Source organism: Octopus sinensis, unplaced genomic scaffold, assembly GCF_006345805.1.
Source record: "Octopus sinensis unplaced genomic scaffold, ASM634580v1 Contig19269, whole genome shotgun sequence".
Taxonomy (NCBI): Eukaryota; Metazoa; Mollusca; class Cephalopoda; order Octopoda; family Octopodidae; genus Octopus; species Octopus sinensis.
This window is the reverse complement of record NW_021836289.1, coordinates 41,257-113,345: the sequence shown is the minus strand read 5'-3', so window position 1 is coordinate 113,345 and position 72,089 is coordinate 41,257. Positions and strand designations below refer to the sequence as shown.

General features: G+C 37.1%; 2 protein-coding genes and 1 pseudogene across 2 annotated transcripts; all 3 read right to left on the bottom strand.

The window, feature by feature from the left end:
* Positions 1–22,787: 22,787 nt before the first annotated feature.
* On the bottom strand, positions 22,788–31,265 carry LOC115232075 (tigger transposable element-derived protein 4-like). The gene is made up of 4 exons (XM_029801947.1): positions 31,239–31,265; positions 26,452–26,553; positions 25,128–25,216; positions 22,788–23,535 (listed from the first exon to the last, which is right to left on the bottom strand). The coding sequence occupies exons 1-4, from the start codon at positions 31,263–31,265 to the stop codon at positions 22,788–22,790; spliced, it is 966 nt and encodes a 321-aa protein (XP_029657807.1).
* An 11,875-nt stretch (positions 31,266–43,140) lies between these two features.
* On the bottom strand, positions 43,141–44,061 carry LOC115232074. The gene has a single exon (XM_029801945.1). The coding sequence runs from the start codon at positions 44,059–44,061 to the stop codon at positions 43,141–43,143; it is 921 nt and encodes a 306-aa protein (XP_029657805.1).
* A 5,717-nt stretch (positions 44,062–49,778) lies between these two features.
* LOC115232073 lies at positions 49,779–50,398 on the bottom strand (annotated as a pseudogene).
* Between the last annotated feature and the right edge of the window lie 21,691 nt (positions 50,399–72,089).

The following is a 72,089-nucleotide window of genomic DNA, read 5'->3' as shown; positions in this document are numbered from 1 at the left end:
AGTTCGTAGTCGTAGATATAAATACAAACACGAGCCCAATCGAATTCATGATCCTTTGTTTCCAGGTGGAAATTAATAAAATTGTTTTGATGGTAGTATATTTCGACTTTTTTAAGAATATAAGGAAAAACTATTTTTAATCTTGTATAAAATACCAAGATATATTGAAAGGTCTTTGCTACGTACATGATATCTGAACCAAAAATCATCAGATTTCTCTATTTTTAATAACAATCTGGGATCTGTAAATGCATATTCAGTTTTGTTTTTTACCTTTAAAATATATACCCAACATATAAACCATTATTATCCTGTCTCTAGTTAGAAGTCCAAAAATTTTCCTATCGAAACAAGCCTCAATGCTTCCGTTTTCCTTCAAATAATATTTTGCGTATGGATATTCTATACTATATTTCGAAATCTCAAACCAATGTAATGAATACGATATTCTTGATCTTCACAATACCTTGTTGCATAATGATAGTAATTGCTGTGTAATTCTTTACGTAATTCTAAAATTAACATTTTATTTAAAAATTCTAACCCTCAAGATTAAAACATTCTGGGTCATTGTACATATATTGATTCTCCCATAACAGTAACTCTAATAAAAACTGATTGTAAACAAATTACCTTTGTATGTTTCAAACAACCAACAAATTGAAGATGAAAACAATAATAGTAAAACGAACATTTTAATAATCGCTATAATTTATTTGGACTTTTATAGATAAGATTTTGTTTCCTAAAACTCGCAACAATCATTTTTAGAAATTAACTGTCACAAAAATAAGACACAAGTTATTGCCTTTTAATAGTCCTTTTAATAACTAATATCACTTTAAATGCGGAAGTGGGCGGAGCCCAGCAGAGTGCTTAAGATCTTCCTTCGACTCGGCTTGGCCATGTACACTCCTTACGAATGCCGATGTGGGAATATCGTTGAGGTAAAGGGCTTCCACTCTTTCTATTGCCGGATGAGTGGAGGTCGACTCCCACGCCATTCGGCGCTGAACGACATTGTTAAGCACGCCCTCAAGTATATTAATTATATTTATAAACTTGAAGAACCAAGAAAATTCAACAAGAAATACATGTTGCATTCTCCAGTAGTATAGGACCTGAAGTGAAAAAAAACGACAATGAGATACTTGTAGCTTAAGCAACAGTCGAAGATTTAAGAAAAATTGCAAGGAAAAATACAAATATTGCAACTGAATCAATACAAAATTGACCGAATACTTAACAAAAAAAGTAAATTAAACATTACAGAAATTAGAATTTAAACTCTAAACAATTCAATTCTTTTTGAAAAGACTATAAACAATCTTTCGGAAAGCAAATTGAAGTAATTAATTAACTTGTAGTTGTTGTATATATTATTTTTATTCAAAAAAAAAATTGAAGTTAATCCACAATGCAAACTTGAACGTTGTACCACTAGTTCTCTTATTATGGAATAGTATCTAAATTTTACACCCATCCCCAAAAATCTCTTAAAGTCGCAGATTCAATTTGTGTCTATGTCCAGACAATTGTAATTAAAAAGACATTAGAGAGCATGCGTCTGGAATACAAACTCTTAGCTATGGGGAGAGTACCATAACAAGTATTGCAATAGATGTTGGTAATCAATGTGCGACTGAATCAACGAGACATTAATGGAACTTGTCGGAGACACAAACGCTGTATTCCAGTTCTAAAATCTCTTAGAGTATTTCCATCTTTCTGCCTCAAAATTTCGAAAAAAACCGCAATAAAGATTCCCAATCTGAATTTCCTTCAATTTTCAAACGAGCCGGTTTCGACCAAGGTGATGGTAAGAGACAAAAAAGAATGGAAACCTTCCTATTCCGTAAAAACCTTACACTCTGTTACATGCATGTTAAAATCGTTTTTTGATTGCGTAGTGCTAATAATATAGACACATGATTTAAACGCTGTAAAAATATCAAATTTATTATCATTTTATAAAATCTTTAATTATTACAATAAACTTGGTCAGTTTGATCTTTTCGGCGTGGTTTGCAGCCGAACAAGGGTTTGCAGCGGGAGAATGGATCCTCGATTTTGAAAAGGTATCCACAACGGTAACATCCCATACGTGGACCTTCCCCGACGAGTACGGGAATATTGTCATCCCGTCAGGCCTTTTGCCATCTCCCCGATCGAGTCCGACCGGTTTTTTTATAAACACATGGAAAATTTAAATTTTTGTAAACGTGGCGGATTCGAGAATTTTTCCAAGAAATTTGTATTTTATTTAAAAAATAACGGATTTGAGAGAGTTTACAGCATATCAGTTTAGTCTAAAATCTAATTTTTTGTTAATTTATTGACCAGTTTGCTCGAGAAAGTCAGATAATATTACTTAAATAGCTTCTTTTAAAAATAGATTCTTTAAAAAATATTTTCTTACAATAAAATTAAGTTACGCGTCAATGCCAGATTTGTTAATTTGATTTTCATTCAGGATAAAAAATTTTAGACTTTTTTTAAAATGCCGACTTTATTAAGTCGAAACAGCCCAATTTGCGCATATTTTTTAGCAAATATTGTCAATATTTAGCAAAACCATTTCTGAAAAAAATTTAGCAAACCGCGTCAATATTTAGCAAACCGCGTCCTCCCCCGGCTTCGCTTCCCGTCGGGCTGAGGAGACGAAGCGGAAGAAATACGCCTCTCTCTCACCAAATTACCACTTTGTCCCGATTGCTGTGGAGACAAGTGGGGTGATAGGGACGGGCGGAGTATCGCTTCTGTCCGAAATTGGGAAGCGCATCAACAAGGGCACGAAGGACCACCGCGAAATCAGCTGGCTGTCCCAGAGGATATCGATCGCAATCTTGCGAGGTAACTCGCTTGCAATCCGAGGTGCAGCCACTGCTGACTCTTAATTAGCTATTTTGGTTAAGTTTTTTTTTCGATTGATTTCTGAAATACATATTTGCTCAAGAGAAGAAGAATATGGTTTATTTAATACAATAGCTCCAAAAGAAAAGTGGCCGAGGAATTAGAGCTTAGGGGGCTTGATAACGAGAGCCACGAAGGTCTCAACTTCGGTTTTGCCCCAGGAGACTGTCTTATCTCCCTCAGCGAATTCGAGTTTTTGCCAGGATCGCGTCTATCGTATCAACACTCCGCTCATGCAGGTCCTCCAGCGGACTGCTGAGCTCCAGTCCGAATGCCAGTTGATGGCAAATCGTCTGGTTTTTTCGAGTTTGGCGATTAGAAGGTCCCTTTCATCAGTTTGGTACCAGCCCTCCGAACCATAGATTATTAGTAGGGCAATTTAAGTTAAAAAAGTTAAAATATATGAAAATGTGTATTTTGGCTTAAAAGTAAAAATAAAGTATTTTTTAAATGAAATAGTTACTTATTAAAGAAAAAAATAAAGTTAAAAAGTTAAAAAAAATTTTTTATAAAGTTAAAAATTTTAACTTTATTTAAAATAGCGCGTGGGTGTTTAGTATGCCAAGAACTGCAAAAACAATGTATTTTAAGGCAAAAAAAATTGTTATTGAATATCCGCTGGAGTTTTTATTACGAGAGAATGGCGAGTTGCAATGTCAACTTTGCTTATGCACAGTCAGGTGTGAGAAAAAGCATTTTGTGAATTCTCACCGAGAATCGAAGAAGCACTCAAATTTATTAAGTTTTTACAAATTAATATAATTTTTAGAGAATAATTTCTATCAGCCTTGTTTGGACGAGTTACCCAATGATGACTGGTCAATGCAAGTCACTAAAGCATTTATTCAATGCGATATACCCTTGCATAAATTGACTATGCCTCCTCTAAAGAATTTATTCAAGAATACTTCTTTGCCTCTTCCTTCCCAATACAAAGCAAGAATGTGCGTTAAACAATTGAAAACTGAATATATTGTATTATTTCAAGAAAAGTTTAGGTTTATGAATATATAATTTTTTAGAAATCAACTTGTATTCGCCATAAGTGACGAGGTCACTATTCGTAGTCAAAAATTTGTTGCAGTTTTAATGGGGATACTTAAAAATCCCGATAAAACTTATTTGATTTCTTTCGTAAAAATTGATAAAACTTCTACCAAAGAAACAATTATTCAAATTGTTGACGATACGATTAAATGCGTTTTAATTGAAAGACAAAATTTCCTTCTCCTAATAACAGATTCCGCTAAATATATGCTAGCAGGTTTTAATTTAACATATAATTATAGCTGGAAAAGTTCTTAAGCTTATATATCCAAGGTTATTTCACGTAACTTGTGTTGCTCATCTGATGCATAATTGTTCAATGAAAATCAGGACTATTTATCCTGAAATTGATTCTCTTATTGCATCAATTCAAGCGGCAATAACAAAAAATAACAAGAGAAAACGACTATTTAATGAAATTGGAATTCCACCTCATGTAGTTTTAACTAGATGGGGTACTTGGCTAACTGCTGCATTTTATTATGCAAAAAATTTAATACATGTGATAAACATTTTCAAAACAATTCCTGATGATGGAATCATTGTTCAGGCTGCAAAAAATAGCCTAAGAGATGAATCTCTAGTAAAAAGCTTAAGTTCTATTGTTAGAAATTATTCGACAATTCCAGGTAAAACTAGTTTAATAATAGCAGAATTATTGTGCAAATTTGAAAATTCTCACTCCTCAATAGAGTTAGCTTACAATGAGCTAAAGAATTTAAAATTTGACGACGAATCAGATATAATTGAAAAATATTTGAATGAACGATTACAAAAAAATGATTTATTTTAAATTATAAGAATGACAAATTCATCAATTTCTCCTGAAGAATATTGTATGCTTTTAAAGTGTCAGCCTTCATCCTCTTCCATAGAACGATGCTTCTCTCAAATTAAAAACTTTATGAGGGATAACAGAAATTTTAATATTGAAAATATAGAGAATTATGTTATATGTTTGTATAATAAATGATTCTTAAGTTAAAATTTGTTAGGTTAAAATTTTTGTTTTATAGGTTAAAATTTGGTTATTTTTAGGTTAAAAAGTTAAAATTTTTAGGTTAAAAAATCGAAGTTTTTAGGTTAAAAAAAAAATTGCCCTAATTATTAGTGGCTGAACACAAGTCTGGTAGATGTGTAGAAACGTTTCTGCGCTTAGACAAAAACGCCTCAGTCCTTTTAGTATTTTCGCTCCTTGTTTCCGCTTTGCATGCACATGGGGTTTGTATGACCCGGTGGGGTCTATAGTTACTCCCAGGTAACGTAGGTTCTTCGATATAATCAGGTTCCCATAATCCTCGAAAGTCGGTTTTTTGTCACGACCCATTGAAATCCAACAAATGGTACTTTTGTCCCGAGCGAGATTCAAGCCTTTACCATTGCACCAGATTTCAAGTTCCTCCAAGTACGGTTCTAGTCTGCTCCAGGACAACCTTCTTCTGTGTCGGGGTCCCCACATCGAGACATCCGTAACCAAGATATCGTCCGCGTAGATAATTAGTCTGCTCGTAGGAAAATGTGGTTTCAGGACGTCGGCCAGAAATATATTGAAGAGCAAGGGGCTGAGAACCGATCCCTGAGGAACACCTCTCCTCAGATTCACGGCCTTCGATAACAAATTTCCACAACGAATGAACGATTTTCTCTCGCACAAGAAGTCCTTTAGCCATCTGACAGTTTTTCGCCCAGCACCCAACTCCGCTACTTTATCTATCAACCCCAAGTGCCAGACACTGTCAAAGGCCTTGCAGACGTCCAGGCAGACCGCCGTTAGGCAGGCTTTATGGAGTTTGGCCCGAGACAGTTCTTCCTCAAGAAGCGAGAAACAATGACCGGTTGATCGACCAGGTCTAAAACCCCACTGTTCCTCCGCGAGTATATTATTTTGTTCCACGTAAGCCGATAAACGATTGAAAATAATTCTTTCCATTATCCTCGACGTTATGCAGATAAGGCTAATTGGCCTATAACTTCCTGCCTGCGTATTTGGTTTTCCAGGTTTTGGGATCATTCGGACGATTGTTCGTTTCCAGCTAGATGGGACGTGACCATTGTCCCAACTGGCATTGAATAGTTTTACCAGAATACGAAGCAAGCATCCGGGTGCCTTCTTGAACACCTCCATAGGGATGAAGTCAAATCCAGGAGCGTTGTTCTTGCAACCTCTGATTGCTTCGAACGTCTCTTCCGTGGTTATTTCCCTGCACAAGGGTCCATCCAAAACAAATTTTGAGCGGGAATTTCGGGTCGACTCCTCGAATATTTTCAGAGGCAGGGTCCACCTCCTGAATCCCTGCTAGCTGCTGGCGGAAGACCTCCAGGACTTCCTCAGTAGGAACAAAGCCTCCATCCACCGATTTAAGAATGATTTCTTCTCCCTTCGCCTCCGTCCCGTTCATTATTTTGTATAGTTTCCAGAATTTAGGATTTTTCTTGTTGAGTTTTAAGCATTCTCTCTTCCATGCCTCATCTGTGTTAGCTTTAGTCAGCTCGTCGATCCGACTCTTCAGGGTGTTGATTCGGGCCTTTAGACTTCCAGAGTCCTCAGATTCGAAACACCTCCTTCTTTTGCTTTCCAGTCGCGCCTTGTCTCTGACTAGCTCAGATAGTCTAGTTTCGGACCTCTTCGCGCAAGATCCCTGGGATTTCATATGTTTTTTAGAAGCGAATCTGTCCAGAAAGGCCACCACATGCTTTCGTATGCCCATATCGAGATGATCATTTGCTCAAGAGTACTTTTGATTTTTTCAACTTTGAAAACTGAGAAAACCAAAACAAATCAACAAGCTAGATTAATTTGAAAACAGCTTTAATCAATTAGTAAAACAATTAAGAGAATCAAAAATTTAATAAAAATGTATCTGAAAAAATATTTATTTTTTTTATAAATGAAATTAAAGAAGTAATAGCTAACCCGAATTGAATATAAATTCGGGTAAATTTCGTTCGTAAATAGATAAAGTCAAGTGCTTGATTGATTAAAAAATTAATCACGTGTTTTTGTCAATCCGGTGGTGGATTTTATAGTGTTCCCATCCTCAAGGAAAGAAATTTGCGATTCCTTTGTATTGAGGAAGCTGTATTAATGCTAAAATACATTAAAGTTTGATATTTGCTGATTTAAATTAGGCTTAAGTTATCACAAAAACATGTTCTATTTTTAATTCCGCTTCAGGGATATCAAGACAATTATTTTTAATAATGAAAATTGAAAATTTTAATTAACATTTTTAACAAACTTTATCGCTAACAATAGTTTGATTAACCATTTTCCGTGAACTTTTGAATAAAATCGGTACTGTTAAAAAAATGTCCAAACAGACATTTTATGACCCTTCTCCAACAGCAGGAGAATACAACATGGGTGTGCCATAAAAGTGGGTGTCGAACATATAGTTCTATTAGAAACGGTATAAGAGAGTACTTTATTTTTAGGTACGTGGCTCGAAGGCACGAAAGTGACCTTACAGTCATGTATTCGCTTTATGTACATGTGGAGTTTCGACAGACACAGTATTTTATGGTGTCGGCGTCAACTGGAATGGAGCAGCCATACAATTCGTAATTGGTCTCACTCCCTGCGAGAGGTTTGCGCATATTATTTAGCAAATCGTCCGAACACACTGATTGGTATTAGTGTTCCATCAGGTATTAAATACTCCTAATACATTTATAGAATTTTTATGGAGAAGGCAAGTGAGCCATTTAGACAACTCCTTCGATGAGATAATAGATGCCATCGTCAAATTTTGTCCGCCGAATATCACGCTTCGTACTACCAGCTGACCTTTTTTGTTGTAATAAAGATTTTTTCACTGAGGGAATGATGATAAGCATCTTTATTAACCAACTAAGTCGGTAAAAAATTCAATTTTTTTTAAAACAAAATTAGAATAAAATTTACAAAATCGGCATAGTTCAATTTTTTAAATTTTCGATCTAATATTCATAAAAATTTTCATTAATTCACTTAGAGCAGGGGTGTCAAACATGCGGCCCTCGAAAGACATAGGTGCGGCCCTCAGCGTACTTTGAAAACATAAGTGCGGTCTGATTTAATGGCTATAAAATGCAAAAAATTATTTTTTATTTTTTACATTTAATTAAATTTTTTAATCGTGTTTGTTAATGTCACGTGCTTCTTCTGGAATAAAAAAGAAACGGTGGTTGAAAGATGAACGGAGAGTGTTTCAAGATAAATGGGAACTTCTCTATTTTTGCACAATGGTTGATGGAAAAATATATTGTTTGATATGTAACAAGTTTATCGCTATACCGAAAGAATACAACCTAAAGGGGCATTATCAATCTAATCATTCGTCGGGATCACCTAGTTAGTTTTTTCTTTTGGTTAACGGTGGTCTTTGGAATAAATTTTGATTTGATTTATCATAAAATTGTTTCGAAGGTATTAAGTTGCTTATTAACCAAGAAGGTCCAATACGTGTTTCAAAGCTAAATGAATTGCGAAAAAATTTATCTGCGTTAAAAACTCATTTCACAAAAATCATAATCGAAGTACTGCATTAGTCACTGCAAGCTATGAAATCAGCAGAATGCTTGCAGTAAATGGAAAATCATATTGTGATGGTGATTTCATTAAGCAACGCCTTGTAAAAACAGCGAATATTATTTGTTCAGACGACACCCACTTGTTTAAAGAAATTTAATTAACAAGAAATACTGTTGCCGAACACATTAATGAAATGGCATTGAATTTGAAACACCAATTAAAGTCTGATTTGTTAAAATTCGAATATTTTTCAATTGCAATCGATGAAACAGTTGACGTCGTTGGAATTGCACAATTAGCAATCTTTTTAGAGCCTGTGATTCAGATTTTAATATTTATGAAGAATTTCTCGAACTGGTACCAATGCACGATACTCACAAGTAAAGATATCTTTATAAAACTACTACAAATTCTCTTTGAATATGAGTTTGATTTGAAGAAGCTTGTATGTTTATGCACTGATGGTGCTTCGAATATGGTTGGACGACATGCTGGCGTTGCCGCTAAATTGCGAGCTGAAATAGAAAAGGTATATCCCGGGTCATCATTTCCTCATTTTCATTATATTATTCATCAGCAATATTTGTGCTCAAATTATTCATCATAATAAATGTCGCAGTAAATAGGGATTCCAGGAAATAGCGATCCGTAGTAAATAGAGCGCATAGTATTCAAATATAAATAAATTAAGCAATTTATATGTCTATTTAGTAATAATCATTTTTATTTTTGAAAATGTTTTTATTTTTTGCAAAAAATAATAAATTTTTATTTGAGCATGGGATATCTATCGATGTGCAATTATGAAAGGGATCAGATTATTGATTATCTAGTCAATGCGAATTTACCGTCAACACTCAGTACCGCCAATGAAATTCGTTCCTTCAGGCTCCGGGCTGAATATACTGTCGTTGGGATTTTACAGCACGACAGGGTCCAAATTAGTTCGACGAATATGTTGATCAATCATGAGGCCCCTTACGAGATCGATATTAATAGACTAGCTATCGTTGGAAAACTATAAAAATTTTGTTTCGGAATAAACTTCTTTATATCTTAAATTTTTGTTCTTTTATGATTGCAATCGAAAATAGACAACTATTTGCTATTTCAAAAAAAAAAGAATTTGAATTACTTTTCCATATTTTCATTTTTGTTTAAATAAAATGAAATCGAAACTAAAATACACTCCATAAAGATTTAAACGCGAAATTGACTAAATTGTTAACAAAAAGCGTCATTTAAACATTTAAAAAAATTAACAATTCAAACAATAAACGAATCTATTCTTAAGCAAATATTTTCATTATTCCTGTACGATTTTAAAGCAGATTTTGTAGTAAGCTATTTATTAATTTATAAAATTATCAAATTAACGAAAAAATCGTCCTGCACAGTATTTGTCTTTATAGATTTCTCTATTTGGACAATATAAAATTTTATAATTATTTTACTTCGGATCGCTATTTCCTGGTATCTCTATTTACTGTAACAATAAATATCAGAACTAATATTCCCTTAATGAGAAATTATTATAAATGCGGCCCTCGAAGCGAAATTGTTACAAAATGCGGCCCTCAAAGCAAAATGAGTTTGACACCCCTGACTTAGAGGTTATTTTCGTGCAGGATGAAATGCAACAGTACCATAAAATCATAAAACGCTACGTTCAATTAATGATTTTGATGCTATGCTGGTTTGTAGAAAAGCACAATCTCTTAAATAGTAAAGAAAAAATTAATAATTTTAGATATTTACTGAAGAGAACAACCAAAGAACTTCAGAAATGTAATTTTTATTAAAATTTATTAATATTTTAAAACCTCGCAATCATAAAATTAGTAATCACAGTAAATTTATTGAGCTATTCATCCTTCCAAAAAACTTAATATAACAGGTTAATATAAAAGATGCAGTAATTTTTAAATCGTATGCTTGGATTAATATTTCTTTTAAGATTATCAAAAATTGCTAGAATAAAATAAACTTCACAAGTGGAATTATTGAAAATTTTCATTGACAAAATGTCATTGAATAAACATTTAATCAAGAATCAAAAAAAATACTAAAGGGACACATAGTATTTATCGGAAGAGAGAACTTAATACGTATCTTAGAACCGTGGAAACAAATCAATCAATCACCAAACTTGTAAACAAAAAAGTCTAATTGGGTATAATATTTAAATACGGATGAGAAACACATCGAAGAGAATCTTGGCCGCAAAAAAAAATATCAAGAAGAAAATCAAAAGTTTGCTTCCTCTATGACAGGGGTCGGCAGGATTTTTGTCTTCGCGGGCCAAAATTTTATTTTGTATGCGATCCGGGCCAAACGAGAAAAAATCCTTATCGGTCACAAAAATAAGGCAACGCTTGCACATTGCGATCTTTCTTTATCAAGTTTTTTTTGCAACTTTCTTACGAAATAAAAATTTATCAGTTAAAAATGATTATAAAGAAGTGAATTTATTTTACTCATTAATCTGACTAGTTGCTAAACGTAATATATCGTTAAGATGTGAATCGGTAATCCTCGTTCTCAGACAATTTTTTACATTATTCATTTTAGAGAATAACTGTTCACATAAAAATGTGCTTCCAAATATACAAGCCATTTTCATAGCATTGTCGGTTAATTGCGGATATTTTCTGACACATACAAAATTTTTGTAGAAGCTCAAAATATCCATTTCAGAAAAATATTTTGATTTAAGTGTACTGTCGCATTGAATTTCAAGTAATTCCAATTGATAACACCCTGGTACTGTCTCAGTTTCAACATCAAATGGGATTGAAAAAATGTTGAAAAGATTTTTATGAGCCTAAAAAATTATATATGCGCATTTTACTCTTAAATCCATAAAACGTGATGAAAATTCTGATCTCAATTCCATAACTATGTTTGCATATTCCGGAACATCAGTCGGATTCGTAGAAAGAAAAGTCACAAAATGCGTCATGATTTCTTTTTGTAACTGTAATTCCCACAACTTCAATTTATTTTCAAAAGCAGTGATTTCGGCATACATTTGGTGTATAAATTTATTACTTCCCTGCAGTTTCAAATTTAAGTCATTTAGATGTGAAGTTATGTCTACAAAAAATGCCAATTTGGAAATATTATGAATATTTCGGAAATATGAAGCATCATAATTCTTTTCTCCTAGTACTAGACTCTAGTACTTTACTAAATTTGCCCGCGGGCCATGTTAGTTGGAAAAATTTGTCGGCGGGCCAATTTCCCTTAGTATTATAAAATTTGTTCGCGGGCCATTTTTAAATCTTCCTGGGCCTAATTTGGCCCGCGGGCCGCGATTTGCCGACCCCTGCTCTATGACATAGAACAGGGGTCGGCAAAAGCAGGCTCGCGAGCCTTTGAAGGCTCTTTAACTCTTTCAATTTTTAACTATTTTTTTTTTATAAATGATTTCAATTTTTAACTATTTTTTTTGTTTTGTTAATAACAAAAAATCTTTGCACGTTTAACATTAATTTTTTGTGGTACATCGATATATGCCTAGCAAGAAAAAGATTAATAAAAAATCGATAATGAGCGACATTTTCAATCAAAATGGACTGAAACTTTTGCATTCACGCCTAATTCAGAACAACTACCGAAATTGCCAGGAAACTTTGAATCAAAATAAAAAGTCAAATTTAGAGAGACACTTTAACACAAAACACTCAAATTTCGCCAAAAAATATCCAATTGGTGATTCCCGAAAGAAAGCTGTGGAAGAACTTACAAAGAATAATCAGTTCGAGAATTCTGCTTTTAAATGTTGGTCTGACAATGCCAGGACTGCAAATATTGCCAGTTTTTTAATAAGCCACGAGATCGCAAAAGCCACGAGATCGCCGATGGGGAATTGGTCCCAAATCGCAAAAAGGGAAACAAAATATTTTACATTTTCCTAAATTACGCCAATATTTGAAAGAAAATGATTGCAGCATTTACTGGCAATTCCAGGAAATTGGAGTTAGAAATAAATGCTGGAGAACTTCAAAGACGCTAAGCTCAAAAAGGGCTAGGCTAAAACTACTTAAGTATGGAAGTGAAAAACTACATATAATCATTACTGACTTTTCAATTGGATGTTTACAACACACGACCATTCGTCCCTGTACAAAAACCGAACAAAGCTAAAGAAAAAGTGGAAAACTTCAGGCTAATAAATATTATGAATTGCCTAACAAAAGTTCTGGCAATAATCACTCCACAGAGAATAAAGCCTGGTAAGGAACTATTTTTGTCCGGTTTCCATAGCGGTTCTCATGTAGGAAGATCGACTTCTGACATTGTTTGGAGCTATAGATGGCGATATTCCACTATTCAAAGGTTTAAAAGTGCGACAAAAAGCTTTTTACTGGATCATACATCAAAAATTGATTGATGTAAGTATTAGTAGTAAATACCACTTCCGCGTTGCTATAAGCACTTAAGCGACTAAGGTTTTGTTTGTGCCAGCCACACAATTTTTTCAAGAGAAGAAATCTCTTATCAGAAACCTATCTATCGGTCAGTCATGTGCTCTAAGCCATTTAAAACAACATCGGTCCGACAGAAATGTTCTGGAAAGCCTATTGGAGGTAATGCCGAATAAACTTGCTAAGCGGTTCGTCAATCTAAATGTGGAGAAAATAGAATTTTGCGAACTTTTCAGAAAAATATCTAAGCTGGATTGGAGAAAAGAGTAGCTTTAAAAAACGGGGTGCAAATTGAAAATTCTGTCGAATTCTGATAGATATTTAAAAAGTAAAAACTTTTCTTAAACTAAAAGATTTATTGTGAGCAAACTCGAAGCTTGGTGAATAGAATCTCGAAACGTGTGGCACAAAGGTGACCTTAGTTAATTTAAATTCTTTGATAGTGTGAACATACTTTAAATAATAATAATAGAAGATGAGTAGTGATTGTGGGGCAGACTGGCTGACTAATGTGGACGGATATGACTATTTCAGTGGAGGACATGACCCAATCACCACGAAGGGTACATTCCACAGTTATTCTAGAGTGGACAATATCATCGACTCGTAGATTGGTCAGGAATGTGCTGGGCATGAAGGGAGTGCTAGGAATTCCCCTCATTTTGGTGGAATGGGCGGTGAATTGGGAGGACGTCAAATTCGGGGAGTACTCGGGGGAGGATTGCAAACAAATGTTCAAGTACGTCGTCCAGCGCGTAGGACATTTGCATCACTCACTAGTTCGAGTATTCACACACTCCCACTCAGATACTCCATAAATTATTAACTATTTAATGCAGTTTCCCGTGAATATTATTGATTGCTGGACTTGTGTTGCTTTTCAGTTTTTTAAGTGTTGTTTTTATCTCTTCTGAAGAGATATTCAAAGTAAGCAGCAATATTATCTGCAATTTCTAATTTATCTTTAACACAAATTGGAAAACAAATGACATGCTAGATGAGAAAAAGAGCAGTATTTTAGTTAAAGCAGTAGTTAAAAAAGAGTTTTAGTTTATGGGAAATATTTTTTAAACGAATTCAGAGAAGTGTCGATTTTAAATTATGGAAGAACTTATATATTTGCTCAAAATATGTGAGAGCTGACAATCAGCAACTAAAGATGATTGGATGTGATTAGTGCCTTGAATGATAACATTATGAATTTGTGAACATGCAAACTAATTATTATTATAACACATTCCGTAGGAACATGAACAAAGTTATAACCCACACGTGTCACAAGCGAAACAATCTTCTGGACCATCCTTGTCCATGCCCCTCTGTTGGAGGCGAAATCCCGCAAAGATTCTAGGTCGTCCCAGTTTTTGAAACTTTTGCCATGAAGTTTGAGATCCCTCTCCAGAACTGCCGGAAGAGTGGATCTAGGTCTTCCACGATATTTGTCTCCATGTTCGGAGAAATAATCGTCCATTGCCCGATTGGCCGGAGCTCTGGGGTCCATTGGCAAAATATGGCCAAATAATTTCCACCGGCCTCCAACGATTTCTTGAGACAACGGCGTAGCATCGTAATGTTTATACCAGAGTTTTTCAAACACTGCGCCGCGGCACATTTTTGTGCCGCGGGACGATAAAAAATGTGCCGCGTGAAGATCTATATTTACTTATTTTTTGTTTAATTTTTAACTTAAAAATTATTTATAATGAAACAATTATAATAAATTATAATCACGTTGCTATTTGTTATGTCTGTGCATCGGAGTATTCGTCATTACAAATCATCTTTTTTATCTATGGGTTTTGACTGTTGTGGCACTGGAAATAGTTTACCACAGTGCCTGATTTGCATGGAGGTGTTGTCGAATGAATCAATGGTTCCATCTAAACTTCGTAGACATTTTTTATCTAAGCACCCGGAATATAAAGATTATTCAATTGATTATTTTAAAGAATTAAGCAAAAAACATAGGTAGTGTTAATAATTATATATATACATATTTAGAGTAAGTAAAAAATCATTTTCAAAATCATTTGGAAAATCAGAAGATGCAGTAAAGTGCTCTTATCTAGTATCGGAATTGATTGCCAAGAAAATGAAACCTCATACAATTGCCGAAAATCTTATCCTTCCAGCATGCAAATTAATAGTCCGAACAATGTTTGGCGTGGAATTTGAAAAAAAATTATTGAAAATTCCCTTTTCTGACAATACTATTTGTCGAAGAATTAGTACAATGTCGTTTGATATTGAAGAAAAAGTGGTATCTATAATGAAAAACAATTTATATTCATTGCAAATTGACGAATCAACTTTTCTGCAAGGCACTAGTTACTACTACTCGTGCAATTGATATGTACAATTTGATTATTTTAATCAACATAATATGTCGCGAGCGCAGCGCGCGACCGAGCGCTAGACGCGACTTTGACACCTAACAAGCCTATCATCAACTAATATATTTATTAAATTATTTAAAATTTTAACATGATTTAAAATTAAAATTGAAATAACTTAAGTTTTCCATTGAATCCCATAAAATAATTTATAAGTAGACCTTAATAGAAAAAGTAAAATCAATGAATACTGAACGCTAATTTGGTTTAGGTTGTGAGGGGGGTAATAATTTGACAGATCTCATTGCTATTTTTTCGTTTTAATCTCTAAAATTAGGTCTTCTAATCAAAATGAACTGTGCAGACAGGCTTGCTCCTTCAGAAGATTCTTGTTTTGACATTTTTATAAATTATGAAGCATTTAGATTTTTTCTCATTATTCTAAAATATCAATTATAAATTTTAAAATATTATTTTTATTTATGAAATCGGTTTTAAAGCTCATTCTGCTTTGGCATCGATTTTAATTTTTGTTATCGAATATATTTAATCCCAAATACAAGCCTTGGTATTTGTCAATTTATAGATTTTTTGATTGATCGAATCTAGAAATTGAGTGGTCGCTCGCTGCGCTCGGTCGCTCGCTGCGCTCGCGACATAATATTTCCTTTAAAAATTGTGTTGGTGTATGCAGAGATGGGGCACCATCTATGTCTGGAAGACTTAATGGACTTGTATATTGTTTTATTATATGATTAAATTCAGGTTTCTTTACTAAAAGCACAGAATGATCAAATACTTTCAACACATTGTTTTTTACATCGTGAAGTATTGGTTTCGAAAACTCTTCCGTCTGCTTTAAAATCAATTATGGATGATGTCATAAAAATGATCAATTATATAAAAACTCGATCTAAAAATTCTAGAATTTTTAATTCTTTATGCGATGAAATGGGAGCAAGTTATAAAAATTTATTGTTACATACCGAAATACGATGGTTATCACGGGGAAGGGTACTGGCCAGAGTGTATGAATTAAGGGACACGATAGCTGAATTTTTCACGAGAGAACAATGCTATCAATTTCATGAATTGATCAGCAATTCGAATTGGAAATTAAAATTAGCATATCTAACGGACATATTTTCGATATTGAATGATGTGAATCTAAGCATGCAAGGAAATAATGAGACAATTTTGAGTTGTACGGACAAGTTAAATGCTTTAAAAATGAATATTACATATTGGAGAAGACTAGTATTAAGTGGGGATTTTAGCATGTTTCCTAAGACTAATGGTTTCGAATTCTAATTTATAAAGCCAATTTAGATTCTGACGGTACCATAATACAAAGTCTTATATATGAGCATTTGACATCATTGGAACAAAAAGTCAATAATTATTTTCCAGACATAGACATTGAAAAATATGATTGGGTATTTATTTTAAATAATTAGTTTTAGATACGGAATCTATTTTTGGTTAGTCATAGTAATGAGTTATCATTGTTCGAAAATATGGAGCTTATTGAACTATTTAATGATCGTACCTTAAAATTATCACATACGGAATTAAATATTGGCGAATTTTGGATCAAAATTCGTTCTAGATTTCCAAAAATAACAGATAAAGCAATGCGGATCATTCTACAATTTGCAACAACTTATTTGTGTGAAAAGGGATTTTCTGCATTACAAAACATTAAAACAAATAAGCGAGAAAATCTACTGGATTTAGATTCAGAAATGCGGCTGGCCTTATCAAATATTGAGCCAGACATAGAAAAATTATGTAAAAATAATAAATTTTGAATTTTATAATTATGTTTTGATTTTTGATTATGTGCCGCGAGATTATTTTTTATTAGCATTTGCGCCGCGAGAAATTTCTCGTGAAAACCTATGGTCTAGAGCAGCGGTTCTCAAATGCGGCCCCCAGAATTTTTTTTGCGGCCCCTCTAGAGTAACTAACTTTTTTAATTTTTTAATAATGTTTAAATTTAATTATTCATTCTTAAGGTTAAACATATCCATAATTGGTGATTTCATTAATCAATTTGAAGCACGTTTTGGGGTAAATTTATATAAATTTAATTTTTAGAATTTTAAAGAATTCCTTCCTTTAATGAAAATATTCGCAACTCCATTCAGCGTGGAAATTAAGGATGCGCCTGCAAAGTTTCAACTAGAACTCAATAATTTACAACATGATATAGAACTGGCGGCATTGTTCAAAAATGCGTCAATTATTAATTTTTACGAATTAATTCCTCAAGACAAATTCAAAAATATAACACACAATGCATATATGAATCTACATATTTATGCGAATCAATATTTAGTAAAATGGAAAAATTTACGTAATTTTATTTATTTGAAAAGTCCAGATAAAATTGATTTTTAATTATTGCGTCTGCTTTCAGTCAATTCTCCTCCTCTTCGAGCCCGAGCAAGTGTCTTCGACGGGTACATTTATCCATTTTACAGGGCAGGCCACTTTTGTGATTGTTCTCGAGTCCGATTTAATTGCATGCTTCGTCGCTGTAGGAAGGAGTTTATACTCCGGGCGCATGCTTTCCAATGTTCTCTTTATCACGATTGACTGGATATAAGCTCACGTAGATTCCTGTACTTGCAAGGAGTTCTGGTAATGTTTATAGAATCTGGATGTTATTCCATCCCACGTAATAACCAAAGGTATGATATTCACTTTTGCGTTATGGATTACCTTCAATTCGTTCGCCAAAAGGTCATATTTATGTAATTTTTCTACTTCTACTTGCTTCAAGGATTGCTGAGAAGTAATCCCAATTTCGATAAGCGTAATAATATTCCAAACTTTGTCGAAGACAAAAATGTCCGGTTTATTATTACTCACTATAGTGTCCAAAATGGAAAAAATAAAAATATATAAAATATTTTTTGTGCGGCCCGCAAAGCTAATCTTAATTATCGATTTGGCCCTTGAGCTAAAAAGGTTGAGAACCCCTGGTCTAGAGCATCTAGACTCTAGAGTGTGCTGACGGTTTAGTTTCTTAATGAGTTTCCTCCTCAGTGCCTGTTTGTTATTATGATCGTTCTTGTTTTCGATTCTGAGCTTTACGTCCTTTTGCTCAACGATTTTCGCCCGAACATCTGGGTGGCAGCATCTCCCAGACTGATTATTATTCGGTTGCTTCCCGATGTGCTCGTCAGCAGCCGTATGGATACCATTCATAATGGAATCCCATGTGTTCTTCGAGGAGAGACCCGTTCCTATACAAGAGATATAGCTCTCCAATGATTTTTGATAGTTTTCCCGAGTGAGGGAGGAGTACAACAGTTTTTCCGTGAGATATCTTTTCCTTGTACCAGATGGGCGTCTTTGCGCGTTGAGGGGCGCATGGTGTTTCTTGATGTAGAAACGTCCAACGACCATTTTATGATCATTATTTATTTGTAGTACAGATATTCGATCGGTGAGTCTCCAGCAGCGATGAATACAAGTAGATAAGTGTTTGTGTGCCACAAAGCCTTGGCCATAGTGTCCGCATTCAGAGGGCAGCAGAATAAGGCGATAGTCCCCATAGACTTGCTCATCCCCGAGTTTCACTAGAGACATCCAACCGAGATCCTGTATTTCTTCATGTCCTCACATAGTGCATGTTGTTTCCAAGTCGATTTAAGGCCTCTTACATTGAAAGACATAATAGATAGTTCGTATGATTGTTTTGCTTGTGTTATATCAGACATTGTGCAATAGAGGGTTGTCACCACCTCAACCAAAAAATGAAAACTAATACGATTCCTAAAAATTGGTTTTGCTCTTATTATTGATATTAATATTTTTAATTTTTTATGACCTTCAACACACTATTGTTTAAATATTTAACTCCACTTCAGAGGCAAATAGCATCTTAGAATATCCGCACCCTGCTGCGAATAAAAACGGTTATATGATAAGATATAACACAATCCTGTCGAGTCTATAAAAAATTAATAAAAACATTTTGCCATTTTTATGTTTTGTTGTTGTGGCATTCATAACTTTATTATACTTCCGGAATTTTAATATTGTAATTAAGGTAAACTAATAATTAGACGACTCTCAAATTTTTGCTTCCCAAGTTCCCCATAACTCCACTTTGATCCTCAATCTCCTCCTGGGGCGTGTAGTCTCTGGGCCTCTTAAGGGACTTGCTGATCTTCATAGAGAAATTATATTTTCGCCAGTCCCTATTTACGGAATTTGCAGAGTCCAGAATTTCACTGAAGCCATGTTTGTACTTGACAAACATGCTCTCCAGAGTTGCCTTCAGCGTTACAGTCTGGATGTAAGACCGAACACGTTCTTCAATCCCAATGAGCTCCATGTACTTGCAGTAGATTGTTGAAACGATTCCATCCCACGTAATGACAATTGGCACAATCTTCACCCTAGCCTTGTGAATCAGTTGTAATTCACTAGCTAAAATGTCGTATTTGTGCAGTTTTTCTACTTCCACACTCTTTAGGTTATCTATTGAAGTCACACCCACTTCAATAAGCCATATTAGGTTCTCTCTTTTGTCGTAGAGGAAAATGTCGGGTTTGTTATATTGAATTTTCAACTCTGTTGGAATTGTTGCATCAACTCGTATTTCTGCGAGTTTATACAGATATACTACCAAGCAAGCACAAAGAATTATCGCAAGAAAATGATGTGCAAATAATTATGTTTTTTATTTTAACCGAAAAGATATTCCTTATTTGACTGTCACGTTGAACTGAAGAATATTTATTTTTTAGTAAAATGTGATTATTTTCACCTTCTTTATTTACGATGAAACCCGGAGTATACAACGACATAAAATTTTATTAATCATTTGCTGAACACGTGATCATGGCCGGGTTAGCTAGAATTTCCTTTAATTTATCACGTGAAAAGCGCATCAGGTTGACTATAAAAGCGATGTGCCTGATATTTATTGAAAATGTTATTCGGTCGTATATTAAAGCATCATGGTTTTAGATCGAGATGTCCTTGTGGCTGCAGAATATCTTGTCTTAATGAACAAATCCGTCAATCATCGATTAAATTCTTATTTTTTTAATAACAATTTTATTTATCAAAATTTCGCAACAAAGGTAGAACGAATAATTTTTACTGGCAGACAAAGAAATGTCCGGAGTCTAACAATAGCTTCAGCATAGAGAGCATATTGGGAATTAATTCGGACATTTCCTCTGTGTACTCTTCTGATACTGAGCCACCCAATCCGCTCATTTTGGCTCCTTTTGAACACAAAACAGTCAATCAAGAAACTCAGGGAGGAAATATGAGAGTTCGAAAATTCGTATGTCATTACGAAAACTGTGGAAAGGCCTATTTCAAAAATTCTCATTTAAAAACTCATTATCGGAAGCACACGGGTAAGGAATTTGAAATGACAACTTTAGGGGAGAAACCATACAAATGCAATTTTGAAAATTGTAGCAAATGTTTCTCGCGCTCAGATGAGTTGGGGAGACACCGCCGCATGCATACGGGAGAGAGGAACTACACGTGTCCTTACTGTCAGCTGAAATACATTCGTTCTGACCATTTATCCAAACATGTCCAAAACAAACACAAAAAACAGAAAACTTAAATAAGAACTTCATATATTCCTTTTATATAAAGCATTTTACATTTTCTTATAATTTTAATCACGTGAACACTGATTTGAGCGCGTGAAAATTCTTGGGCGGGTATGTGGTTAGCCTCATGGGTGGTTCCCGATATAGTTTTAATTATTTGTTTTTATTTAATGACAATTTTCCGACTCAACACATTCAAATGACGTGGATTTTCATACTTGGTGAGACTCACCCTATGAAAGAAAAGTAATCAACGTGGATTACCAACCTAATTTGTTAGATTACTCGAAATGATTATGTTTATACCCTATTTGGGTTAATGCAATTAAAATTAATTTTTAGCATCGTGATGCACACGTGTGCTCGGTGGTATAGATGTCATAAATGAATAAGTAAACTGTTCGATTGCTCATTGAATCTTGGATTATTCACAATTTTCAATAAGAAGAAATAAGTTTGAAGTTTCTTATAATAAACAAAGATCAGTTTTTCCATTTTTGCTCGAACACGTCTCTTACACCGACAGTACGCACCAAAGGGAGTCTTGCCTTTGACTCCATTGCTTATATTATTAAATTTCTCAGTTCAGCCTTCCCAGAGACTATCTAAGAAGCGATTTTTTCAGTTCTCATTGGACTAAACTCACAAATAGAGAGGTTTTCTCCAATGACTCTGCAAATTAGGTAAAATATGGTACGATTGATGTAACTGCCTTACGTTGTCACCCAAGAGAGATAAAGAGAAATGCCTACTAAATATCTTTTTCATTCCGAACAGTTCTTTTAGGAGGTAGTAAGGATAGGCCATTTATTTCGGATAGCTCTTTGCAAAAACTGGTAAATTTAACCCAACGACTGTTTAATATTTATTTAACAAATAAAATATTTGGTGAGGGTGAGGTTGTGACGTGCTCCGTACAACGGTCAAGAAAAATGTATAGAAAGCCAAAGATTCAGGAAAATATGCTTGCCCTAATTCAGAATGGGGAAACATGATGTCAAACATATGAAACATGACATTTTTATTGAGAACCCAAGAAGTGCATATGCAACGGAAAAACTGATCTTCTATCCAGATACAGTCAAAAATTATAAAACTACATCTGCTCCCATCTGAAGGACCGAGCAGTATGGATTTCGTGGGATGGCATAAAGCACGTACAGTGCGACCTCGAATTGGGGAAATTTTTCCCCAATTTTGAGGTTTTCCCCCAAAAAAAGGTTTTTCATTAAATTTAGGTCTCGCCTGTTCGATGTCTCTCTTAATAATATAACCGAGACGGATAACTACAATTTTTATTTTTTAATAAAAAATCAGTTAATTTTAATCGGGTGTTTTGTTTTTTTCGCATCGAACTCATAATATTTGCTTTGAATCTGAATAGATCAATTACATTTTCCGGAGTCTCTTGCTTAATAACATTTAGCAGCATTGTGAATGCGCATTCCGCATTGTTTATAACTTGTTGATCATCCAAATGTTCCATAAATTGTTCGCTGCAGTCCTCTTCATCACTACTGTTATCATCCCAGAAACTCTCCAAAATCGCATTTTCCACAATATCGGAATTAATCAGACTTTCTTCGATGTCCTCTTTTTCCTGACAGTCATATTCCAAAGCTTTTTCAAAGCAATGTTGTATTGAAGTGTCTGTAATCTCGTCCCATGCCAATTTCGAACATGAAATAGCATCCAATATTGTGATTCCCTTTATTGCTTCATCTATTTGCCCTGCAGGATTTTTATCATAGATAATTGTTTTCATAATCCAGTTATTAAAATGATTCTTAAATGCCTTTATTATCCCTTGGTCACATGGCTGAATTAAGGAACTTGTATTTTTTGGAAAAAATATTACGTCGACGTTTGAAAGTTTGAGAGAAACAGCATGACAAGTTGCATTATCAATTAACAATGCTATTTTCCTTCTTTTCTCTCTCATTTCCTCGTTAAATCAAGATAACCAAATTTCAAAAATATTTTTTGTCATCAAGGCTTTGCACGAAGCATTATATTCAATGCCAATTTCTCTCAGATTCACACCTTTTAATACTCTTGGTGACTTCGTACGCCCAATTATAAGCGGTTTATATTTTTCTCCTGTGAAACTGCAACACAAAAGAAGTGTCATACGTTCTTTTCTTATTTTATGTCCGCTGTGTGACTCATTTTTTTCAACAAAACTCTTTTTGGAAACAGCTTTATAAAATAATGCAGTTTCATCACAGTTGAAAATGTTTTCTCCCCCAAAGTTTTCAAGCAAATCATTGAAAGTTGATCGAAAGTTTTCCGCACCTTCTTTATCAGCTGATCGTGATTCGCCATGTAATATTCTGAATTTTATTTCGAATTGTTTCTTGAATCTGTAAAGCCATCCATTAGAAGCAGTGAAATCATGATTTGAATTTCTATACGCAATTTTACGTGCAATAAGCTTTAAGGTTGGCCCATTAATTGGGAAACCTTTCGACCTGAGATTACGAAAAATCTCGTAAACTTGGGCATTCAATTCGTATCCAATTGTCCCTTCGGATGTTGAGAAACCTTGAGCTAAGATTCCTTCCCTTTTCTTTTTTAGTCGGTATAGCATTCCTTTAGAGATGTTAAATCCTTCACAAATCATTTTGTCCTTATGACCCGACTGTATATCCTTGCAAATTCTGATCTTTTCACTTTGATTTAGTTTTTTAGGCATTGGCTTTCTAAAATTTATAAAATAACTTTAAAAATTGATAATTTCAATTTTTTACCAGGTTAATTAGCTAACTAACTAATTTACCAGGTTAAATAATTTTTAAAATTATTGATTACAAATTTGGAAAAACAGGTTACAATAAATAAATAATAATAAATCAAAAATTATACAAATATATTAATGAATCGTTTTTGATAATATAAAATTTTTCCTTGGTAGGGGTTTATTTCATTAAAAATCATCGTATTTTATAGGGATGGCAAAAATATTTCCCCAAAAGCAAGGTTTTCTCCAAAAAAGAGGGTTTCCCCGCTACTTGGTTTTCCCCAATTCGAGGTCGCACTGTAATAGAGGAAGCAGCAAGCCTGTACTTAGGAACGCGGAAGACAGCCAGTACGGATTGTGCGGTACATACAGAACTAGCAAAGGAGTTAAAAGAAATCCATACAAAGAAACTAAACGAAAAAGATTATAATAAGAGGAAAGCCCTTCAGGGGCAGAGAGACAAAATCCGTAGAAAAATCAGGAGACCAAACAATACACTTTATCAAGAAGATCTGCTCCGCAAAATAAATGAAGTACTCATACTAAAAGATAATTCTCAAATGTATATGGCGATGCATAAACCGAAGGGAACGAATAATCATCAAGGATAAAAATGGAAGACATTACTGAATGCTGAGGAGCAAGCGGAGGTAATTGCAACACATTTTGAGAAATAAATTTTATTCAAATAGACTAAGTCAGTTTAGGTCTAAAACTACTAATGATCGAGAAGACGTTGCCCCTCAGGAAAAAACTTTTCAATGTGACAACAGCAATCCGTCAATGCCCAGACACCTCAAGGAACTAATTACAATCTTGAAGTAAAAACAGCATATGATGAACTTCAGAATTACTAAAATATGACCCTGACTCGCTTTTTGAAAAACTCGCTACACTAATAAATGAAATGTTTCCAAATAACTCAACTTTACCTCTGGGGACGAAATTACTAATAGATATACCAAAACCGAAGAAATCCATAAGACCGGTTAAAAAGCTACGACCAATTATATTATTAAATTATCTACGGAAAGTCTTAGCTAACATTGTATTGGAACGAATAAAAACCAGGCTATAAATACCTACCCGAAAGTCAAAGTTGGTTCAGATAAAGAAGATCAACAACTAATGCAATATGGAGTCACAGATGGACATGTGCGACACATCAAAGAAATTGCAATGCCACCCACATTCTAAGATTAGATCTATCAAAAGCCTTCGACTCGATTAACAGGAGCAAACTGATGACTGTGCTGAAAGGGATTATTGACGAATTAAGTCTAAGAATGACCCAAATCCTTCCATTTATCACAGTGTCCTAAACAGAATGGACAGAAATAAGACGAATAAATAACGCACTCGAAGAAAAATCGGCTTTCTATTAGACACGAGCACGTGGATATTCTAAGTTCAAATTCTTTGTCGTAACTTTCGGAATTTTAGAGGAGGGTCACATTCTTGAATAAATAAAGACACAATTAAGTAGTATCAACAAGTCCAAGTTTTACAAATAAGACCATTCCTGTCTCCAACTCAACATTCTAAGCATCATACACGAGAATTACATTCGGCCTTGCTTCTTTATTAGCAACCCGCACAACATCAGTGATCAGAAACGACATCACATCGACAAGCACAGAACACTAAGCACAATAAATAGACCAGATTACATCAAGAGACTTATATTGCAGAGGGATGTCCTCAATTATCTGAACTGCCTCCCTCAACATGTCGAGTGCGACATTCAACAGAGCAGTCCTCTCTTTCTTCCTCAATAATTCGACCTCAGTCTGGGATATACACCCAAACTGACAGTCATTGTGGAATATTCAGTCGAGTTGTGTGGAAGGACTGGAAGTGACTCGCAGTATCTTTTGGCGAACATTTTTTGGTTGGTGGTGTGCTCAAACTGTGGTTCACGCAGAATCCCCTCAAATATAAGATAGCAGGTCACCTACAAATCAATCCAACACTCAACAATAAAGCAAGCTTGATATCCCAGAATGTATGCCCTGAACATATCCACTTGTCGACTCCAATAATCTTGTATCTCGTCAGACAAATGTTGACAAAGACTGGCAAGACGTGGAAAAAGGACATGATAGAGAACACTAATATTATAAATAAGACCTCTACAAGAACAGACTCGGCATTTCGTGTGTAACAAATAAGCCATCATTCACTGCGTTTCTGAGTAGTGACACCTTCATTGTAGTAATGCAATACAGCCAATATTCCCCATCGATACCCCCATTTGACCACTAAATTATTAAACATGACAAGCCACGTGCACGGACAACTCATTTTCCGAATTTTCTAAAAATTTGAAGTAACTATCGAATGGCTCGAAATGAATTTTGAAATGAGATCGGATGACTCCAGTCAAAATATTGCCAGACAGTCCACTCCTCAGCACAGATTCCAGTTGATTAAACATTCTGCTCTGTCGAAATAGCCATTACTTCCAACCTTTGCCAAAATATAAAAAATGAGACTAAAACGACTTTTTGGAAGAGCATCCAGGTTTGTCTGGATTAATCAGATTTATAATACAGTCAGCGACCAAAAAGAATGAAGAGCCGTCGTATCCGAGTTGAGAAGAATTAACAATCCGTGTAAGGCACAACAACTCCGATACAACACGAAATAGTGACTCTTAGTTCCCTCATTCCCGACCAGCAGGAGAAGACTGTCAGTGATCGACTTGACTGTTTTTTCGAATGCAGGCGATTCAAAGTATAACAAGTCAATCTGTCTGATTGGCACAGAACTTAGACTTTATTAGTTTGGCTTTCAAATGAGGCCAAATTTTTCACAACTGAAAGTAAATTGGAAAGAAACAGTTGTCCCTCGTCCTCAAATATGCAAAAAAACTCACCTCACTGTTTCCCGATTCGCAAATATATTCTCCAATAAACTCAAGTGAATCATGGAGACTGTTCTCTTGTGGTGACCAAAGCAAATTTTCGGGCAATACATCCTAGAATATAAAAAGAAGGGAGACAATATTCGTATAATTCACCACTGTCGCCAGATTACATAGAAATGACACAATCGACTTATAAACGTTCAAAAAATGGAGGAAAAGACTGGAATGGACAGTCGGCTGTTCTAAAAGTCCAGGAATGGTTAAAACAGAGTTCAACAAAGTCTCCCCGGCCATCCAGTTTGCCTATCTAGTAAAATTTGAGAAGTACAAGTTGTGAAAACGCTTCTTGGATGAGTGAGACTGTGTCAGTCATCTGAGATCGACTGGAGGGAGTTGAGACTGGCAAGTTTGCAGCAAAGTGGTCCATTCTTTTATTCCCTATTTGAACAGAAGCCGTGGTAATCTCGAAATTGACTCTACGAATAAACGAGTGTGATCACCGTCCGTCAAAAATCACAGTGTTTGGGGGCAGAGACTTGCATAGACTAATTATAGGTTGTCCTACTGGCCGCCACATCGAGACATCATATGCTACAAAATTAATTAATGTTTTTCTACTTTTTAGTAAATAAAAATATACAAACTTATCTTACTTATATATTAAACCCATTATAGAATAAGATATGTTTTGAGTTGACGGTAGCATATATTTATTATATTATGTCGCGCCCCACGCTGGTGAGCGAGCGACCTTTTTGTTGACGGCGTGACCTACATAGTGTAGTCTCAATCCTTAGGTGAAAAATGGTAGTGAATACCAAAATCTTGTACATTTACTATTTCAAAAACCCGTAAAAATTGAAATTTGAAAATACAAACTTATAAAAAAAGCGAATCAATTTATGATAATTGACGATCAGTATTTTCAATTCCTAATTCAAAGTCTTTATTTAAAATAGTTACTATGAATAGAGTTAAAAAATGTGAAGTTTTTAAATTTTTAACAATCATTTTTAGTCAGTAATTAGTATCAAACTATGTAGGTCCTGCCAACAATGATGGTCGCAATAGTCGCCAGCTTGGGGGAGAGATATTATGTCATATTACCTCAAGAACGAAAGATTTTAAAAGCACAAACTATTTATTTTCATAGATAATGAGAGTGAAATGCAAACTATTGCAGATTCTATTCATCGAAATAGCCATTCTGGAATTCGTAAACAGCAACAGGAATGTTTACTCTCTTATTATACAATAAAACGGGAAATTATAAAACGAGTTACCAACGAATGCTCAATTTTCAAGTTTTCTATTCCACTTAAAATATAAAATTAAAAAATTAATCGCAAGTTTCCGATTGTAAATTACATGTAATCCAAAAGACCGAATGAACGAAATAAGAAAAATAAGGACCAAATAAGGTAATTACAGTTTATACAACGACCAGTCAAATAGAGGCAATTGTAGATTTGAGTGTCGGTTTTCTAGAGCAGGCATTCTCAACCTTTTTTTGTTCATCGCCCCCTTAGATATTTTAACTCAATTTTGAATAATCTCTCAATTCTGTGTTGAACTGATATGCATCAGCCTCAAATCTTTTGAAGGATTCAGTTTTTTCTATGTAAAGATGATCTTTTTTGTGAATTCGATCTTGTCTTTAATCTTTTTATCAATCTTCGCTAAACGAATTTCAGAAGTTATTGTTAGTTAGTTATGTTACCCCGGCTTCACTAACACGTAGGAAGCCGGCTGCAATCAGGTAGCGAGACGCGAAGATCGGGCGCTCCCAGAGATCCCGAATTCCAATAGGCGGAGACTAGTGAGGCGGTCCAGGACAGGGGAAGAGGTCTTCAGGGGTGAAGGAACGGTATGTTTCGAAAATGAGTGGATGATGTCCCGAGCGAATCTGAGGAAGCTGGACACGGAGATATCTGCCAAGTGATTGCTTTGAGGAGTGGACCGGCGGGGGGGGAGAGTTGAGAAGTTTGTTGTTTTTAAGCATCCTGATAGCACGAGAGGAGATGTAGTCATGGATTAGTTTATTCGCAGTTTTCCCATTGTTGGTTGAGAGTATTTTTGAAAGACATCTACATTGATGGGCCAGAGTAGAAATAATGTGTCTTTTGTTTTCTGGAATAGAGATTTTGTGACTTGGATGAGAAAAGTCTTGTATTTCCTGTAGGAACTGGAGTCCTCTCCTCGTTCAGGCCAATCTCACTCATCTTTGTCCTATCAAAAATCCTCGAAAAATTTGTCCTGAAATCAATCTACCCCTTCCTCACTCTATCAAAGTCACAACATGGCTTCCGTCCGCAGCACTCAACAACTACACACCTATCTTGTCTAACAAGATTCATTGCAACTCCCCTCCAAATTCAATATGGGATTTCCAAATTCAATATGGGATTTCCAAATTCAATATGGGATTTCCAAGTTCAAAGTGGGATTTTCCAAATTCAATATGGGATTTTCAAGTTCAAGGATTTTCAAGTCGGTTATTGAATTCATTTATTAATTTAAAATCGCCTTACATTACAAAATGTACGTTAATAAAAAGAAAGAATTAGCTGAAAAAAGAAAAAATTTGTTGACCGTTTACGAAAATGATGGGGATTGGAATCAAGTTGCATGTTCTCATGTTCTCTCGGACCTCCCCCTGGACAGCACTCCCTCCAAGTTAGTGCACTTTCCTGGTGGCGGGCTCATCATTTCCGGAGATGTTGAGCAAAAATCCTGGACCTAGAAAGAACCTCAATATACTCAGCTGAATATCAACGGAGTTAGAGGCAAGGCTTCGCTAAACGAATTTCAGAAGTTATTGTTAGTTAGTTATTTTACCCCGGCTTCACTCACGTAGGAAGCCGGCTGCAATCAGGTAGCGAGACGCGAAGATCGGGCGCCTCCCAGAGATCCCGAATTCCAATGGCGGAGACTAGTGAGGCGGTCCAGGACAGGGAAAGAGTCTTCAGGGGTGAAGGAACGGTATGTTTCGAAAATGAGTGGATGAATGTCCCGAGCGAATCTGAGGAAGCTGGACACGGAGATATCTGCCAAGTGATTGCTTTGAGGAGTGGACCGGCGGGGGGGGAGAGTTGAGAAGTTTGTTGTTTTTAAGCATCCTGATATCACGAGAGGAGATGTAGTCATGGATTAGTTTTATTCGCAGTTTTCCCATTGTTGGTTGAGAGTATTTTTGAAAGACATCTACATTGATGGCCAGAGTAGAAATAATGTGTCTTTTTTTTCTGGAATAGAGATTTTGTGACTTGGATGAGAAAAGTCTTGTATTTCCTGTAGGAACTGGAGTCCTCTCCTCGTTCAGGCCAATCTCCCTCATCTCTGTCCTATCAAAAATCCTCGAAAATTTGTCCTGAAATCAATCTACCCTTTTCCTCACTCTATCAAAGTTCACAACATGGCTTCCGTCCGCAGCACTCAACAACTACACACCTATCTTGTCTAACAAGATTCATTGCAACTCCTCCAAATTCAATATGGGATTTTCCAATTCAATATGGGATTTCCAAGTTCAAAGTGGGATTTTCCAAATTCATATGGGATTTTCAAGTTCAAGATTTTCAAGTCGGTTATTGAATTCATTTATTAATTTAAATCGCCTTACATTACAAAATGTACGTTAATAAAAAAAAAGAATTAGCTGAAAAAAGAAAAAATTTGTTGACCGTTTACGAAAATGATGGGGATTGGAATCAAGTTGCATGTTCTCATGTTCTCCCTCGGACTTCCCCCTGGACAGCACTCCCTCCAAGTTAGTGCACTTTCCTGGTGGCGCTCATCATTTTCGGAGATGTTGAGCAAAATCCTGGACCTAGAAAGAACCTCAATATACTCAGCTTGAATATCAACGGAGTTAGAGGCAAGGCCAAATAACTAAAACTTTATCTGGAGAGGAAAGATATTGACGTCTGCCTTTTACAAGAAACGAAGCTTTCGAAAACTGACAAAACTCCCAATTTCTCTGGCTTCAATGTGCTAAGAGTGGATCGCCCATCGAGACACGGCGGAGGCTTATTGACCCTTGTCAGAAAGGAAATCATCTTCTACAAAAACCACTTCACATTCAGGAAACTGGATAAAGACTGTAATACAGAATTTCTTGCCATCTCCATTCAAATTTCTCTTGGACAAATTATTATTGGAAACATCTATATTCCGCCTCCCGGCTCCTGTGCCAAAGAATTTACAGTGGATTTGTCTGAACTTGACAAGGTGGAAAACTTGCTGGTCTCTGGCGATTTTAATGCCAAACACCCCTCATGGTATTGGAAGCAACCTCCAGATAAGAAGGGGAACCTAATAATTTCTCACCTGGAAATCTGTGTGTTGCAAACGACCAAGATGAACACTCAAACCCCTTACAAACGAGAAAAATTCACTTCACTTCACCCGATATCACTATTTGCTCACCACGACTGGCAACCTCTTGTCATTGGTCCGTTAATTTTGACTTGGGGAGCGATCACAACCCTATTCTTATCAAAATCAATTGCACCCCGGCGACCCGGTCAAAGCATGCAATTTCACTGCCACGATTACGCTAATGCCGACTGGACAGGATATAAAAATTATGTTATTCATCCCTATGGAACTTTCATCCTCAGAATTTCAACTCCCTCGACACGCAGTCAACTACTTTAACAAAGTTATTCTAAAGGGAGAGATCTATTTTGTAAAGAAAGGAGTCCTGAAACTCACGAAAGAAAATACGACGCTAAAACAGCAAACTAATAAGAAAGAAATCGTCTCAAACACAGTACACATCTGACGAAACTTACAACGAGAAGGATTCGGAAATTGAACATGGTGATCGCAGAAAGTGCGAGACGAGTGCAAAAAAGAAAATTGGACACGATTTCCCCGGGAGATGAACAAAAAAGTGCTCACTCTCGAAAATGTGTAAGATGCTGCGTAACATTAAAACGCCGACAGTACAAACAGGATGACACAATCACCAACTAGACCTAACACTTTTATGAAACATTGCGTGAAGATAGTCACAAGCCTTATAAAAAGTCGGAATCCTCTCCAATTATTAAGGCAAACCGAAAAGGAGACTCCATCATCGTATTTCCTACCTCGAGATGTCGCTTTAAAAATTTCCCCGACTAAAGAATACACGCTTCTGCGGACCAGACGGAATCCCAGCGATCATGCTCAAAAAATTGGGCGATGCAGCTATCTCTGCACTTACGAGTATTTACAACTACTCGTGCAACTTCAATTTCATTCCAACATTATGGAAACTGTCGTGCATTCACCCAATCCTGAAGCCTGGAAAACCGAAGGAGCAACCTGGATCATACTGTATTCCTCAAATATTGATACGAATCCAAAACTATGGCTTGGGAATTTCCTGAGCGGCCGTCAGGGAAGGGCTTGCTGTGGGAACAGATCTTCCATATCGAGACTATTACCAAATGGGGTCCCTCAGGGTTCTCCACTATCTCCACTTTTATTCAATCTCATGATGAACGACATACCACAGCCAGAAAAGGACAACGATTTGTTATTACTATATGCAGACGATATTATCGTCGCATCAAGGGATGTAAGCATAATAAAAGCAACGGATAAAATACAGGATAACCTCAACAATCTGATTTTATGGCTATATAAAAACGAACTGGAGGCAAGTCCGGAAAAATCTATTTTGACTCTGTTTACGAAAAACTTGGGAAGTCTCAATTGAAGCGAAGTTAGATGGGGAAATTATACCGCAGAGCAAAACCCAGAAGATTCTTGGAGTTACATTCGACACCTTTCTAATCTTTTCAACCCCGTCGAAAATGTAGTTATGGCGGGTGCAAGAAAGGTAACTTCCTGAATGCCTTCCTGAAAAACGCAGGAAAATGCAAAGGCCTATATGGCCTAAACAACATATATAATCATACTTGAACCTACGATCGGCTATGCGTGCGGAATCTGGGGAACAAACTTAAGTGCACAATCAATCAAAATCGACACAAAATTCGGTTGAAAGCGGCAACCTGCTAAATACTTTTTCCGATAAAGAGATTATCCCAAAGCCTGGAACAACATCATAAAGTCATCTGCAACCCATCTACGAGAGGTTCGTCCTGAAAATCCCCGTCCGTACCGAAAATGCGTCGAGACACGGCGGAACACATCGGGTGAGGATGCGCGAACTGCTGAGGGAGGCTTGAATCACCTGAATTCTGCTTTCTTTTGCTATGACGGTAAGTTTTCTGGTTCAATAAATAAATAAAAATACAATGCATACAGGTGATAAAGAGGCTTTAAGGATGATTTAAGAGGTGTTTTCGTATTCAAATTACATTAATTACAAGGACGTAACATTATATGCAAGAAATGGTCTGAGTCAAATCCGAAAATTACTTGCATACAATTGGCTGCAAGATCCAGATAAGTACGGAATAAAAGTGTCAGGTGAGTGGGTTCGCCTGCATCTTGATTCGCTTATGTATACCATAAAAACATAAGATTCGAACCTAAAAAAGCAACTCAATGCAGAACAAAAAGAAGCGCAAAGATTTTGTGTGAAAGCTGCTTGGTTATCAGGCAATGGAATTCCGATTCTTTTTATGGACGAATCCAACTTTAATTTACACATATCAAGAAACAAGGGAGGTCGAAAAGGGGCAGCGAATGTAATACACGTGCAGCTTCATCTAAAAAGCTAACATTCATGTTATCGGTTGCATCGGTACAAAGGGGTAATACACTTTGAAATAAGGAAGAGGATCCTTTAATAAACAAACTGCGTATAATTGGATTAAAGCATGCTTTAAAAAAAGCATAGAAGTTTTTATCTAAGTCCAGTAGTTTTAATAATGACAATGCTCCATGTCATACAGACATTGAAAAAATACTTGAAGAAAATGAATTCACAGAAAACAAAATTTTCGCTTGCATCTTACAGTCCAATGTTAAATCCAATCGAACAAATATTCCCTAAATGAAAGCTTTTGTAGAAAGAAAAGGCTGAAATACTAAAAAAAAAGATTTGGACTTTCGTAAATGAATATTTTCGTAAATTTTTTTCGTTAAATAGTATATGTATCTATTGTATCGCTTGATCTTACAGTCCAATGTTGAATCCAATCGAACAAATATAGTCTAAAATGAAAGCTTTTGTAGAAAGAAAAATGGCTGAAAATCTTGGGAATATCATAGATGGAAATGAACCTGACTTGTCAAAAACAGAATTTTGGAAACAGAGATTGGAGGTTTTAATTAAACAATCTATGAACGAAGTTAGTCCAAAGATTTGTGCTAAGTTAATAGCCAGAATCCAAGGACTATTGCCTTCTTTATTAAATTACAAGGACGTAACATTTTAATTTTTTCGTTTAATATAAATGAGTCATGATTTTTTTTCAAATATTTTAAAATTAACTTGGAAATCCCATATTGAATTTGGAAATTTCCATATTGAACTTGGAAATCCCATATTGAATTTGGAAAATCCCACTTTGAACTTGACACTTAACCTGTCGAGGCGGCTCATGCTATCAAGAAATTCAATTTCTGAATTTTCTTCTTTGATATTTTGTATAATACTGAGAATTTCTTTAGTTAGTCTCACTATCCGCATACTTTCATGCTTCTTTATTTAAACTTTAAAAAACGGATTTTTATTAAAATTTATAGCTATTTTTCGATATGATTTTTGTCAATTTGATGTTGGCGTTTCATTAACGGCGTGTTTCTTTATCGGACTGTGACAGGGTGTGGACTCCAATTCCCACAGAAGTTATTATAGTGGGGTTATCCCCACGAAACTAATCCCAGTTAAAGATATTGTGTAAACTAAGATATTATTTATTAAAATATACTTTGGGAAAATCCTCCTGTGAATCGGTCCTTTTGCGCCGCATAACTTATTGCATCGTGGGCTACTTTAATCGCCGCACTTTGCGTTATCAATGCTCCGTGGTAACTGCCAATAATTATACAAAAATACTATGCGAATATCCACTCAGATGCAAAATTTTGTCCAGATCCCATTGTCGTGAAGGAATCTGTGTGGTCTACAGCGGTAAAGGGATCAATTTTAATTGTACAGACTCTACCGTTAAAAATACATACAAGAACCACGCCCTAAAAATATAAAAAATAAAATATACCGACAATAGAATTGGAAGTGTATATTTTGCCAAAGTTCCTTTAATGAACATTGCTAAACTCCATGGTTCGACATGATGGGCGAATCTAAATAACAAATTAATCAGAAAAATACATATATTTAGAACGACATGCATTGAACAATGTTTCATATACATACACCCCTCGTCACTGAAAACCGGACAAGCTATTTTTGATGATTTTATTAATTAAATATGAAAAATCAAAAACTTAAGCTTAATATTTTTACTTAATAATAATAATTGTATAATAATTATTAATTATGCTATTATAGAACTAATATTTAAAGCAGAATTTCAATTTACTTAAGACATGTAAAACCGGACAAAAATAAAAAAATCATTTAGTAGTTAATATGTCCACCATTTGCACTGAAAATTTTATAACATCTATTTTTCATAGACATTACTAGTTTTTTCAATAATTCTAGTGTTTTTTTCAATAATTCTAGTGATATATTATTCCATATTTCTGTTAATTTGTCCTTTAGTTCATTTTTGTTTTGACAACTTTTTTGATGATTCTCTTTTCATTTCTTACCCATAGATTTCTATCGGTTTAGATCCGGTTATTGATCGGGCCCATTGAAGTAAAATAATGTTTTTTTCTTTAATATAATCTTGTATTATTTTAGATTTATGGCAGGTGCATTATCTTGTTGTAAGATAAATGAGTCTATTCTGAATTTTTTGATACATTCGAATATATTATTGGATAAAATATTATTAATATATTTGTGCGCTATTCAAGATTCCATCAATAAAACAAGATTACCGACTCGGTTATACGGAAACTGCCCCAACCAACCTTTTCATTCTTTTCCACCACCGAATTTTTACAGTTGGGACAATATTGCATTTTTTGTATGCAGAACCATTTTTTTCTATACACTATTTGATGCTTATTGTATTAAAATATCAAAAGACCATTCATCGGTAAAAATTACCGACTTTCCATGTCTCGTCGGAATGCTTAAAATGATGATTTCGTAATTTCACGTCTTAAAATTATATTTTTTTTGTGGATAAAAGAGGTTTTCTTTTGCAGCTGCTCGCCATATAATCCTTTCTTATTTTAAAATTCGAGATACTATTCTTGTTGAAATTTTTTTTGAACATAGTTTTAATTTCGATGCTAAGAGTTTTGGCACTTTTATTAGGGGTATTATTTGATAGTTCTACTAAAATCAAAATTTCTTCCTCTTCTTTCAATATTTTCTTTCTCTCAGTTCCCGGATGTCTGTTAATTGATCCATTTTTTTGAATTTCTGAATCACATCTGATACAGTTGATTTTGGGACTCCTATACTTGTAGAAATCATTCGATAAGTCTATTATGATTATAAAATGCATAATTTGTCCCCTTTAGGAAATCTGAAAGGTGATTCTTCTTCTTCTGACTATACTTTTTAGTTTCTTTTCAACGACTTTTAGATCTATAAAGTTTTGTACGGTTTTACATGTCTTAGCTAAATTGAAATTCTGCGTTAAAATTAGTTCTATAATAGCATTTAAAATAATTTATACACAATTATTATTATTAAGTAAAATATTAAGCGTAAGTTTTTGATTTTTCGTATTTAATTAATAAAATCATAAAAATGGCTTGTCCGGTTTTCGATGACGAGGGGTGTACATGTTACCCGAGAACCCTATAATCGTGTTGATCGTAATTTGAAATATTTTCTTTGTCTTGTCATCATCTAATTTGTTAGTTCAACAATTTATTACAGCTTTCGTTAGGAGTATTCGCATCTTGGGTTGCTCTGCTATCTGCAGCAAGAACAACCCCTCCAAGATATGGTATGGTCACAACAGTTGTCATACTTATCTGATTCTAAAACGAAATTAGAAAATTCAAAGCTACCATTCAAAACATTTTTAAATCAATTTAACACGTTGGTATATTCATAATATCACTTTAATCGCGACGTAAAATATAACTACAACATCAAGGACGGTAGAGTATGAAATTGTAGTACGGTTTTAAGAAATAAATCAAAGAAAAATTTATTCTCGCAAAATAGAGTTAGGTGGATTTTTTAAAATTTAAATTCGTCCAAAAAAAAAGACTGGAATTTAGGCTAAACATCTGTTTTTAGATCACTATACAGTGCAACCCCTTATTGGGGCGACCCCGGACGTGGGGCACCCTCGGATTTTTGGGCACCCTTGGGTTTTGGGGCAATTTGAATTTCTATTAGGATTTTTCTGTTTATCTTAATATAAAATGGTATGGTGTGTGTCTGTCTGTCTGTCTGTCTGTGTGTGCACACCAACTTCAAATTGGCAATACGATGTCCTCGACTTACATGATGAGGTCCTTAAAAACTCTTCCCCCCCAAAAAAATTAAAAAAAATTTCTGCATTTTGGTTAAAATGAACAACTACAATGTCCTCGACTTACATGATGAAGTCCTTAAAACCTTCCCCCCAAAAAAAATAAAAAAAATTTTCTGCATTTTGGTTAAAATGAACAACTACAATGTCCTCGACTTACATGATGAGTCCTTAAAACCTTCCCCCCAAAAAAATTTAAAAAAAAATTTTCTGCATTTTGGTAAAATGAACAACTACAATGTCCTCGACTTACATGATGAAGTCCTTTAAAACCTTCCCCCCAAAAAAAATTAAAAAAAAATTTTTCTCTGCATTTTGGTTAAATGAAACACTACAATGTCCTCGACTTACATGATGAAGTCCTTAAAACCTTCCCCCCCCAAAAAAAATTAAAAAAAAATTTTCTGCATTTTGGTTAAAATGAACAACTACAATGTCCTCGACTTACATGATGAAGTCCTTAAAACCTTCCCCCCCAAAAAAAATTAAAAAAAATTTTTTCTGCATTTTGGTTAAAATGAACAACTACAATGTCCTCGACTACATGATGAAGTCCTTAAAACCTTCCCCCCCAAAAAAAATTAAAAAAAATTTTTCTGCATTTTGGTTAAAATGAACAACTACAATGTCCTCGACTTACATGATGAAGTCCTTAAAACCTTCCCCCCAAAAAAAATTAAAAAAAATTTTCTGCATTTTGGTTAAAATGAACAACTACAATGTCCTCAACTTACATGATGAAGTCCTTAAAACCTTCCCCCCCAAAAAAAATTAAAAAAAATTTTCTGCATTTTGGTTAAAATGAACAACTACAATGTCCTCGACTTACATGATGAAGTCCTTAAAATCTTCCCCCCCAAAAAAATTAAAAAAAAATTTTCTGCATTTTGGTTAAAATGAACAACTACAATGTCCTCGACTTACATGATAAAGTCCTTAAAACTTTCCCCCAAAAATCAAAAATTATTTTCTGCATTTTGATTAAAATGAACAACGCGAATGTCCTCGACATTCATGATGAGGTCCATTAAAACCTTCAGGCAAAAATCTCACGTATTAAGAATATCCTTGATGAAAACGACAGCGAGAATATTAACAATGATGAACTCCCAATTATTCGCGATAAAGAAATTCAATTCATCCTATGTTTTTCTCTTTAAAATTAAATGCATATATAATTATCGACCATGAATCAAAATTAAAGCTATTATCATATTTGACTTTGACAGAATGTGCAATCACAGATTGCACGACTTTGAATAGAGTGTGCAATTAACAGATTTTAAAAAAACACTTTGATAGTTGAAACCACATTAGCACAACCATTAACACAATTTACCACCAATTGACAGCGCAATCAGAAGAATTTGCGTAAAAATATTAACTATTTACTTGAGTTTTTCGTAAAGATAGAATTATTTTCGGTATGCCTCTTTTCCTAAACTTTTTTATTATTCAAAAATAATTTTTTAAATAGATAACCGAAGGAGAAAAACGAAGCTGAAGAAAAAACGGTCAGCTTAATAAGTAATTAATTAAACTTTTTTGTGTGTCGCTTTTTTGTGTGTCGCTTTCTTGCCTGCCGCATTTCCGCCTGCCGCATCTCCCCTGCCCCATTTCCGCCAGTAAAAAACAAAAAAATAAAAAAAGAAAAAAGGAAATTACAAAGGAAAAATGAAAAAATTAAATATAAAAAAAAAATAAACCACAAAAAATGAAAAAAAAGTTTGCAATGACAATAAACAAGGCCCAGGGACAGTCATTAAAGGTAGTTGGGTTATTTTTAGAGAGTGAGTGCTTTTCACATGGACAGCTGTATGTGGGATGCTCGAGGGTAGGCAGAAGAGAAAATTTATTCATATATGCCAAGGAAGGACGGACGACAAACATCGTTATCAACAGGCGATAGAATAGGGTTACATTAAACCAGGTAGTTTTATACATCTACATAAACTATAGTTGTTTTATGATGAAACAGGCCCTCCGCAGGGCTAGGTCGCGGTGAGCGAAGCGAGCTGCCGAGCTAGTTCTTTATAAGATAAACCCCGTTATGGGCATTTAATATTATATATATTTTTAGTTATAATTTTGCATTTTATTTTATAATAACTAATAATAACGTGTTTCTGTTGTTTTGATGGATGTAATTTTGATGGATGTGAAGTTTCTGAGGGCTTCAGAGAACCCGATAATAGTGATAAACATCATTTCCCGACAAGGTCGTTTGGATCGATTAATTTGACAATGGATCGATTAATTCAAAAGTACCAATTCGGAGCGAAAATAACGGATCATTCCCGACAAGTAAAGACTAAAATTGTTAAATGAAATTAAGAATAAACATCTTTTGGTTTTAAATTAACAAAACGTTAGTTTTTTTCGTTAATATTAGAAAACCCCTCTATCTGGGGAAACCCTGTTTTTTGGGGCACTAGGTGCCCCAAAAAGAGGTTAGACTGTAGTTCAAAATACATAATTAATTCTAAAGTTATTCTAAGTTTTGTTGTAAAATGTCTTCATAATCACGTTAGCTCAATGATCCTCGTCTCCTGGAATTTTTCTCCTCTTGGGAGAGCTTTCCACCAACGCACCATGAGCACTTTCATTCTCCGAACACAAGATTTTCCCGTTTGCTTCATCCGAAGGGTCCTCGCAAGATTGATTTGCCACTTCAGCCAACTGACTGGTTGCCGTAATGAATTCCTCTTGAGACGTATGGATTCCATGCCTATGTTCCACCACAATTGCCTCCAATGTCTTCTTCATGACAAGTCCCTGAATGTACGTTCTTGTCGGACCTTCAACGGATAACTTCTCCATATAGGCTTTGTAGCACGTTGAAACCACCCCGTCCCACGTCAGCACAATCGGAATAATTCGGACTGGTAAAGCATCTTTAGTTCTCCAGCCAGCAAATCGTATTTATGCAGTTTCTCAACTTCGGTTTGTTTGAGTCTCTCCTGCGATGTAATCCCCACCTCAATTATGGTGATCTCATTCTTCAATCTGTCATAGATAAAGATATCTGGCTTATTGAACTGAACTTGCGTATCAGTCAATATTGGCGTATCTACTCTTATCTCAACATTTCGAGTCGATAAACTAGATTGTACTGAGTGAGACTTTAGTTTCCCAGTTTTCTTTATTCCAAACTGTCTGCATACGTGCAAATGGATGCATCTCACAACCTCATTGTGCCTTCTCACATAGTCACTGTTTAGCATTCTGTTGCACCGTGTAGCCATGTGGTCTACTGTCTTCTTAGCTTTTTTGCAATGATCACACAGCGCACCACGCGCAGAAGAAAAAAAACAAATTTCTATCTTGCAAGAGGCAATACAAAGCTTCACTCCTTGGTGTATTGTTCCCTTTGTACAGCCACTCGCTAGACATTTTGAGGTCGGAGTTAGAGTCTTCTTTAAACCTGAACAGGACTGAATGGAGTGACTTGTTCTTTATTTTGTTGGACAAATATTGTACATGAGCCTCTCTCAGGGATTTGTCAGTGATAGATTGTTTATCAGTCAATCGTATTTAGAGGCAAGAAATCCTGCGATTGTCGCCATATGCGGTTTTTCTTTTTTAATAACCCGCAGGATCCCCGACCTCCTGAGACAGATAGCCGACTTCTTCTCCAAGGTTTCCAGAAAATGAAGCAGCATTAGTTCACTTTAAAAGCAATTGATGTCAACCCCCTTCCCATGCACTTTCTTGAGAGGTATAGCCGCTCTTTATTGGCTGGCTTCAGGTGTATTTCAGTGTTGTAGTAATTATATAAAGCCAGGGCATACTCGTTGATTGCTTTGAAGAGGTTCGCTGAGTTTAGTTTTGTCTTTGCTAATCCAGTAACTCTTTTTTTACATTCTCGAGGATTGTCTCCAACACTTTTTGTTTTTGTACATTGCTTCCCCGGTCTTCAAGCACTCCCAGGTATCGATAGCCTTCGATTCCATCCAGAGTTCTGCAGCCCTCCAATGATTCTAGATTAGTCGCAGACTTCTGAGAGTTCATTTCAAGCCCCGCAACTTCAAAGTACTCAACAATAGTATCCATCATTTTAATGACAGTTTCTTCTTTCTGTGCTAGAATCTTTAAGTCGTCAACAAAAAATAAATGGTTCGTAGAGTATGCCAGCATACTGGGGTCTTCCTGATCAATCCACAGCTTGGGAAATTTGGAATTAAGTATTCTGCTCAGTGGATCCATTACCAGTACGAACAATTGCGGGGATAAGGCGTCTCCCTGTAGAATTCCACAATTCAATTTAACAGCCCCAATTCTCTTTTTCCCGAAATGAAGGCAGACTGTCCACCTCTCCACCAGGCTTTTTATAAAGTTGGTTATCCATAAAGGAATTCCCGAGCAGTCCAACACATGAAACAGGAATTCGTGATCCACCGAATCGAAGGCTTTCTTAACATCCACCCATGATGCACAGAGATTATTGCCATATTCTCGATTTATGCACTGATTGATAAGGGCTTGTTCCTTAGCACCCTGACATTGTCTCCTCGTTCCCAATTGATTTTCAGAGACCAAGCCGAACGCATCCACATAGTCAGAGAGTTTGATGTTTACACATTTTGTCACAAGTTTATAGAGAGCAGGCATGCACGTTATTGGGCGCAAGTCACGGGGATTTTCACAAACTTCTTTTTTCGGAATCATGTAAATGACGCCCGTATAGAACCAGTCTTCAGGGATGTGTTCCTTATTAACTATTCTGTTCACTTCCCGACACAGGTATCCATGTAGTGAGTCAAATCTTTTGATGAAGAAATTATACACTCCATCGCATCCACATGTCTTCCAGTCGTTGGACCACTTAATGGTCTGTTTAATGAATTCCTCAGTTAACTCCGAGGGTGCACTCTCGATACCGGTGACCCTCCTGTTCACGAACCCAGCTGGCTTAGGAGGGTTCTTCTTGGACCAGACCTGCTTCCAAAAGGACAAGCAATCATTGTCACTGAACTCAAACTCAGCGAGCATCTTATCTCCTGATACTTGCCTATAAAATCTTTTCCGATTCAACTCGAAGCACCAGTTGTCCTTTCGAAATTCGGTCCTGGATTTATGCATCAATATCTTCTTTTCTTTTATTCGAATCATATCTTGTATGACCAATCTAATTCTCACCAGTTCCCCCTTTTTCGATTTCTTATACCCATACGCACAGAGAGTGTCAAATAGCTCCTTCTTGTCGGCATTACGTAATTCTTGTTTCGCATAGAGATTGACAAGATTTAATCTGGCCTGCAAGTTGGATACTTCCTTGTGGATTTTCTCCTTCCAGTCAGAGCCTGTTCTTGTTCCTTTTGAAAGTTCTATATATGCACACTGCGCAGCAAAAATTATATCAGATATATCACTGATATTTTGCGGAGGAGCGGTTTGGGTGAGATGAGATATTGCCGAATTTAGACAATTAAGTATTTCCCCTTTTATATATTTTCGTAGTAGCTTGGGTGTGGGCACTCGGGCTTCTCTTGGCACCTCCTTGATTCTCTCCAATTGAAACTTTAACTCACTCAGACATTTCCCGAACATAGATACATCAATCTTCGAAAATATAGATTGGTCAACTTCTTCAACTTCAGCTCTTTTGTCAAACTTCCGGGGCTTCAGCATTGATTTGACTTGACCAACATTCAGATCTTTAGAGAATTTGGAGTTGAACTTCCCAACGATAGCTTTCCACCCGCTTCTAGGGATCCTGCGCAGCCGTTGCTTTGTGACTCGCACAATTTCGGACACCCATGCACTTTCAGAGGAGCAATTGGCTTCACTTATGATCGCGTTGAGAGAGTGCAGGTTTGTTGGCATATTCCCAGAACCTGTAGGATCACGAATAGTTTCTCTTGTGGCTTCGTCCAGCCCTAGAGCCAGTTGTCCTGCGCCCGTCAAATCACTTTTGTTTAAATCTCCAGCAGGAAGGCCCGTAGGATTTGCTTCTCTTGATACAGTAGAAACAGACATGCACAACACCACAAGAAGAAAAATTACAGATAAAATATATCCAAAATACAATAATTCAGTTTCGTACTATTGGATTAAAACAAATTTTTAATTAGATTTTATAAATTTTTCAGTTCCATCATTATATTATAAACCATAAAACCATAAAAATTTTAATATATATTTAAAAAATTATTAGAAAAAAAACTGTTTATTATTTAAACAACAAATCCATGTTAAAGTAATTAATTAATTAGCTTAATCTTCTCTTTTTGGGCCCATAATCCAGTGACCGTATGGGTGTGTTCTCGTCGAAGCACACTCCACATTCTGAGGCTGCCCTTGGTTGACATTCCGTTTCAGCTTTCTCCTCACTAGGTATCGATATACCATGCCTCTCTTCAGCCTGCATGCTCTCCAATGTCTTTCTCAGAACCACTGTCTGAATATATGCTCTCACTCTTTCTTCCAGCTTGAGGACATCAAGATGACCCTTGAAAAATCTTGAGACAATTCCATCCCAGGTCATTACAACAGGGATTACTTTCACTTTTGCGTGATGAATTGCTTCAAGTTCATTAGCCAATAAGTCATATTTGTGGAACTTCTCAACTTCGACTTGCTTTAGGCAATTTTGCGAAGTAACCCCAACTTCGATAAGAGTGATTGTATTCCTCACTTTATCATGGACAAATATATCAGGTTTGTTATTCGCCACAGCTGTATCCGTACTAATCGTAGTATCCACACGAATCTCCACAAATTCATTGCTAACAACAGATTGAACTGAGTGTGTCTTTAGTCTCTTAGTTTTCCTTATTCCATATTGACGACAGAGATGTAAGTGAATACATCTGACTACTTCGTTATGCCGTCTGAGATATGAGCTATTCAGCATTCTCCCGCACCTAGTTGCAAGGTGATCAACTGTTTTTCTTGCCGAGTTACAATGCGTGCACTTATTTTCTCCATTATCAAAAAACATGTTGCGGTCCTGAAGTAGGCACAGTCTCCCTTCAGTCATGGGGGAATGATTTCCATTAATCAACCATCCAGAAGATTCACAAACATTTACTTCCGTGTCTTTCAGACATTGAAATAAGATAGAGTGCATCTGCTTCTTTTCAATTTCTTTAAGCAGATATTCATGCTGTATTTCCATCAATGTCGACATTGTCAAATGTTGTACTTTCTGGAAATGAATTCTACGATAGTGGCCATGTGGGTTTTCTCTGAATTAATGACCCGTAGAATTCCTTCTCTTCTCAGGCAGTAATTTGCTTTATGTTCTAAGTCATTATAAAATTGGAGGAGCATCCGTTCAGCTTTATTACTGACAGACTCCAGGCCTCTTCCAAATTTATTTCTTGGTAGATACAATCTTTCTTTGTTTGCGTGTTGGAAATGTATACGTCTGTCCATAAGAATTCGGCGAATATTCTTATCAATCTGCTCAAATTCTCCAGGCTCCACATCAATCAATCCAATGTAATAGTTATAAAGTGAGAGTGCATATTCATTTATCCCTTAAACAGGTTAACTGAGTTTAAATCAGTTTTGTCAAATTTTCAATACGCGTAGATGCTTCTTTATAGATTTTATTCATAATTTCTTCTTTAAGGACATTACTGTTCTTATCTTCAAGGACTCCCAAATATTGATATCCATCCAATCCATCAAGGAACCGGGCTTTGTCAGACAATAACTTCACATTTGTTGCGGATTTTTCAAAATTTCTCTCCAGCCTAGCTGCATCAAAAAACAAATCCACTTCTTCCATCATCATAACCATAGAATCACTATGGTGAGAGAACAGTTTTATATCATCAATAAAGAGGAGGTGATTAGTTGCATAAGTGGGTTCCCCATTTCCTAAAGTCCCCATCGTTATCTTCGGAAACTTTCCATTCAGCAATCGACTTAGAGGGTCCATTAACAAAGCAAAGATCTGCGGTGAAAGAGAATCTCCCTGTAGAATTCCTCGCTTTATTTTAATTTCTCCCAGAGTATTATTGTTTAAATTAAGCCTTATCTTCCATTTTGTGATAAGATTATTAATAAATCTAATAATCCAGAAGGGGAGACCAGAATTTTGCAATACTTGGCCCAAAAATTCATGCTCGACCGAATCAAAGGCTTTTTTAACATCAATCCACGTAGAACATAAATTGTTTCCATTTTTTTGATTTAAACATTGATTGACAATAGCTTGTTCTTTTGCCCCTTGACACATTCTCCTTGTTCCCAGCTGATTTTCAGTTATTAAATCATATGAATCAACATATTCTGACAAATTCCTGTTCACACATTTTGTCAATAATTTATATAGATTCGGCATGCACGTGATCGGCCTTAAATCCTTCGGGGAATTACATATATCCACTTTTGGAATGAGATTTCGGCACAAAGATGTTCATGGATTGAAGTAAAGTTTTTGATAAAAAAGTTGTACACTCCATCACAACGGCTTCTCAACGGCAGACACAGAAAAAGGTCAATAATTCCGCGGATACAGAGATTTCCTGGGCACGCTTTTGGCCCATTTCTGTGAGACCTTTTCTTATTCCTTTGTAACACTGCACAACACCAAACCAAATGGTTTGGGGAGAAGACGCAATAGGACTAATGAACAAATCAATTATATTCACAGTTGTCAAGCCATCTACAATGATTGTTGGACGCTTGAGACGCCATAAGAACGAAGACTCCCAATCGCTACTGGGTCAAGATACCTCACGGAAAACTGCTGCATTTACCCCACACTCGAGCAACTTATCAATTCTCTATAGATAACCACCTCTGCTCCGTGGAAACTGGTCTTTCCCCAAAAAGCATATATAGCTGCTTACAAACACATCGGAAAACACATATTATATTGATTCGAAAAATTATTATATTGGTTCGAAAAATTATTATATGATTCGAAAAGTTATTATATTGATCCGAAAACCCTATAAATAAATTTTGACTGGTATAAATGCTTTGATTGGGAAATTTATGAAAGCAAATCAACCGGGTAATCTTAATGACATTGCTGAATCCTCTATGCTGCCCAATGAGCAATCAAATTTTGAGCCATAATTGAGCTGCACAACTTCTTCGGCGTACTGTCCAAGTGATCTTTGATGAAGCAGGCGTACTCTACTCTTTACATTCCGTAGAATGCATTTCCTCTTATATTTTAGCTCTGTTTTTATAATTCTTTATACCAGGGCTGGCCAACCCAAGGCCCGCGGGCCGCATGCGGCCCGCGATGGAGTTTGGTGCGGCCCGCGAGAGAAATTTTGTATGTAGTTAACCTATAAATACATTCAAGATAAATTTTTCTTAAGTTTAATAAATAAAGATAAATTTTATAAGATTAATAAATTTTAAAGTTTATCTATTTTTGTAGCTGTTATCAATATGAAGAAAAGGAAAATTTTTGAAGAAAACAGGCAATTCAGCAATCATTGGGAAGAAGATTACTTTTTTATAATGCATAATTCCAAGCCAACATGTTTAATTTGCAAGGAGAAAGTATCGGTGGTGAAAGAGTACAATGTAAGAAGACATTATGAAACAAAGCATTCCGAATACGCGAAATTTAGTAAGGAATGAAAACAGGAAACTGGATTCGCTTAAATCTGAATTGAGAAATCAGCAAAGACTATTAAATTCATCGATACACTCTTCTTCTGATACTGTTAAAGCAAGCTACTCTGTTGCAATGATAATTTCAAAGAGAATGAATCATTTTCGGATGGAGAATTCGTAAAAGAGTGTTTGGATGCTGTCGTGAAAGACATTTTGCCAGATAAAACTAAAAAGTTTTCAAACATTAGCTTGTCACGTCAAACCATATGTCGCAGGGTTAATGACATTTCAAATGAAATTGTGGTGACTTTGCGTGATCAAATAAAATATTTCAAAAGTTATTCTTTGGCCTTTGACGAAATCAAAAGTTTTATGATGCATAAGAAAATGACATTAACTGAATTAAATGATGAAGAATGGATGCTAGATCTGTGCTTTTTGGTAGATATAACCGAAAAAATTAATCAATTAAACAAGGAGTTACAAGGACAGGATAATTTGATTACTAATGCATGCCATCAAGTCAAAGCATTTCGAATGAAATTGTCATTGTTAATAATAATAATAATTGTTTGAATGTCAAATAAGAAATGGAAATGATCAACATTTTCCAACGCTAAATCAATTTAAAATCAGCCATTGTAAAAATTTCTTCAAGTACGCTGATGAAATAAAAAATCTTGCTGCAGCATTTGACAGTCGATTCTCGGAACTAAAAAAATATGAGAAAATGTTTGAAACATTTTCTTCTCCATTTCATGTTGACGTTTCTATTGTTTCAAATACTTTGCAGACGGAAATAATTGACCTACAGTGCAACAGTGAACTAAGACTGTTTATCCTACTATGTCACAGGCGCTGGGCATTACCGAGCGCTACGGGTTACCCGAGTGGACTTAGAAAAAAATCAAGAAAAAATACTTGAAATTTTATGTTTCAAATTAATATACTTAATTTGATTAAACATACAAAAAAAGTTATAATTTTTTTATGATATTTTTTAATTTGTTAAAATTATAATGCACAAAAACTTGCTTTAAAAATTACTATATTAAAATAAAATATATTTATTAAGATTTAATAATTGTTATCTTTCATAAAAACAATTCTAAATGTATCTACTACAGATTTAATTCAAGAATAAGGCGTAAGACGTTTAAGCACTAAGGCTCCAAAATTTTCATATAACGTTACACAGAAATTGAAAAAACTTTTTTTATGGATTATAACTAAAATTTTAATTATTTTTGATCTTTATTTTTTTGATTCGTTTCATGTGGGTTTTTTTCATTGTTCCGTCGGACATTTGAGATCAATCAGATCTATCTGAAATCTCTCAATTGGTTGTGAGGCTATAATGTGGTTTTCAGGATCAACTATTTTTGCAAATCGACATACATCACATTCCGATACTACTTTCCTGATGATTTCGCGTTTAACAAAAAAATATCTCTGATTACAAAACTCTTCCAACGTGTTATGTCCGCAATGAGTCATTTGATGAATTCGCGTAGCCACTAATTGCATCACCTCATGATTGTCTGCAGAAATGACTATTTTATCGTTTCTACGTGAGTCTTTAAGATATAGCCGCCCGGTAATGAAAGTAAAATTCTTGGACTTTCGAGTTAATCTGTATTTTTTGTTTAGATATTCCAATGATCCCCTGCTCTTCCAATATTTTAACTATATGATCATATTCTTGTACAATTTTGACAAAACAGCGAGGCATCAAGAAAACTTTATAGAATACGCATGGTAAATTATCTATTTGAAAATTATCAAATGCTGCGCCTTTTAAAAATATTGAAATTATATATTTATTACTTTTAAATATAATAACTAAAAAAATTTAGGTTTAATTTTTATAAAAAATTCTTTAAATGTTAAATTTGAGCATTCAGTAACCCGTAGCGCTCGGTAACCGGTAGCGCCTGTGACATACTATATCCAAAATTGACTTTTATAACAAATATGTGACTGCAGAAAAATATCCCAACTTAAGAATTTTTGCACAAAGAGTTGTAAGCTCCTTTGGATCTACTTACGTATGTGAATCATTCTTTTCGAAATTAAAGTTTAGTAAAAGTAGATATAGATCTTCTTTAACAGATAAAAACTTAGAAAACCAATTAAGATGTGCAACTAGTAATTGTGAAGTTGATTTGAAAAAATTAAGTGAAGATAAAGAAAAACAGATTTCTCATTGATACGTATAATGGACTGAATGCTATTTTACTAAATAAAATCTTATCTGTGTTGTTTTGATATCTATCCTTAGTATGTACATGTATATGCGGCCCGCGGAAAGGATTCATTTGGACAAAGTGGCCCGCGATGCGATTTGGGTTGGCCAGGCCTGCTTTATACGAAGTCTAAAATTTTTCCGTATTCTTGATAAAATGTCAATTTTTTGTCAGACCTTTATACTGAATCTATTGCGCGTAGAATCGCTTTTATGCAAGTTTTCGACGGCCATTTTTCCAGAGGAGTGTTTCTCGTTTTTTAATCAGATTCTGACGTAAATGAAGTTTAAATCGAAAGACAACAGGTCACTCATAGAAGTGTGCCTCCGTAGGATTGTGAGTGCATTTAAGATTAAGTCTACAGATAATGTAATAATTTGATTGTAAATAAGTACAATCTGCCCATTCTGGTTTTGTCTCTTCCCCATCTACGTCGTCATATGTCTTGCCGAATGTTTAAACGCCTTTTGCACAAAAAAAGATCAAATGCACTGTAGAAGTCTGCCAAAGCCGCACCATCTGAGTTACTATGAATTCTGATAAAAAATTTTTCCTTACGACTTGTTCTCACTTTTGCATTCCAGTCACCTGCAAGGAAAGTGAGTAGAGAAGAAAGTATATGCCATGCCGAGATTCGATTATAAATTTTCAACTTCGTCATACATTTCATTACTATACTTATTGTTGATGCATATGCGTTAATGATTGTTGAAAGCGTTTTCCCAGCATTAGCTGTAAGACTGATATCCTGTCACTGATTCTCCAGCATTGGTGAATTGAATTGGCATATTATTGTTTCTATATCAATTGTGTCTACATTCCGGTCTTAGTAAAATAATCTTATATGATCCAAAAACACATCGAAATCCTTGTTGAGCTTATTTTTTGAAAGAAAGCTGCTGAATCTCAACAATGAATTAGGCCTTCAGTTAATTGTGTTTTTCGCAATGAAGAGGAAATTCCACTACGAACTCTTCAGGATGTGTCATTAGTACAATAAAGGGACGTCACAGAGTCAACCAAATCGGTATAAATTATTTAAGTCCAAAAAGAAATTAAACAGAAAAAATCAAAGGAACCTCAATCGAGTACTGCTCTGATTGATGTGAATTACATTCAGATTCTCGTACAATCTAAGCGTGTCCTCAACCTGTGTCTTCCTGAACCCCTTAACCAAACAACGCTCCACAATCTGAGCAATACTCAAGGCTGAGCCCTCATCCTCCTCCATATCCCTAACAATCTGCCATATCCTGTCCGTCGCCGACCGAGCATGAGACATGTCCTTCTCCGAATTGAGTGTTTCCATGGACATTTCCATCAGCCTCATCGACTCATTCACATCATCCTTGTCCACCGTATCCGACAACCTCAACCTCGCCTACTCTCATCCACTCACACCAACCAAGGCCGTCGCCAACCTCAGAATCCCCAAAAGTGTTCTCGCTGATGCGTAGATGGCGTCCTTCCCATTCCGAGCCTCCTTTCTCATCTCGACGTAGGCCGACACAATGTAGTCCGTCAGTGGCCGAGGGACGATCGGTCGGTGGCTCTGACATCGCAGAATGTACTTCCTGGCAATAAGAAGGACTCCCACCTCATAAATCTCATTGAAAGGGGACTGAAATGGATTGGGGGATGTCGCCCGTGCTGGTGTAGATAAGCCACGTGACGTGCCAATCTGGACATGACATACTCAGACACACACCGAAGGTCGCTGTCGTGATCCACTCTGTCCTGCATAAGCCAAAGCAAGTCGAATCGGGACAACAGGGCGGCCGGGAGCTGAACATTCTGCTCAATCGACTTGCGTGGGTTATATCGCCCATAAGCAGGGTTGGCTGCAGCAAGGATGGACACACGTGCATTTAAGGACGTCACAACACCCGCCTGGATATATATGTGGAATATACCTTTGCTATTGATATTGTTTGTTGTTCCATCACCTCGTGGATAGCACACCGGTCTGTGTCATTCATTTTGTCAAACTCGTCAATGCAGCAAACCCCTCCGTCAGCCAGGACTAGTGCCCCTCCCTCCAAGGTTGTCTCCCCAGTCAATGGATCCTTCATGACTGCGGCAGTCAGTCCAACCCCACTCGACCCTCTCCCTGTCGTATACTGACCTCCACGAATATACAACACACGTACTTCGAATGGCCAGTTTGCTAATATATATGAGCAACTGACTCTTTGCAACACCGGGGTCCCCCATGAGACACATGTTTATATTCCCCCGAATGTGCATTCCGCGGGGAGATATGCTCACTCCACCCACCAGTAACAGCAACAAGGCCTTCTTAATATCCTCCAACCCAAATATCTCGGGAGCCACCGACGCCGTCAGTTTGTCGTAGAAATCAGGAGCTTGAAGATGAGTGACACAACCCACATTTTATCATCCTTTCCTCTTCTTCAGTCAACTCCATCGAGTCAGTGGCACAGTCGTCCGTCCTGTTCAGTTTGGTCACGTTGTGTGCCTCCAGGAACATCTCCGACACAATTCCCTGCGAAGAATGTCGGCCTGCCACTGGAAGGAATATTCCCGTCACAGCCACGTGGTCACCCGGCTGACACTGCCTCGTCACCTCCCCCCGACAAAACACACCCAAACTCCGCGGAATCCCACCAACCGGTATTTCATCACTCTACACTCAACAAATACACAAACCATTTCCTGGATCTTCAACTCCTGGAACTTGACGAACTTGGAGCCTCTCGTCTGCATGTGGAGGCGTCCCCCAGCCTTGTTATTCACACACTCCGTGGTGGGGCAGCTCAGGAGAGGCATGAAACTGGGCGAGTTGACAGTCTGGTACACCTCGTTGCCGCACTGGTCGCAAGTGTAAGTAGCCACGGCCACCATTGGCTTGACTTGGGTGGCTCGGGTGACCACACCGTGCACTGTCAGCAGTTTCCCAATGTGAATGGCCCGCACTGCCCGCACTTGGATCTTCTTTAGGGAATTGGCACTGAAACAGACTTGGCTGGAATTAATGACGGGAAATTACAATCTTTTCATTAGTTCTGGGGGGAATTTGTTTTGTGGGTCTCGGGGAAGGGTTGGTTGGTCAGGAGGGTGGAGTCTCTGGTCATGGAGGACTCTGTGCTCTATGAACACATCGAGGACGTCCTTCACGGAGGCGGACTGAGTCTTGTAGGAGGGGAGCAGTTCGTAGATCACATCGGAGAAGAGGCACGTGTATCGGAAAGTGTTTGCCATTGCATTCTCGGCCAAATTGGGGTCGAATGAGTCGACGTGGTCCATTTCCACTACTATCTGCACTTTGGACCTGTTGGCCACGTCGGTCTGTCAATGTTATGTCCAGAGATACGAGGATTTGGGTGTATAGTGGCTGTTGTTTTGTTTTTTTGGAATATGTTGTTAGAAATGATTTGATTTTTACTATTTCGTTAGTTTAAATAACTGTTGATACGCTTTTCGGCGTCATAGTCCACAGAAGCAATCATAATGTCTAATTTGTGTTGTGCGATTTATTAATTTCAAATATTTTTATTATTTATATTTGAACAAATATACAATTATTGGTATAAACCGATTAAACATTACAATTTTATGCCGGAATCTTACACTTTCTCAAAAATTGTAAATAATCAATTTGTTTATTCAGAGGTCAAACTCAGGCAGCTCCATATGCAATATTCAACTGTTCTCAGTCTCAATTTTTACGAATTTTGAAGAATAGAGAAGAAATTATGTTAATTTTCAATCTAATTGAATCAATTTTACCGCAAAAGACGAAGCGACAACAAAGAAAAAAACGTATAAACTGCATTGTCCATCTGATTTGCTTAATTCGAGACCAAAAATTTACCAATAAATGGTCACATACTAATCTATAAAGCTATTATTTTTGTTAAAGCTATAAAAATGGATGCCATTATTCTTACTACAAAAGAAATAACATATAATTTCTAAACTGATTCCGATATAAATGCCGTTTAATGTTTGTGCTAATGGACATTAAAAGATTTTTGAAAAGATTATACATCGGAAAACATTTATTACCTGATCGGACACTATCATTTAACAATGAAATATCGATTGAAATTAAAAACATGAAGGATAGAATAACTGTAATGATATCATGACGGGTTTGGACAAACACCCATTGATGGTCAATAAGGAAAGAAAGAATCCTAGGTGTTTTAAAGGAATCAAAACACTTCCAGTTAACTAAGTTGTCAAAAATAGCACTTCAATTTCAGTAGCATTATAAAATACATGGATGACACCATGCATTTTTAAATAACTGGTTTGTATATGTTTTTTTGGTCAATAAAAAGTGTTCAAAGTGTTTCATGTATTCACAAAAAATGAAAAAACAATCTCATCCAAAGTGGTCCATATATGTTCTGACTGACCATATTTAACAGTATGTAACTTCAATGTGTTCGAGCTTTAGACCATATTTTATGACTGCAAAAAAACGACACTCAGTATCTTCCTGCAGGATGTAAGTTTTTCCATCTCTAAAGTGGACTAGAACACATCAATTTTTTCCACAAAAAACATTCAAGACTATTCCTAGGTATTCGCTAATCAAAAAAGATGAGCAACGAAGAACTTTACAGAAAAAGTGGTGTCCAGAAAATGGATGCTCTTTGGACATGTCCTAAGAGCCTTGCAAATGATGCCGGCCAGTAAGGCCAATGAAATCTTACTTCTGCTTAAAAAACAAAACAACATATTGGAGCCGACAATGAACAACATTATGAACTCAAATATATTGGAAGAAAATTGAAATCGGCAAATGATCTGGACGATCTGAGCGATCCTGCACAAAACAGGGAAGGGTAGTAGAGCGTATCCTGAGTCGTATGGCAAAAGTGGAATCTTAATCAACTTTTTGGTTTCGCGTGAATTGCATAATAATACATAACAGTTAGTTGTGACTATTGGTTGTGTTCAATTGCCACTATGATATTCAACTTAAGGCTAATAAATAAAATTCCGTAGAAACATAAACAAAGTTATAATTCCACACGTATGATAAGTATGACAATCTTCTGAACCATTTTTTGAGCATTTGATGATAAATTGTAAAAAAATCTTACGATAGATGGTGCGGCGGAATATCCATCCACCATTTAAAGCATCTCAAGACCAATGGAATGAAGGCACTTGTATCTTCGAACTCTAACCCTAACCCTAACCCATCGGACAAATTCCGTAGATCTGGAAAAAATCCTGCATTGTTCCTATTCTAAAACCAAACGGTGATTCTAAAAACCTAGGATAATATCGACCAATCTCGATTTTATCAGTTGTTTCAAAAATCATTGAAAATCATCTATCCTCTTCTATTTGCAAAATCGCAGGGTGATTTTCTTCCACAATATTCAACCTCAATACATCAAGCAATTTTAACTCAATTTATCGCGGACGGATTTAACATGTCGAGCTCTATGTCAAAATGCCATGTTACAGAGGAACAGTCCGAACGACTTATAGAAGTGTATAAGTGCCGGCACGGACAGATTTCAGGTCCCTCAAGCATAGCTACCCAGGAAATTCGATTCGTCAAGCTTTTTTCCCACTATGACATTCCAATCCTCAGCTATAAAGAGCATGTAAGAGCTAGAGAGTGATGAGTAATCCGATAATTGGAACGAGTAAAAATCATCGAGTTCCTCTGAGTTGACGGATACCTTCATTGTGGTCAGTGCATATACATTTTTAATCAATATGGTTTTATTAGGATTGTTTTTAAAGCGTAGTTCTACCTTCTCCCCCCCTGCACGATTTTGGGAGGGGTTGCCTTCCAACTTCCCTTTCTCTTTCCTACATCTGGCTGGCGACGTGGAACTGAATCCGGGGCCCGATTCTCTGACTATCCTACAACTGAATATCAATGGAGTACGAAGCAAGGTCCTGGAGCTACGCTCCCTTCTATCCCGATTAAAAGTGGACATTGCCCTCATCCAGGAGTCTAAACTCTCCGCGTCATCCCCAACACCTCGGTTCCCTGGCTACAGTGTACTGCGAAAGGACCGGACGAGATGTCTTGGTGGAGGACTATTGACAATTGTCAAGGATGGGCTTGTGTTCACCGACGTTACAACATTCATTTCCTCCCTGTGCCAAGACGATCCTATCCTTGAACAAATCTCCATAGAAGTTCCTCTCTCACCCTCAAGACATTTTACATTATGCAATGTATATGTCCCACCGCAAAGCTCGACGACCTCTTTTATCTCAAAATACACACCCAACTTATTGAAACTCGGCGGACTGAAGGACTTGCTGCTATGCGGCGACCTAAATGCCAAGCATCCGCTCTGGCTCCGGTCTCAACCGGCCGACATTCGTGGCGAATATATCCTTTCCGTACTCAATAAGTTGACTATCCTAAACGATCCATACGCTCATACAAGGACACCAACCCGTAGAAGAGACAGCCCAACATCCCCGGACCTGTCTCTTTGCACTCCATCCTTGGCTGGATATATCTCGTGGAATGTTCGTTATGGCTCCTCGAGCGACCATAACCCCATTGTACTGACACTTAGAAGGCCTTTCTGTCCAACGCGCCGCCCTACGAAGTTCAAAAATTACTCGAAAGCTAACTGGCATGGTTTCGGGCTGTATGTGGACGACTGCCTGCTCGACCTCTCTATGGAAAATTGCACGGTGGAAAGGACGGCCAAGATCCTGTCTACTATCATTCTGCAAGCCGATAAATTATTTATACCTGTCGCTTCATATAAAAAGTTCAATCCAAGACTATCCTCAGAAATCTCATCACTTATCAAAGAACGGGACGCCCTCAAGAAAAGCAAGTCCAATGACTCATACCATATCATACGTCCTTTGAATATCAAAATTTCTGAACTGATCCGCACTAATCACGGACTCAAGTGGAGTCGTCTCGTTGGACGTTTATGTCACAGAAATTCCTGCGCCACCTTTTGGAAAACGCTAAGAAGGATCAATTGCCTTATCGCCGAGGAGGACAGAGAATCTGAGGCTGTTGCCCACAATTCCTCGGAACCCGCTCGCAAACTTGCAAACAAGATTATGAAGTATTATGTATCGATCAGTCATAAAAACTTCTCTCGCACTCCACATACTGAACGGCACGGACCACGACCAGAACCGTATTCCACCTTCTTCACACCAGATGATGTTGACAAGGCTATTAAATCCCTACGTCCCACCCGTTCTTGTGGCCCCGACGGGATTTGTGCTATTCACTTCAAACACCTGGGACCCCGGGCACGGACCGTACTATCAAGACTATATAACGACTCCATCAACTTACGTACGATACCTAATATATGGAAAAACTCCCTAATTACGCCAATCCTAAAGCCTGGGAAACCAAAGGATGCCCCCTCTTCATACCGCCCAATCTCAATAACTTGTATCTTATCGAAAGTACTGGAAAAGCTCGTATTAATGCAAATCTCTCCTGTCCTACAACTGCCAGAATTCCAGCACGGTTTTAGACCAGACCGTTCCACAACGACCCACTTGTGTTTGTCTCCCAGTTTATCACTGAGGGTTTTAACATAGGAACACACCTACGGACGGCCTTAGTATCTATTGATATACAAAAGGCTTTTGATTCTGTCCCGAGGAAACTCCTAACGCGGAAGATATTTGATTCGAACTTACATCCGAACATCAAACTGTGGTTGGAAAATTTCTTAACTGGCCGACGCGGAAGGGTCCGTATCGACAATACTACTTCAAGATCAAGACTACTGCCCAATGGTGTCTCACAAGGCTCCCCTTTATCTCCTCTCCTTTTTAACCTATTTCTACATGACCTACCCACTACTAATGACCCAGACATAATGTTCTTATCCTATGCGGACGACCTGATTATCGCTGCAAGAGATAAATCTCCTTCTGTGGCTGTCGCAATGGTCCAGTCACACCTCAACCGTGTATGTGATTGGCTATCTGCAAACATGTTGTGTGTGTCTGCATCCAAATCCCAATCACCCTCTTTACTACTGACAGAAGATTCAAGAATGGGCTGGAAATATTCATTGGAGACAAACCTATTCCCTCTTCGCGTACCCAGAAGATCCTTGGCGTGGTTTTCGACTCCTTAATGACGTTCTCAAGTCACGTAGAGGAGGCCCTAGCTAAAGGTCTGCGGAAGTGGAACGTCTTGAAAGCTCTGTTAAAGAAGAGTCCCTCCCCCCTGAAAGATTGTGTCAGCAAAGTCTACCAACAAGTGATTGCCCCAACGGTTGAGTATGCCTGCTCAGCCTGGAGGTTTGCTATTGCTTGTTCGAAAGCGGAACGTTTGAACTCACTCAGAAGGAAGATTATGCTCCACACTGACACCTCAGTTGGCAGTCTTGCTTCCGAGGAGGCGACGCAGAAGAATGGACAGGGTTTCCTACGTTTCTGCAAGGAACTGGGAAACCCACTCAAGGAAAAGGTGGCACATGCAGAGGAATTTCGGTCGGTTATAAAGAAATGCACTCCAATTGAGTTCCTCTGCAGAAGGAAGAGAAAGCTTTTCCGGATTACGGTCGGGTCATCAGAAGATCATGTAAGGAAAGTACGGCTGTGGTTGGAGGCAGGGATCACCTAATTAGTTAGTTCTGACCTATCTTTCTCGGTGATCTTGGAGTTAATAAATAAATAATAAAGCGTAGTTGGAGGATGGCAATTCTGTCTTTAATACTCCATTCTCTGTGAGTTACCACAACCCACCCCACAGTGTTGACAGTCTGGTGGCAACAGGAGCAGTCGGTACCCGTTCATTGTTTTAACAAGACCATTGGGGACTTAATTCTCCTACAGACAGCATACAGAAATTCAATATCGTTTTAAATTTATACATAAGTGTTGTCTTTTTAATGAGAATGTAAGTCCTTTTACTTTAAACGATCCAATAAAAAACAAGAAAGATTGAGCGCATGAATAAGACATGAGTGCAATAAAGGGACGTCACCATTTCAACGGAAAAACAAAAAGAACTACCACATTCTCCTCAACAATACTGATTATTTGTCTGAGATTTACTTGGCACAAATTCAACATTTTAAACTAAATTCACCATCTTTAAAAGATAAAATATTTAAATTAATGAATTTTAACGACTAAATAAATCCAATATCTATGGGTTGAACTAAAAAAGTTGCATTTTTTGCAGAAAAATCGCTCAAGGTTAAAAATCATTATTCTCGTGATTTTGATAATATTCTTTTAGTACAATCTCGTTTCATTGCATTTGAACATATTTTCACTGGCATAGTTATTAACATAATCATCGTACTTATAAAAAATTCTAAGAGAAAAAAATATCACACAAATTTTTTTCACCACTTATTGTCTTAAATGACAATTTGTGCCTTTTTTAATTTTTCAAGCCAATTATAGCCATGTTTATATCGCAAGCGAATCGTGGTCGATGATAATCTCCCGCTCCTTCCTTTAAAATTATCCACAATTCATGAAGCCGCCAAAAAATTAATTGCTTGGGACCTTTCATCTAACACCCTGGAGGCAGTTCTCATCAAAAGTCAACAAAAAATGTTGAGGACAGTCTCTATTCCTGCGAGTCCCCTATACGAATCATTGTTTAAATACCTCAAAAATCGTCCCAGTTTCGAGCTATGGACATGCCTTTTCTGGAAAGCCATCCAGGACTCTCGTCCACGTCGGAGAAAACCTCTATCGCCATGGTCTCGGGTCATTTAATTAGCTGAAACTTTTCTCTTTTTCATTACAACCCAGTGATCCTGGGGTAACAATAAATAAATAATTAAATACGTCCTGAATCAGAAATAAATTCTTCACCTGCTTTAAAAAAGTATTCATAAACAATTTTATCAAATTTCAGTGCCAGACAGTCTCTTCGCTGTGAAATTCTACATACTGCTGCTGAACAATAAAATTATCAGATAACCTTTACTAATTTTATACTTTTCGGCAATATCTCGTTCGCTCGTGAAACAATTTTCTTTGATTTATTTGGCAATTACTGTATAAAAATGACTTAATTTCAAACTTCCCCAAAAATAGATATGCCCCAATGAAGAGGTCACCCTGAAATGGAGGTTCCACTGAATTATTAAAATTGTATGTAAATAAAATATTTTAATATTTCGGTTCTTTGGTTGGAAAATGCAGTTTTCGTTTGTGGACTTGCTAGCTGGAGGGTTTTTATGACTTATCCTCACATCAGAGCTGCTGGAATGCTCGGAGTGAGTGTGACCTGTCCCCTTGAAGTAGTGAAAACGCGATTTCAGTCCAGAGAACACAAACATTTAAATTACATGACCAAATCAAATTCCCCAATCCACTCAAAAATTATCATAGTTTTGAGGTCAGCCAACTCACCAGAACTTTTGGCAGGTCAATTGTCAAGACAGAGGGGGTTCCTGGTCTTTTCCGTGGTCTCGGAGCCAATCTGCTGGGGATAGTCCCTTCTAAGTATTTTCATTGGTCATTGCCGAGAGCAATCCACTTTTACTCGTATTCTGCAGCGAAGAGGTGTCTCTGTGAGGACGGCAGTCCATCCTCTCTCCAAATTGTCACCTCTGCCTTCTTTGGGGGTTGTTTGTGAGTTTTACTGAGAGGAGTGTGCACAGCCACGGCCACCAATCCTCTCTGGTTTATAAAAACTCGTCTCCAACTCCGCAATGACACATCCATCTCGATTGCCAATTTGGTAGGACAAATTTGGAGACAGGAGGGACCTCTGGCATTCTACCGTGGTCTTCTAGTGAGCTATATTGGTGTCTCGGAGGCGGTCGTCTACTTTTTTGTGTATGAAAAACTGAGGAGTTGGATGATTGGAGCCCACAGCGGGCACGTAGAAAGCATTGGCAGTTCAAAATGGAACTTTGGCATTTCTTTTTTCTTGTCGGCTGTGTCCAAGTTTGTATCCTGTTCTGCAACGTATCCCTACGAAGTGGTGAGGACGAGGTTAAGGGAGAAGGACAGGACCTACGGGACTTGGACGGGAACTGTGAGGGGGGTCGTGAGAGATGAAGGATTGATTGCCTTATATCGAGGACTGGGCATTCATTTGATCAGGCAACTCCCCAATTCTGCAGTGACTATGCTCACTTATGAATATTTCTGCTATCTGTTGGCCGATTATAAAAAATGACATAATTATGTCTGTTTGAATTTGGTCTTGCGTTGAGAATATTAAGTTGACCAATCCACAGTCATAAACATTTTGCAGAATTCCAAACATTTGTGTTAAAAATAATCATCTGTAAGAGTATATGTGGTCGCACTAGATGGGGCCACTCCACACTCAGTAGCGCTCCCCACGCAGTCTCCGTGAATAACATTCCCAACATGATCCACCAGCAATCTCCCCTCACGAATCGTCCTCCCGCAGACAGTGCAATTTAGATCAGCCACATAAACCCCACTTTTCTTCCCACTACTCCTGACCAGTGCATTCAAATCCCCACACAACAAATTTGAGTACGATTTGATCGCTCTCTGTAAACTGACACGGTTTGATTACCTCTTTGTAATGACAAAGTGAAAAAAAATTATCCAGGAGTCCCCTCAGTCTTACAAATAAGTCCTCACCGCCGTCTTGGCACAAAAAACCGTTCAAAATCATTGTCAAAGACACGTTCGAAGGGACCGAATTGAGCACATAGTTGAAACAAAATTCCCAGACTACAAGATCGACAACCCGACAATACATTCTGAATTTTCTTCAGAAGATACCGTCTTTTGTAAGGAATAAATTCGACAAAACAGACGAACCCACATTTTCTAAAAAAATAACTCCCAAACCACCTCCTTCCGAGATGAATCGATTCGCCTGTTTCTAAGCAAATACTCGACTAGATTGACTAGACTCAAAGGGATCTTCAACTCCCCATCCACAGAGCAGTCCTCTTTGAGTTCTTCCGTCATGACCTAGTTCGTCAGTAAAACTCCCACGTGCTCCAACACGTTGTACCCCGCCTCGATTGACCCCATTTTCTCATACAGAAATGCTTCCGCGTCATATATTTTGTATTTTGGGTGAGCTGAGCTTGACTGAGTCACAAAACCTGAAAAATTGCCTCGAAGCTACAGAAGCCCCCCGACTTGAGATTGTCGATCACATCACTGGGACGGTATTTGCACAGCAGTTCAAAGTAAACTTCATGCAGTGCATTCGGCATCTCCAATTGTCTTCCAAAGCTGTCCCTCTGGCTAAACATCAGACTGTCTAACCAACCGAATAGACCAAATACAGTCACAAAATGATAATAAAGTCAACTCATTCTCCTTGATCAGCTCACAGACGTCAGTTGGGGGTATTTTCAACTCAAAAATCAGCAGCTGTGTCGTTTTGGGCACTGAAATGTCAAACAGTGCCTAAATCGACACTCGTGGTCATACCTGCACATTTTTGAGGATGTTCTGTCGAATGACGTGCTTCTGCTGACTCGAAACGTCCGTCCTCTCCAGAATGTCCTCCACCCACTCAAACACACTGCTCTAATCGACAAATCTGCCAGAGTGGGAAACCTTTCTGAGAATATCGTACAAATAGCAATAAAATATTGGGGCAAAGTCTCGATTCCGTCGAAGAATCAGCTCACATATTTCGTAACTGAAATATTCGAGAATCAACCCACAATTTGGCCCTCCAACACCTTTCGAGGATCACTTTGTCGTTGAAATATGCATTTTCGTCAGATTCGATCAAATTTAGAAGGGCCTGCTGACGTCCATACAGCTGAGCCTCCTCCTCCACGGTCAGGAATTCCAAAACCTTGAAAAGTGTCAATAATTGCTGACTTGATCCATCAAGGACCGACTGATGAAGAGGCACCCTGGACTTTTGGCCAATTGTTGGGCAACAAAGGTGAAAAGTATGGACAGTTCACGTTTCTGATTTAAAGTAGAAAAGTCACCCCAAAATCCAAATCCATTTCTATCATGACACTGAAGAGAACGTCCACCATGACCTGATGCTGAGTCTTTCTACGACTGATAACTCAGAACTTACTCCAGGTCTCCGAATGCCTTAAATTAGCAAAAATGCTCACTATCGACAAAACGTTAAAAAACCCGTGAATGTCGAATTTGAGCAGAATTCGCAAATTTGGATACAAAACTCTCTCATTTTCTCGCCAAACTAGGCTTAAGAATTAACCGAACTTGTTTTCCCCTCCGAACTGCCTTTGTCTTTGAGGAGGACAAGAAAACGGAATATGTCGTCCTTGACTCGCCAACAAGTGTGCCCCTCGAGTGACCCATGAGGGTACTTCCTCCCCGTGAGACATAAACTATTCCTTCCCACTACAAAGGCTACCTCAAGTAAAGCAGGCACATGTTCCCCACAGAGGAGACTGTCCCCCACTCATTTTGAGCCAACTTTCGATGGAGTGACTCAATCAATATTCTGGCGGGTGACACGTAGTCCCCAAAGGCCTCGTTGTAGATATAAATTATGACGGAGAAGGCTTCCCATTTCCAGGCGAACTTGAGTGCCTGGAATGTGGATGGGAGTCACCATGTCAATGTCAATGCTCGAAATGGAGAGGTTGATGAGACATTCTTCCAATTCTTTGATGAGTCCGTCAGAAGTGTACTCTTTGAGGAAGTGCTGAGTCACCTCAGGCGGAATGTCCCTTATCTTGCTACAAGTCTCCAAACAACCTGATTGTTCAGAATGCAGTTGTTTAGACAGTCCAGGAAAACACGGAGAGAGACAGAATCCACATAGAACAGATCATAGACCTTCCCAAACAACACTCCCCTACGAATATCCCTATTCGTGTACGTCGCATTGACGGCCAGACAAGCTCTAATGACGAATGGTACCACCTGGTAGTAAAATTCATGAAGTTTTGCGATATTTCCGTGATTTGGAGACGTCTTGGCAACACACGTGACATATTCACATAGAATGTCCCCAACCTCACTCGAGGACAGTGCCTCGTCAGTCCTCTTCCACGGACCTTCCCTTCCTTCACAAAAGGCCACAGCCAAGAGGACGGCCTCCCTGTGGAGAGTGGAACTGGTCAGTCTGTCGAGTCTCTCCTTTGTGGAGAGCAGACGAATCCTCGACACTCCCTGCCTCCCGAGACAGAGAATTTCCTCGTCTTGTACACAGAAGGTGTAGTAACAGGCCTGGTGGCTGTGGGATGCCTAGGAAGTAGACCACCAACTCAACCAGAGCACTCGTCTGGGCCTTAAAGTGACTCGACTGGTAGACAATGTTCAAAAAACGAGCATCCACACTCTCTAAGTCACTCAATGTGCAAACTGAAATCTCATTCCCAGAATATTCGACATGTCGAAACGTCTCTGTCGAGTCGAGCGTGAACATTGAAAACTCGTTGAGGAGGGCAATGTAGCAAACGGAGTAGGAAAACTCCAATTTGTGCACAATCGAGAACAGAATATTGTCCGTCCTTTTTTTGACATCCTCACACTCCACGGACACTATGTAGAAAACATTGTCCTTTCCGTGGAGCAGTCTCACGCCATTCGTAGATGACACAATCCACTTTACCACGGCCAGTTGAGTTCCGGCATTCTAAAATACCTAAAAACAGAAACCTCGAACGGAGTTGTCATGAGCTGTTTATACCACTCGTAACAGCCCAGAACACAAGTCTAAATTGTTTTTAATCATCTACTTTGCATGCAGTCCCCACGGCCAGCAGTGAGTGTCGGGACAAGTCCGCGGAAGAAGGGAGGACGAGGGGCTCTACCGCGGATATTTCGCCATTGCTGAAGTGATTACTCAAAAATACAAGGAAGAATGAAGACACTCGATGGAATGTTCGGAAGTGAGGCCCTTTCGTCTGAAATAGGAAAAAGGACTCATCCGAGGAATACTGCAAATAACGAGCCCTGACTGTCCGTGGTGTACACTATTCTTGAATTGGGGGAGAACTATAAATTAAGGGACAGACCAACCTTAACGTTGACCAAGCAATGTCCTACAAACTCCTTAATGGCCAAAACGAGGACATTCTTAGACAGACTCCACAAAGTGATCTGCAAATGACTGGGACACTCACATATCCAAAGGAATGACCAGCCACCACAAGACACTCAGATATGTCTAATGACGTCACTGACCCATAAATGTCCCCAATGAAACAAGTCTTGAGTTTTTGGTGTTCGTCTGGCCACTGAACATCAAAGGCAACCGAAAATGATGACGTAACCGTGGGATGTCCCCACTCCGATGTACTTTGATGAGAGCGCCTAGGATGAGGTATGCCAGATGATACCAGAACTTCCAAATTGCCGATATTGAACAATTTCTGAGAATGGAGGGGGAGGTCTGACCATATGTTGTTCTATGATTGAAAATAGGCCGGCCAGAGTGGTGATTTCGAAGGATGGCACACTCCGTCTGTCGAGGCAGTATTCTGGCCAGTCAGAATCGTCGGATTGGGAGGGGTCAGTTATGGATTTGAGTAGTTGGTCAACTGATGGGAGTACAGCCTGGGGTAACTCAAAGTCATCCTCGTCAAGCTGTGGGAGATGACTGGAAAGATTACAAATTGAATATTTTCAATCTCCTCCATTCATTAACAAGGAATAATTGTTATGTTGTTCAAATTATATTTTTCTAATATTGTTAATAAATATAGATTATTTTTATAAGAATGATTTATTTAAATAACTAATAAGAAGAAAAGTTTAATTAAAAAAAAAAAAAAAAAAATTTTTGATTTAAAAAAAAATTTGAATTAGTCGCGTCGAATGGACACGTAATATAGCGAACGATGTCAGTTCAAAAAGCCAGCTCGTTTTGCGACTGTCGTAACTCCTTCTCGAGATATTAAACCAATCTTAGAGGAGTTTGAGAGCTTCATTTAGCGAAGCGTGCCTGGGGAACCTGCCAGAACTGAGGCGAAGAGAATCCCCTTCTGTCGATGAATTTACCGCACCTGGAGCGATGTGGCTGGCAAATCTGGCAATGCGTATAATGATGCGTAGTGATTTGTTGTCGGGAATATACCGGCTGACGAGATCAGTAAGGCATTGAGCCAATCGGCCGAATGTGGTTGACAAGCACAATACTTGCAAACTGAGACTGGTCGGCGTTTGTGCGAATAGTATCGAATATGTGTGAGCAATAGATATTATCCCAATTCCTTTGAACTTTTTATATAAAAAATTTCGAAGCAACTATCCAAGGAAAATCACCTTTTGTGAAATTATAAAGCTTTACTATGTTTTTGGGGCTGTTTTTATCGTCTGGCTCTGTTGATTCAGCAATATTATGCACACTTTCCGGGTTTTTTTCGTCTGTCTCCGTTACAGTTTTTTCTCAATTGTTTTGTAGCTCCCAAACCCGCGTTTCTTCTGATTAATTTCAAAAATTTGATTTAATTTCTTTTAAGTTTTTTGTTGCTGAATGAATACTTATTTTGTAGTTATAGAGAACTGGATCAAGGCTCGTAGACCATTTGTAATTTTCTTTTACAAACATCCTTTTTGCAAACATTTGGTTGCATTTTTCAATTTGACTATGTGATTGAGGGTGTCTTAAGCGACTAAACTTCCGTAAAATGTTGAATTCTCGGCCTAATAAAGTAATTATTTTGTTTTTGGATTTTCTTTTCAAATAAAACAATGTTTTTGTACTCTTAATAGTTAGTATTGCATTTTTAAACAACATTTTTAACAAAAACTGAAACATCCAAATACCATGGTCTAAAATTTAAGTCATATATTTAAACTTATATTTAGACTAGAAGTCAATACGTGCAAATCGTAACACGATAGAACTGGTAACGCGGAAGCCGCGCGACACCAAATTATAGAATATTATTCATATTTATTATTAAGAAATTAATATTAATTTAAATTGGATATCGTGTTGTCATGAACAGTGTCCTCCATTATATCACAAATGAGTTAGAAAACGTGTTTTATCCAAAATCTCGATATATTGAAACAGTTCTACAATTCCCCTACTCCACTAGGGCTCAGGAAATAAAATATGCACCGGGTCTGTCCCAATGGCACGTGATCGGATCACCCTCAAAGGAAAGGTTTGTCCAACTCCTTAACACAGACGATAATTATGGACAAGACAGTCATCAGAGCTGATTTGGCCAATGTGGACATTGGGAAATATTGTGTAATCAAAGCAAACGTTGTCATAAGACCACCGTTCACAAATTCGTCCAAGGGGTATGTCTCGGGGATCTGACTTGTCAAGATATCTCTTTTTCCGTCAAAACATTGGGAGCTATGTCCATATCGGTGAAAATACTGTTTTGGGTGCTGTCAATGTCAGTTCGTTTGTGTGGATAGGCAGCAATTGCATCATTGTCTGTTTATTTGGTTATTCGTGAGGGAGACAGGGCTAATTTGTGCGACTGCTGCGTTGTAGCTGACAACTCGGTTGTTCTCCCTGATACGACTGTCCCAGCCTTCACAGTTTTTGAAGGATCTCCTGGTTGTCGTTTTCTTCCTAGTTTTACAGCTATCCACACCGACAGTGTCCCCGAGTGCATGTCCAGTCTGATGACTCATTATGCAATCTCCTATTATTACAAATTTGTGCCGCTTGATTGATCTATTTTTGTTTTTTCTCTGTATGAATAAAATTAATATTACGTGACTGTTCATTGCGCTTACCTGTCACAACATATGTTCCAATGTTCACAGCCAATGAAAAAAATCCACGACTTCATTTCAACGTCGTCCATTCTAAGGCTGAAGCCTAACTCTGTCCTCAACAAACTTCCTCCGGAAGTTCACCCCTCCGAAATGCTTCTGGAGCGTTCCGCCCAGATCAACCTTGCTCGTTTCCGCTCGGGCCACCACCACTCACTAAACTCCTACGCTCACTCATTGAACGTCGTGATCTCCCCGGTATGCAACCTCTGCTGTGCCAAAGATCACTCAACTGATCACCTTTTCCGCTGCCCTGTTCTTCTCCCTGTCTGCAGGAAATTTGCTGTCCACTCCCCCGAGGTCCTTTGGGAGCAACCCGCGAAGGCGCTGTTGTTTCTGCCTGCCGCCGGTCTCATACCCTAATGTGAGACCGGGGTTATGCAACAACAACAACATATGTTCCATTAAATGTTTTGGCAGAGTACAGATAGACATATTTTAATGTCGATGGTACTTCTCCGTATACATCCCCTGTGCAATTAAACATTTTTTCGAGAATAGGCAAATCTAATACGGTGGAATTTGTCTAAACCAGCCCCTAATATACCGGATTTTTCCCTATACTAGCTGTTTTTTTTCGGTACAAATCTTTTTAAGTCTTTTTTAATATAAAGTTAACATCTTTATCCCGGATTATCTATACTCTGAACACCGACCGTTATTTCTAGTCCCAACGGTTTTTTCATATTGTGGAAACGGGATAAAGAGGTATTCATTATTTTTTCTTCATAACCCCCACGTTACACTCAAGCACAAAAACAGTCATAAATGACTAACCGAGTGCAGAAACAATAGGAAGGAATCGTTTGTGACGATCAACGTAGACCGTGAAATCTTTATTACAGTTTTTCCGCATTCCAAAAAAGTGATTGGACCATTTCAGTTGACGCCAACACCATAAAATTAAGTGCCTAGGGAATTTCAAATAGAATGGGAAAAAAAGTTTTTTTGTTGAGCAATGAGGTAAAACAGTTTGTTTGATATGTAACTGCGTCATTAATTCATTGAAAAATATTACTGTTGAAAGTCATTATAAGAAGCACTCCAATAAATACAATTTATATCTCGGAGAGTCAAGAAAAAACTCAATATATTAAAGACGTCATTTAAAAATCAATCTCAATATTTAAACCAGTAGAAAATTGCTGATTTTTCTTTTTGGGTACATTTAACCTTTCATTTAGCTTCGTTAAATTATGAATTACAATAAATTTTGCCATCAACTCTATGGATCTATTGTTTCTTTTATATAAAAATTTAAACTTTGGAGAGATCGAATAATGTTTAAAAATACGATTCATTCTATTTTTTTGAGCGAAAATAAAGCTAACGGTTCATTTGAAAAATATTTGAAAATTTTAATAAATAAATAAATACTACCATTATCAGTCACCTTATTCTTGAATTTGAAAAACGTTCTAAGGTATATTAAAATTAAGTTCATTTTAAGTATTTTGATGAAATTTTGCCATCAATAAAAATTTTATATTCTGAGAATGCTCCGCCATCATTTTAATTAAAATTGATAGACCTTCAATCAAATATGGAATTTACCCCAGTGCTAAATATTGAAAATTTGATGAAATTTTATAGTTCATTTCCCAAAGAAAAATATCCGAAAATACTTATAAATGCTTATAAACATGCTTTAATGTTTAGACCGATTGTGAGTCAATTTTCAGTAAAGTAATTCACATAAAAAATAAATACCGAAATAAATTGACTGATAATCACTTATGTCTGCTGTTCGATCTACATGTGCCTCCTATATTCCGTGTTATGACAAATTAATTAAAAATTAGTTAAAAATTAATGAAAGTTTTCAATCAATTTATTTTGCGGCCCCATAGATAATGTTTAATCAACGATTTTACCGCGACGTTAAAAAACTTGAGAAACCCTGCTCTATACTATAGAGTTTATAGTTTGATAGATTAGTTAAAAACTCATTATTTGTCAAACATTTTTTTGAAATAATAAATCAATTTCATTTTTTTAATTTGTTTAATCTGAACTTATAATATTTTTGAAGTGTCTTAAAAGATGTATTCTGACATATTTGTCATTTTGTACGTTTCTGATCTCATTGTTTTGTTTTATGTGCCAATTCCATTATTAAACTTGCAACTCTTGACTAGATCTTAGTTTCCTGATATATTACTTCAGTTATTATTTCTGCTAGGACTTCTTTCCCGCAATTGATATCTTAAACTAATTTTTCTTACAGAATCCAGATTCTGTCTGTTATTTTAATATACGCACATGGTCCCCAGCAACAATTAATTATTGTTGTTTTTGTACCTTATCCATATTTTCATAAATATTTTAATTTCCAAATCTGGAAATTATGTACTAAAATAAAATCGTCCCGAAAAACAGAAGGTGCCCAATGGCGGAAGTTTTGTTAGGATTTAGTCTTACTGTACCTGGCAAAGAGAGTGAGATCTCTTAAATGAAGAATTAAAAATGTCTTTTGAAGTATGTAAAATCAGAGAATAAGTCTCACTGAAGCAAAAGTTCTAAGTTTAGAAATAATTACATTTCCTGTAGTAACTTCCATAATGACGTTACTTTTTCTTATTTATAGAAATAGTAGTTTCCAAAAAATTATTGAAACATAAAAAAGTACAATTCCGTTATCCAAAAGTTCCTAAATTCATGATGTCAACAAGCACCAGCTCAAACAGTAACTCCCAAGACGATAGTTCTTCATGGCCTCCACAAAAACGTGTTTTTTTCTGTCCAAAATAATTTAGGGGTATTTCGAAGCCGTACGCTTTTATTGGCATTTTTGCGACGTTTGTTAAAGACAGAAAACCCGTGGATCAAATGGATCAACAAAAAGAGACGCGAATTTTTAATATGCAACCCCGCACACGTGGCCTTTTTGTGGGGAGAAGAAACAAACAACGCTAGAATGAACGTTGACAAATTGTGCAGAGCAATCCGGACAAAATATCAGACCAACGAATTACGCAAAATCAAACACTTAAGGTTTGCGTACAAGTTTTTATCCTGGGTATAAGTCGTGTTTAATTATTTTATGATCAGCCACGTGCCCGTACTCGAGATAGAAGGACTGGGGTTAGATCCTCGAGAAGAGTTCGAAATGAGCCAATTCAGTCATCCCGACCAAACGTCGAACCAACATTGGAGAATAGACAAGTTGAGTCAATAGATACGGAAAATGTGGCACCTCCACAAAATGAACGTGAGGAGAGACCTTTGTCCAGACAACGACGAAATAGGGCAGTGCCATCTCATGTGCGATTCGGTCTCCCTTTACCCCGACGGTACCGACATCAAACCGAAGCTGGAGTGAGAAATCGTATTTTGCAAAATCGGAATATACCCTATCCTCAAGAACCGATCTATCCTATACAACAACCAAGAGTGTACAGACCATTTTCTGGTCAGCAGCAGCAGAATCCTCAGCAATGGTCAGAATCTTGGAATGAACAATCCGAGGAGAACGTGGCCTATCCCTCAGTAAATGTACCTTATCCGGACTACGAGTCAGAAACTCCCGTCCTCTCGAATGTGTATCCTCACGATTTTCCTGCCACATGGATACATCAGAATGTCGTGCCAGCCCAAAGTGGGGATTATTTGGAGAATCCCTCAACAGTACACAATTACGACCAACACTACCAAAGTCGTATTTTTGTGCCATATACATCCACAATGTACTATCCGCCCCACGAATATATCCCGAATGTTATTCCGAGATATCAACGGGTCAGAGAACATCCACAGGAATACCCATACGAGTTTGAGAATCCTGTAAACCCACGTTTCCAGAGGCAATTAGGCCAACCACTGAACAGATTTGCACAACCACACCACTATCCTGGTCTAATGTCTCAGTACTGGAGACAGTCTGTTTATCCGTAAGACTTATAACTCACTTTTAGATGCCTATGTAATAGCACACAATGCCAATACTGTGTCCAAAGGAACCGTGAGGCTTATTTATCATCAGCAGATTATTTCCGAAGTTATCAAAACGTCCCCAAAAGTGATACTTCCAGACAAATTGAAGGTCCCCAAGTTGATGTCACCAATTTTGATCACATTGATTTGAATAGTCCAGGACATTCAGATCCAAACCAAACTGAAAATGCGAGGACCGAACATTAATTATTAGCTTAATTTTATAGATTAATTATAGATATTTGGTTTTTTTATTAATAACATTAAATTGATTTATTTAAATAATGAAGAATCTTTGTCTCATTGTGGCGGCATGTACCAACAACGGGATTGGCTACAAGGGCCGAATTCCTTGGTTTTCCAAGTAAATATTTGGCTAAAATATGGAAGGAAAGAGTTGAGGTATTTCAAGGATGTGACATCCTCCAGTCGAGAGGGTTAGAATAGTATTAATAAGCAGGAATGCAAAATGCTGTCTTAATGGGCCGCAAAACGTGGGAATCCATTCCTGAAAAGAACCGACCACTTCCTAACAGATTAAACGTAGTACTCAGCAGAGGCGCTTTTGTCAGTAATCAAGCACTTGGATTCTCTTCACTCAGCAATGCCCTCTCCCATCTGCAAGCATTGCCCACCATTGACACCATCTTCTCAATAGGAGGACAGGAGGTGTACGAGGTCAGTGGTCACGTCTACTCCCCAGGCCTGTCTCTCCCAGTTTGCTGTCAGCAAAATATATTTGACCAGAATTCTCCAAGACTTTGATTGTGACACATTTTTTCCAGATATCAGCACGTGCAGGTTAGTTGTTCTTGAGTATGAAAGACTGAGGAGTGTGTCTCCAGTCATCGACGATGGTGGTCTGCTGTTTCGCCACGAAATATACGAGCCCACAAATGACACCTGTTTGTCCTAATTAATGTTCGTTTGATTCATTCAATGGGCTAGCCCAGTGATTTTCAAACTTTTTAATCAGGGGGCACATTAACAATTATTTATTGCTTAAAAAATCAAAATTGAGTTTAATTTATTGGTTGAAGTACGCAAAATAAAATAAGAACTTAGGGGGCACACATGAGAATCACTGGTCTAGCCCACAACTTTAGCGACTTAAAAACTCTTCAAATTCTTCTCGCAAAGATAGTCATTCTCACTAGTAATTGAAGACTCTCCATCGATGACGAACTATGAGGTTGTGTCTAATGGAGTGACACATAAGATTGTTGAGGAATCAGATTAGACTATTTTACCTATTATCGGGAATGGACTTACTCAAAATGATTATATTGTTAATTGTAATAAATTGACATGCAGTGTGGGTGTCGTGAGTATGACTTGATCATCATCGGTGGTGGAATTGCCGGCACGACCATCGCTGAATCTGTAAATTGTTAAGTAAGTTTTCAGATCTCCCAAAGTAAGAGCGAGTTGTCCTTCCTCCTGATAACTCAGTCTCCTGTCGTTAAAGAAGTAATCAACATCAAACAAGTTTGTCGGTTGAAATATTTAAGCAAACCAAATTAACTCACCAATTTGACATTGCTCACACACAAGTTGATGACACGTCTTTTTCGGGGAATATTCTTGTGGACAGAGTGACCAAAATTAGACGACACGAACGGGTGGATTACTTTCCTCATTCCCAGACAGTCGACACTGCAAAAAGTGGGAGTCTCTGTTATCGCCGACTGTGTGTTTGCACTGGCTGTGCCCCTGCAGTTGTGTTTATCCCTATTCTTTTAGAAGGTCTGTGTGTCTTGTCCGTCGTCTGTGGTATATTTGAGAGATCTCACCACCTGTGAGGTTTTCGTAACACTGAGTGTCCAAG

What these genes read in the sequence shown, in the direction of transcription:
- LOC115232075 (XM_029801947.1), bottom strand. Translation starts at nt 31,265, where the DNA reads ATGTTCAATTTCCGAATCCTTCTCGTT. An exon ending in GCGAATCGGGAAACAGTGAG is followed by an intron (nt 25,217 to 26,451) that starts GTGAGTTTTTTT and finishes TATTGTGCTTAG; the next exon opens with TGTTCTGTGCTTGTCGATGT. An exon ending in AGGCCGAATGTAATTCTCGT is followed by an intron (nt 23,536 to 25,127) that starts GTATGATGCTTA and finishes TATAAATTTTAG; the next exon opens with AAAGCCAATGCCTAAAAAAC.
- LOC115232074 (XM_029801945.1), bottom strand. Translation starts at nt 44,061, where the DNA reads ATGTCGACATTGATGGAAATACAGCATGAATATCTGCTTAAAGAAATT.